Source organism: Ipomoea nil, unplaced genomic scaffold (assembly GCF_001879475.1).
Source record: "Ipomoea nil cultivar Tokyo-kokei standard unplaced genomic scaffold, Asagao_1.1 scaffold1317, whole genome shotgun sequence".
NCBI classification, from domain to species: Eukaryota; Viridiplantae; Streptophyta; class Magnoliopsida; order Solanales; family Convolvulaceae; genus Ipomoea; species Ipomoea nil.
In genome coordinates, this window is record NW_017617745.1 from 2517516 (window position 1) to 2589604 (window position 72089).

The 72089-nt window shown below is 42.9% G+C and overlaps 3 protein-coding genes and 1 long non-coding RNA gene across 5 annotated transcripts; 1 reads left to right on the top strand and 3 right to left on the bottom strand.

Annotated features, from left to right (window-relative positions):
- Positions 1–20820: 20820 nt before the first annotated feature.
- Positions 20821–38107, top strand: LOC109185328. The gene is made up of 3 exons (XR_002054966.1): positions 20821–20898; positions 25943–25947; positions 38096–38107. It is a non-coding gene; the product is annotated as an uncharacterized LOC109185328 (long non-coding RNA).
- Positions 38108–39438: 1331 nt separating this feature from the next.
- LOC109185242 lies at positions 39439–40282 on the bottom strand. The gene is made up of 4 exons (XM_019335223.1): positions 40024–40282; positions 39800–39935; positions 39601–39698; positions 39439–39500 (listed from the first exon to the last, which is right to left on the bottom strand). The coding sequence occupies exons 1-4, from the start codon at positions 40193–40195 to the stop codon at positions 39439–39441; spliced, it is 468 nt and encodes a 155-aa protein (XP_019190768.1). The 5' UTR covers positions 40196–40282.
- A 13944-nt stretch (positions 40283–54226) lies between these two features.
- On the bottom strand, positions 54227–66544 carry LOC109185350 (regulator of nonsense transcripts 1 homolog). 2 transcript variants are annotated; one of them, XM_019335333.1, is made up of 29 exons: positions 65841–66544; positions 64665–64916; positions 64380–64550; positions 64144–64194; positions 63753–63845; positions 63511–63606; positions 63197–63247; positions 62983–63101; positions 62300–62408; positions 61761–61883; positions 61592–61663; positions 61414–61485; positions 61252–61318; positions 60933–61075; positions 60715–60786; positions 60510–60638; positions 59654–59809; positions 58547–58660; positions 58367–58465; positions 58216–58293; positions 57721–57855; positions 57480–57554; positions 57225–57339; positions 56363–56727; positions 56200–56262; positions 56026–56100; positions 55561–55692; positions 55178–55297; positions 54227–54944 (listed from the first exon to the last, which is right to left on the bottom strand). In XM_019335333.1, exons 1-29 carry the CDS (start codon positions 66363–66365, stop codon positions 54804–54806), a joined length of 3813 nt encoding a protein of 1270 aa, XP_019190878.1. In that variant the 5' UTR covers positions 66366–66544; the 3' UTR covers positions 54227–54803. The 2 variants fall into 2 exon arrangements, with proteins under 2 accessions (XP_019190878.1, XP_019190880.1); XM_019335335.1 differs by having other exon boundaries at positions 57225–57336; positions 57477–57554.
- A 3088-nt stretch (positions 66545–69632) lies between these two features.
- LOC109185322 (putative cytochrome c oxidase subunit 6b-like) lies at positions 69633–71342 on the bottom strand. The gene is made up of 4 exons (XM_019335296.1): positions 71111–71342; positions 70689–70771; positions 70015–70096; positions 69633–69866 (listed from the first exon to the last, which is right to left on the bottom strand). Exons 1-4 carry the CDS (start codon positions 71255–71257, stop codon positions 69825–69827), a joined length of 354 nt encoding a protein of 117 aa, XP_019190841.1. The 5' UTR covers positions 71258–71342; the 3' UTR covers positions 69633–69824.
- Positions 71343–72089: the final 747 nt, after the last annotated feature.

Below are 72089 nucleotides of genomic sequence, written 5' to 3' on the forward strand. Positions count from 1 at the left end.
TTATATAGTTTCCCATCAATGATTTGGAAAGAGGGGGCCTTTCGTCGAACCCTTGCGGCGACTCCCGGGTCTAGCGGTAACTCGCCTTTTTCTATGAATCGCCGGATGTCCTCTATCCAGAACATCTCGGGGTTTTTCTCTCGGTCCCATTCTTCGCCGGTCACTTGCTGGATCCTTAACGGTGTTTCTTCAACGCTTGGTCGACTTAGCTCCTCCATCTAACAGATTTTTGCCAAGTGGTCCGGTACTCCCTCCAAGGCAATCTTGGATAATATGTCCGCCTCTATGTTATCCGTCCGGGATATATACTCTATTTCGTAGGCTTCGAACTCTTTTAACATCTCGACTGCGCGCTCTCTATATAGAGTCATCGGGCATTCTTGGCCTCGCACGTGCCTGGGATCTGCCCGACTACTAACCTAGAGTCAGTCTTGACTCGTAACCTCTCGACCCCTAGGGCCCTGGCGAGTCGGAGGCCGTTTAACACAGCTTCGTACTCGGCATCGTTGTTGGAGGCTTGGAATAGGTAGCTCAGGGCATAATACAGTCGGAATCCTTCGGGAGTGATAAGCACAACACCACCTCCACGGTGCTGTCGACTTGATGCTCCGTCCGCATGCATTTCCCACCACTCGCCTAAGCAGTTCTCCATGGCGTGTTCCTTTTCTTCCTCGCTCGCCGTGCATTCGACCAAGAAGTCGGCTAAGGCTTGCCCTTTTATGGAAGGCCGGGGCTGGTACTCAATCCCATACTGGGTTAGTTCTACAGCCCATTTTACCAGGCGGCCGGACGACGATGGGTTTCGCAAAACGCTTCCGAGTGGTTGGTCCGTCAGTACTCGGACGGTGTGGGCTTGGAAGTAGGGTGCCAACTTGCGCACGGTGATCACCAACGCGTATACGATCTTTTCCAAGGCGGTATACCTTGACTCGGCAGCCTTCAGAGACCGACTCACGTAATAAACCGGGTGCTGGATTCGCTCTTCCTCTCGGACCAACACCGAACTCACCGCCTTGCAGGAGGCGGCTAAGTACAGAAATAAGGGCTCGCCCGCCTGGGGGGTAGACAATACCGGGGGCGTCGAGAGGTATTGTTTCAATTCTTCAAACGACTGTTGGCACTCCGGGGTCCAAGCGAATCCTTCCTTCTTCTTCATGGCTTCGAGGAAAGGCACGGTCTTATCTGCCGCCTTGCTTAGGAAGCGGCTAAGGGCGGCCAATCGGCCGGTCAGCCGTTGCAGGTCTTTTATAGTGCTGGGAGGCTGCATGTCGACGATGGCCTGTACTTTCTCAGGGTTAGGCTCGATACCTCGCTTGGTGACCATGTAGCCCAGGAACTTTCCACCTTGCACGGCGAACGCGCATTTCTTAGGGTTCAGCCGGAGGTTGTACCTTATCATCACTTTGAAGCAGTCGGCCAAATCTTCTGCGTGTTTGCTCTCCTCTCGGCTCTTGACGAGCATGTCATCGACGTACGCGGCCATCGATTTTCCCAGCAGGTGCTGAAACAATCGGGCCACCATTCGGGTATATGTGGCTCCGGTGTTCTTGAGCCCGAAGGGCATGACTCGGTAACAATAAACTCCGTTCGGTGTCAAAAACGCGGTCTTTTCTTCGTCCGCCGAGTGCATGAATATCTGATGGTACCCCCTAAAGGCGTCCATAAAGCTAAACAGTGCCGACCCCGCCGTCTCGTCGACCAGTTGATCGATCTGAGGTAAGGGAAACGGGTCTTTTGGGCAGGCCTTATTAAAGTCAGTGTAGTCCACGCACATCCGCCACGCCGGGGGCTTGGGTACAAGGACCACATTCGCCAACCACTCCGGGTACTTAACTTCGCGGACGTGTCCGGCTGCTAGTAGCGTGCTCACTTCCTTCTTCACAAATTCTCTTCGGTCGTTGGCCAGGTATCGCTTCTTCTGCACAACCGGTCGATGCCCGGGATCCACGGCGAGTCTGTGCGATATGATCGATCGGTCGACGCCCGACATGTCCTCCGGGCACCAGGCGAAGACCATCCGGTGTTCCCTGAGCACCTTTATAATTTATTCCTTTACTTCCTCGGGGAGGCCGACTCCAATTCGGACCCGTCGGTCCGGCTGTGTGGAGTCGATCTCGACTTCTTCCAACTCGACGGCAGGCTTTGGATGTGGTATTATCATCTTTTTTTGGGGGCCTCTCGGTGATCTCATGGACCTGTATCTCGCGTTTGCCCATCCCCCTGCATGCCTGTAGATAGCAGTCGCGGGCGACCTTACGGTCACAGCGCACCGTGCCTATTCCGTTTGGCGTGCGGAATTTTAAACAAAGATGCTCGATCGAAATCAGAGCTCCTAGATCCTCGAGACCCGGTCGGCCGAGTATAGCGTTATGCGAATAGGCCAGGTTCACCACAATGAACTTCATGCTGAGTTTCTGTACATCTGGGTAACTGCCGATCTCAACTGGAAGTGTGATCGATCCTTCCGCCTCCACCGAGTCCCTTGTGAAACCGGCGAGGGGAGTTTTGACAGGACTCAGCTGTTCTCGAGTCATTCCCATTTTGATGAAAGTTTTTAGGTATAGCACATTGACGCTGCTTCCGGTGTCTATCAGGATTCGTCGAACGACAACGCCATTGATGTCCATGGCTATAACCAACGCATCTCGATGCGGTATTTCCCCGGCTGGTAAATCTCGGTCGGTAAACACGATGGGCTCTCGGCACACCTTTTTAGGGTTCTCCTCGCGTCCGTACACCGTTCCGACGTACAACTGGCGGGCCCAGGCTTTTCTGGTGTTCGTTGAGTCACCACCTTCCGGCCCGCCGACTATCATGTTGATAACCGGCTTCTGACGCCACTGAGCCTCCTCCTCTTCGGGAGCCGGCTGCTTGCCTCGACTGTTTTCGGCAACGGCGGCGGGATCCTCATCCCCTCGATTGACCGATCTCCGCCTCCACTGATTAGGAGGCGGGGTTCCTTGCTGAATGATACCCTCCATGATCTTCTTCAGGTAGAAGCATTCCTCCGTGCTGTGAGTATAAGATTTATGATAACGACAATACTTAGAGGTCTTACCCATCTCTTCGTTCGTCGCGCGATCGTCGGTCGGCGGAGGCGGAGGTGGGGCAACCGCTTGTATCTCGTGGACCGGATGTTCGGGAATCGGTCGATAGGCGTGGACGACGGGTCTGTCGTACGGCCGTCTGACCTCGGGTCGCCGAGTTACGTCCGGGCGCCTTTCCTTGGTTTCAGCTCGCGTTCTCTTCCCGCTGGTGGATCCACCGACTTCGCGCTGCCGCTTATACTTCATAGCCTGCTCTGTGTTGGCCCTCTTGTTGGCCATATGAATGGCTTCTGCGTAGGTGGCCGGGCGATTGTCCCTCAGGTCTCGGTAAAGCTGGCCGGACCGCAAGGACTCGATGAAGAAGGTGAGCGCCGTCTTGTCCTCGACCTCCTCTATGGACTGGATTTCTTTCTGCCAGCGGGCCAGATAGGTTTTCAAGGACTCGCCTTCATCCTGACGAATGTCGCCCAAGTGTGTTAGGTCCTTTTGTGGTTTGATATTGGCGGCATAATGGCTCATGAAGCGGTCTGCCAGCTCTTCAAAGTTGTGAATCGACCCCGAGGGCTGCGCCACTAGCCACCTTTGTGCTGACCCTTTCAACGTGGGTAAGAAAGCGCGGCACATGACCGGATCTCGTACCCCCAAAACCTGCATCTTAGCCTGGTAGCTCAGCAAATGCTCCCGGGGATCGCCGGTTCCATCGAACGTGGCCTGCTCCGGGAACTTGGAATCACCCGGTATCTTAAAAGCCATAACCTCGTCCGAGAAGGGTAAGGCGGTCAGTAACGTACGTCCTGGGGATTTGGCTATCCCCTCCATCCGTTCTTTCAGATTTCGCACTTCTTGCACCAAGTTCGCCACTTCGACCCTCTCCCGTGTGCGATTTCCTATGGATTCCGTGCTCTCGCCGACTTCAGACTCAGCCGGTTGGTCGGGGTTGCGGGGAGGTTGCTCCACGCGACGAGTCTCAGTCCTGGCTCTTTTGGTACGGTTCTTCTCTCGTGCAGCTTGTCGATCGCGAGCGGCTAACGGGGCACGACTGGGTTCCTTCCGACCCAATCGTTCTCTTGTCGACCGACGCCCAACGCTGGGACCCAGCCGGGAATGAACGGACTGTACCGGTTGGCTCTGTTGCCGGTTGTCAGGCCTATGAAGCGGCTGTAACTCGCGTTGCGGCTGGCGAGTGACGGACTGTTCTCTCACTCCTAGGCTTGCTTCGGCGCAGGCGCGCCCGATTGCGCGTAGCTGCTCCGGGGTGAGCAGCACTTGGGGCAATTGTTGGTTTATCTGTGGTGTCGGCGGCGGTGTTGTCTCATTTTCCCGGCTCCGGGCATTTCTCCGATTCAGCTGGCTTCTCAGGTCTGCCTCCCGTCCATTGTCATGACGGCTCGATTGTTCCTCACTTCCTGCCATGTCTGGAGCTTTTCTAATTCGACTAAGATTCTAATTGTCGTTCCTCGGACTCGCCTCACTCAAGAGGACACGTGACTCTTAGTTTCGATCCCCACGGACGACGCCAGTGATGGTTTTAGGGTTTTCAGGCCCAAGGAGGTCCAACACAACCTTTGGCTGGAGGGCGCACCTTTCAGTAAAAATGTATGCCTCTCTCGGAGATAATGCTAATACTCGGAATCTTTTTGGTATTTCTCCCCTCCCTGGGTGTTCAGTTGTCCCCTTTTACAAGAATGGAGGAGCCTTTATATAACGACTCCTCCTCTACCGACTTGAAGGCCCTTAATGGCCGACTTCAAGACTAATTAAAACATGGAGCCGTTGGATGCCATTACTCGGTCGACCAACGGCTCTTCCAGGTTTGTAACAGCCTGACCGGGTCCTGCTTTCAATGCCCTAACGACTCCCTTTTAAACAAGCCTCTTCAATGCTCTCAACGTCTCCTTGAACCGAGTCTTCTCCTGGGCTTGGGCCTTGGTCGACTCCTCGTCTTAGCCTGAGCTCCCACTGGGCTCCTCTTTAGCAGTTCTGATCCGGGCCCCGTGCTTGGGCTTGGGCCGACTCCAGGACTCGGCCCAATTGCTCTTCGGGCTCCTCAGACGCTGGCCCACCTCTCCTGTCTTGAACCATTTCCTTTGGGCCCCTATCTCTTGGGCCGGGGTCCTTACCCCATCAGTATCTAATACTATATTGTTTTGTGAGCAAATTACTAAAATGATCCCTCGACTATGTCGATTTCAACAATTTAGTCCTACTCATTTTGATTTCTCTAATCAAATCCTCCGACTATCAAAATTTTAACCATTTTAGTCCTCCGGTGACTTGGATGGCATATTTTGAGGGATATTATTGGAAGTTCACTGTATTGGTAGTTGGTCCTCCGTTCACTGGCTATTTGTTCGTTGTTCACTACCAGAAACCTAATTGATGAAACAACTCCAACAACGAAGCCACAACACGTACTACCCCTCTCCGTCTGCGATTCTCTCCTTGTCTCCGACCAACAACACTGCTTCTTCGTCTCCAACATGGGTGATAGGTCGTTTTCTTCCTACCAACCAGATCAGAGGGTTCATCATTATGGTGAGTTCATATCAGTTCCTAATTGTAATTGTGGGCAATTGTTGAATCTGAAAACTTCGTGGACAAATGATAATCTTGGGAGAAGATATTGGGAATGCTCTCGTTCAAATGTAAGTTTTTTTTTATTATACAAGTTGGGAATTTTGATCACCATGTTTTTGTTGAAGTTCGAATGTGAAAATTAGGGAATTTTTTTTGTACAGGGCAATGTGTTTGGATGTGGGTTTATTAAATGGTTCGATCCTCCCATGTGCTCAAGGTCAAAGAAAATAATTCAAGGATTATTGCGAAGAATAAATCGACATGAAGAAGAAAATGAGACATTGAGAAGGAAGATAAGGGTAGCTAGCAATACTGGAATGAATGGCAAATCAAGTGTGAATTGGAAGTTTACTCTTAAACTGTTGTTCGTTTGGACTGTAATCTTAGTGTTGGCAATGTGGTATTTTTTTGTCATCTGTATCTAGTGTTGAAGTTAGGGAAAAGAGGCTTAAAATGTTGGCTTGATATTATGTTGTAAAATGTTAACTTGAATTGAATCAATGAAATGGTTGCTATGTTTATGAACCTTAAATGGTCTAGTATGTTTTGTATGGTTTGGTGTGCTCGGTTTGGTGTGGTTTATAATGTTAACTTGGTATGCTGTTTATTGGTGTGGTTTATTGAATGGTACTGAGTAGAGAGCTGTCTATTTGAAGATGCTATTGAGTCAAAATGGTTCACTGCAGAGAACTGTCTATTTAATAGCAAAGTGGTTCACTGCCAAAATAGAACTTTGGTTTAATTGACAACTAACAAGAAGAGTCAAAACATAGATTTACTAGCAAAGTGTTGTTCACTGCCAAAACACTTAACAACCAACAAAAAAGCCACAGTTTGGAGTAGTTATGATCACCAAAGAAAGAAGAAGCTACATAATGTTATACTCCTAATCAATTTCTATTGGCTCCTTAGAGTTCCCATGGAACTTGGTCTTGAACATAGATCTAGTATTGTATTTAGCATAGCCTTCTTATGTTGCTTCCTCTGGTTCTGTGTCATCACATGGTGGTTCTTGTGTGTTATCAAAAACCTCCCATGGGATTTGAATTGCATCCCATTGGTCCAACAATGGATCATCTACATTCACTTCAACTCCATTCCGATCAGTTCCATCCACTTCATCCAACAATGTATCATCTACTTGTATAAAAAATAAAAATTAAAAAATAAAATAAAAAATTAAGCTGTCTGACAACATTTTATATTAACCACTCCAAAAGAATTATTACCTAAATTGGTGAAATCATTCACTTCAGCTCCATTCAGATCAGTTCCATCCACTTCATCCAACACTGGATCAGCTCCATTCACATCAATTTCATTCTCACATCCAATAGTAATCTCTATGTCAACTACATGGTAAAAAAAACAATTAATTGATTTGATTCTGATTGACTTCAATCTGTTCAGAAATACAAACAATTAATTACCTAAATCATTCTGATTGACTTCATTCTGTTCATTGACTTCATTAGCTGCAGTATGATTCTGATTAACTTCATTAGCTGCAGTATGATTCTGATTGACTTGATTCTCAATTGTAGCACTACTTTCACCAAGTTATTGTTCTGGGTTTCTTGCTTTCTGTGAAACATAGAGTAGGAATTAGTTTTGAAGTTAAGGAAAAGAGACTTAAAACAGAATGTATACCTGCTTGTTTTTTGTCAAAGGACAAGTCCTGCTATTATGGTCTGGTTGCTTGCAATGTGTGCAGTGAAACCTCACAAAACTCCTTGATACATGAACACCATTTTTAGTTAGCTTTAGAGGTTCTTTCTCAGCTTTTTTCTTCTTTTTATCTGTTCTCTTTTCATTTGGAAACTCTCCAGCAGATCTCCTTCTCAACTTCTTAGGCCACTTGTGTTTTGTATAATGGTGGCAATAGTGGCTCCCTTTCAATGACAGGCCATTCATCAGGTCCAGCAATTGGATTAATACAACCTTCATAAGTTTTCTTATAAGTCTGGACTGAATAACATGGATGAACATAAGCATAAACAGGTCCTTTGCCATATTTTTTTCCAAATTGTAGAGACTGCATGTCTACAAGGGATCCCTGTTAGTTCCCACTTTCTACAAGAGCAACTATGTCTTCCCAAATCTACTTGATGTTGATCCACTGGGCCTATGACTTCAAACAAAGTCTCACTGCTTTGATAACACCAAAAAGACCCAGCTTGTTGCTCAATAATACTTATTTTTTCAACAATATTAGGACATATGGTCCAGGCCATTTTGAAGCCTTAGTCTTACACTCATAAATCCGAACCATAAGTTGTTTTCTTAAAATCTCTAAGCAAGTGATCAAAGGATTCTCTCTTGCTTCAAGGATCATGGAGTTGAAACTTTCACAGATATTATTAACCAGCATATCTGATTGAGCCCTTGTGTTGAAGTGTGACCTTGACCATTCTGCTGGATGCTTATCTGCCAACCACTCAAATGCATTCACATCCAGATCCTTTAACTCTCTAAAAGCAGTTGTAAAGGTATTCACTGTTGTTGCTCTAGCAGCCTTCCACAATGCATCTTTTATTGGTTGTCCAATAAAACCTACCACTCTCATATTGCCATGTAAATGCCTGACACAGAATCTATGACTTGCCCTAGGAAAAACCTCATAAAAAGCTAGTATCAAACCCTTTTGCTTGTCGGACATAAATGTTAGATTATTTTCATTGATTTCAATTATCTCCAGGTCCCTCTGCAATAACTTTAGAAACCAACACCAACTGTCTTTATTCTCTCCTTCAACAAAAGCATATGCAAGTGGAAAAATCCCTTCATTCCCATCTATTGAAATTGCAGTCAGTAGCATACCTGCCCTACCCTTCAGATGACAACCATCAACACCAATTAATAGCCTACAATACTTGAAACCTTCCCTACAAGATTCCCAACACACGTATACTCTCTTAAGCCTTTCCTTGCCTCCATCATCACCTAATAAAAAATCTTGACATGGGATTTATTTTCCGGATTTCAGCATCGTAAGACCATATTTTTTTGAAGTTATCTTCAGCTTCTCCTTTAATATCTCTCTTAGCAAAGGTCATTGTGTAACACCCCGTGTTACGGCCCCTAAAACCATTTAATTAATCAATCAATAAGCCCAAGAGAAGGAATAAATCATAATGATTAATTAGGGAAAAAGGCCCACCATAGTCCATGGGCCCTCATATATAAACCCAACCCCTAAACCCAATCCTTAGTTCCGAAAGGAATAGAATTAGCAAGCCTATAATATTAGTTCCTAATTAGGACTCCTAAATATATAAATAAGGGACTTAGGAGACACCTAGAACTTCCCACACGCCTAAACGCCCCACCTCCCCAGGAGAGCTCCAAGAATTCCCCTAGAAGAAAGCAAGAAAGCAAGAAAGCTTAAAGAAAGACCCTTCATAGCCAAGGAACTAATTAAGGCTAAGAGGTAACCCATGTCTCAACAAAACCTATTTTCATAGCTATGATTTCCCCCTTAGGGTTTCCCCATATTATTGTGTATTAATGACTTGTGATAATTATTGTTGATGATTGATGTGATGATCCCATGGGGGACCTTGATAATCTTGATATTGAGGGATTCTTGATAATTATGATATTCTTGATGATTATATGGAGTTCCTGATGATTATGTGTTGTTCTTGATAATTGGGTGATGATCTTGATGATTATGTGTTATTCTTACCGAATCTTGCAATTAGAAGACGAACCGTATTCTTGTTGATATAAAAGTGATTAGAACCCTAGGTTGTATCGTATGATCTTATTCTTGAATTATTGGGTGGGAAAATCACATGTTTGGGTGTTGATTATACTTAGAAAAGCATGATAGGTTATGTGCCGTTCGTTCCTCGTATTTGATTCGTTAATTGTCTACGGGTTGTCGTTAATTGTGTTGTAAAGCGTCTAAGCATGGTTTCGGGTTCCATAACGGTTCCCGGGGCGTAAAGTGTGTGAAAAGAGTCAGTGGGGGTAGGGGACCCGCCACCTACCCATAGCCGTAAACCACCGCCTGGCAGCGGGTGGCCGGCGGGCGGGCAGCTGCCCGCCGGCGACCCACTGCCCGGAACAGTAGAAACCGGCGGGCAGCCGGCGGGTGGCCCACCACCCACCCGCTACCCGCTGGAAAGTCGTCCCACCCGGGACCCCGGCTTCCCCGTTTGACGTTCCCCGTTCCCCGTGGTGTCCCAACGGACCCCGTTTATCGTGTCTATGTCTAGTTTGATGTTTCGGGTACCGTTCGTAGGTTTATGAGTCTATTATATTGCATGCTGGTTGAATTGGTACCCCGTTGACCTAGGTGGAAGAAGTATGAACCCCTTAGGACTGTTCTTAGTATGTGATGGATCACGCATAGGTTTTGTTATGCGCTTTCTCCCCCTTCCTAATGTGTAATGTGGGTTGCATGTGCTTGCTACGTGTTATGTGTGTGTTACCCAAATTCGGTTACGATCGGATTGGTGATCCTGAGCTGCGGTTCAGAAGCTGGCTGCGGTCAGATTGATACTCTTGGGCTGCGGTCCACCGTTTGGTTGCGATCAAACGTTTCTATACGAGCTGCGGTTCGTCCTTTTTCCTGGCTGCGGTCGATGACATTCTCTTGGGCTGCGGTCCACTGTTTGGTTGCGATCAAACACTATGATGAGCTGCGGTTCATCGGTCAGTTGCGATCGACCCCTCCGTGTTACGATACGGGGCAGGGTGCTGCGGGGCCGTGTCAGAGCTATATGCGCTGACCCTCATGTATGGGCATGCGATTGGTCCTGTGGCGCCAACAAAGTGTGTTATGTGTTGTGATATGGATGAGTTGTGATTATGAGTGTCTTGGGGGATGTGACTATGGGACTTATATTGGGGATTGTTCATGTTGGGTTATGATTATTGTTTATGCCTTGCCTTATCTGCCTTATCTATTGTGAACTGCATATGCTCGTTATAACTGTTGCTTGTGTCTGGCCTTATCTGTCGAGTCATTCCCGGTTTTAAGGCTAGAGTTCGTAGGATATATCTTCATGCTCATAATGGTTTTCGTATATCTATATATATCTCTATATGTATTGTATTTCAACGCGTTGGAGTGGGTTACCAGCATCTCTCGCTGAACAGATATATTTGGCTTTCAGGCACAGAAGAATAAGTCACTAGAGCGCGCTAGAACTTGGAACGTAGAAGTAGATAGTTCCCTTTTTGGCCTGCGTGCCATGCTTATGCATTTACATTATTGAGGATATTAGTAGTTAGCCTGTGCACCTGAGTTCTCTAGTTCAGGTGTGGCATAGCACCCCATACTCTTGTATTATGTTTTGGGATTTAATGAAATTTCACCTTTATTCTATAAGTTTTAAGTGTCTTGAAAATCTGGGGTGTTACAGTTGGTATTAGAGCCTAAGTTTGACCCTAGGAAAAGACTCTTAAGACCGGACTTTAGGACGTTAGGCTTGAACTCTAAGTACCTAGGAACATAGGACTCAGGAATCTTAGGACGCGCGGTGAGATTGTGAAACCTACACATAACTTCCCTACACGTTGCCCTTCCCCATTCTAAATCCCTTCCCCACTTATCACTTCACCAGAAGTGCGTCGAACTCTAACTTAACATTCTTATAAACACTGACCAGAAAGACGATAGCATGGCACCGAACAGAAGGCAATCAAGGACTCCGGAACCCGCCACCGACGACCCCTTGACCCAAACCCTACAGCAACTAACACAAGTCGCGCAGGCATTAAGCGACGCGGCCCTTCGCAACGCCAGGCCCCCACCGCCTCCGGTGAATGCAAACTCTGACGTCGCTCGACAAGTCTCGAATCACCGACCACCCACGTTCTTCGGAGAGGAGGACCCCGCAGTCCTGGAGGAATGGATTCGGACTCTTGACAAGATTCTAGGGGTAGTAGAATGCCCCGAGGAGCGTCGTGTAGAAATAGCCTCGTTCTACTTCGGACACGAGGCCGACCTCTGGTGGATCCACGAAGGACCCACCCACCGACAAGAACCAGGGTTCAACTGGGAGAGCCTCAAGGCACGATTACGTGAACGGTTCTACCCAACCCACATAAAAGCATCCATGTATGAAGAGTTCCTTCATCTAAAGCAAGGGACGACCACCGTCGTGGAATACCATAAACGATTCCTCGAACTGGCGCGCTTCGCACCCGAACTTGTCCCCACCGAGGTGACCAAGGTAGAAAGATTCGTATCGGGCCTCAACTTCGAAGCCCGGAAGGCACTAGTAGTAAGTAGGCCCCGGACCCTCAACGAGGCTTACGTCAGTGCCGCGAACCTCTATCGGATCCAACTACTTCAACGCGGAGCTCAGGAACAAATGCGAAGAAGGAACACCGGAAGTGGGGCACCACCGGTGAAAAGAACAAGGAACGACATCGGCACGAGGTCAAACAACCCGACTAACCCAAGACCGCCCCCGGGAAGCAACGAAGCAAACCCAAGAAACTTTCCTTGCCCGAGATGCAACAAAAGTCACAGAGGCAAGGACTGCGCAGGCAACCCCTGGCGATGCTTCAACTGCGGGGAGGAAGGACACAAGGCCTTCCAATGCACTCGGCCCCAAAGACCGCGTCCCACCACCACAGGCCAACACGGGGGTACCGGTCACCAAGGGGCTACGGCGCTCCCGGAAAAGTATTCGTCATGAGCCAAACGCAAGCCGACCTCGGAAACGAAGAAGACCTAGAAGGGGAAAACCCAATCCCTGAAGACGAGGACCATACGGACCCCGCCAAAGAAAATCCCGAAAGCGAATTCTGTCTAGGATAAGCCATCACCCCCTTGTAACCGCCCCATGTATCGTATAAACCACTTATTCAGTTTAATTACTTCGGGAGCATTATGTCTACTTAGCTTAGCTACTTAGAAAGTATTATGAATAAAGATTCCTTTTCGTTCAAATCCCGATTCCACTACGAGAGTAAAACACAAGTTATGCCATCCACCCGACCCTTCCTCACTAAAAGACGAAACAAGGGAAAAGACAAAAAAAAAATCACCTCATCAAGGAATGCCTAATGTCACCACTACGGATTGAACCTTAAACCTCCCATTTATAAGTCCAAGTCCCAACCACCAAGCCATGAGTGTTTCTTGAAACCTCAAGGGGACACTCCCTTGTTAAACCCCTCTAAATCCCTAAAACCCACAAAATCCCCAAATCAAAAACCCTTCTTCTTCTTCTTCTCTCTCTCCCTCCCCACACCCTCTCCTCCTTCCTCTCGCATACCCCACTGCCCCACCACAGCCACCATCTCCCACCGACGTCGCCACCGCCCGGACGCACCCCGGCAGAGTCGCTCGCCTCGCCGCCGTCCAGACCAAGCCGCCGGAGACCACCCGCCATCCGCCCGGAGTCCGCCCAGCCGAGACCCGCTGCCGCCTCCACCCGAACGCCAATCCCACGCCACCTCCTCCTCATAGTGAACCCCGCCTCGCCGCCGCCTCCCTCGCAACCGGAAGACGCCGCCTCGTCGAGGACGCCCGCCGGAAAAACACGCCGGAGCGCTGCCCACCTCGCCGGAGACTCGCCGGAAATCTCGCCGGAAGCCTCGCCGGAAAACCCACCGGAAAAGTACCACCTATCGCGATGCCAAAGAAACCCCTCGGAATCCGCACCCCGGAGTGGAACAATGCCGATTACACCGTGATCGGAGGTAAAGCACTTGAACCCGACCAATTCTCTCCGGAATTGGTTGATATGCTTAAACACCAAGGACTTTTAGATACGTATCTCACCATCAAAGGGGATACGTACCCCGAATTGGTGAAGGAGTTCTATCAACACCTTGTAGCCACCAAACGGGGTGACAAGGTAGAAATCACCACCAAAGTCCGCGGCAAGGAAATTGTGCTTTCCGAAGGCCGTTTGGCCAAGCTCTTGAAATTGAGCACCACGGGTGTGTCCGACTACGACCGGAAGGGGTGGATTGACACCCAAACTACGGGATACAAGGACTATCTCGGGTACTTACTCGGGAAAGAGGATGGGTTCACCTCGGCCACCCGACCAAACCGGAAATGGCTATCGGCGGAGCAAAAGATATTGGTTATGATTGTAACCGATAGCCTCTTGCCCACCAATAACAAGAGCAAGGATGTGGGAAGCTTGGAGTGCACCTTTGCGTATCTCCTAAAACATAAAATCAAGTTCAACCTGCCGGCACTCATGCTAAAGCACATAGAGTTCTGCAAAACAAACAACCGGCTTAGCCTACCTTACGGGATGATCCTAAGTTGGATCATGGAGAAAAAGGGGGTAGACCTAAGCCACACCGAGGTCAAAACCGCCAATGGCATGGTTTTCAATGCCCAAAACCTCCGCCGCAACGACATCTACTTCATCGAAGGAGGACACTATCTCACCCTCGAAGAAATTTGCCAAAAACCCGATGAGGAACGTAGGGAATTGGTTGATCGGTTGGACATCTCCAACAAAAAGCTCAAGCGGGCCATGCAAGATTGTGGAGGCACGGAAGAAAATGAAGGACAAGAGGAGGAAGACGGGCCTAACCCGTCAGTGCACCCACGGCCAGGAGGGAACCCGAGGGGGCAAGACGAGGGTTCGGTCAACGAACGCATACTCGCACAGCTCGACCGACAGAATCAAATCATGGAAGAAGGGTTCTCATCCCTGATCCGCACCACACACGCGCTCGATCAAAGGGTAGCAGCGATCGAGGCCGCCCTGGGCACTCGCGGTGCACCCAGTTCCAGCGTAGGAAACCGAGGTACAACCGAAAACTTCCCTATCACAACACCATCGAAAGTTCAGCCAACCCCAAGCCAAGACAAACGTAAGGCCGCAACCCTAATCAGGAGGCCGAGCTACGAGGTGTCTAGGGGTGAAAGGATGGACTATAACACCGGGCTTCGGGGACGAAGCCCCTTGTAAAGGGGGGGAGAGTGTAACACCCCATGTTACGGCCCCTAAAACCATTTAATTAATCAATCAATAAGCCCAAGAGAAGGAATAAATCATAATGATTAATTAGGGAAAAAGGCCCACCATAGTCCATGGGCCCTCATATATAAACCCAATCCTTAGTTCCGAAAGGAATAGAATTAGCAAGCCTATAATATTAGTTCCTAATTAGGACTCCTAAATATATAAATAAGGGACTTAGGAGACACCTAGAACTTCCCACACGCCTAAACGCCCCACCTCCCCAGGAGAGCTCCAAGAATTCCCCTAGAAGAAAGCAAGAAAGCAAGAAAGCTTAAAGAAAGACCCTTCATAGCCAAGGAACTAATTAAGGCTAAGAGGTAACCCATGTCTCAACAAAACCTATTTTCATAGCTTTGATTTCCCCCTTAGGGTTTCCCCATATTATTGTGTATTAATGACTTGTGATAATTATTGTTGATGATTGATGTGATGATCCCATGGGGGACCTTGATAATCTTGATATTGAGGGATTCTTGATAATTATGATATTCTTGATGATTATATGGAGTTCCTGATGATTATGTGTTGTTCTTGATAATTGGGTGATGATCTTGATGATTATGTGTTATTCTTACCGAATCTTGCAATTAGAAGACGAACCGTATTCTTGTTGATATAAAAGTGATTAGAACCCTAGGTTGTATCGTATGATCCTATTCTTGAATTATTGGGTGGGGAAATCGCATGTTTGGGTGTTGATTATACTTAGAAAAGCATGATAGGTTATGTGCCGTTCGTTCCTCGTATTTGATTCGTTAATTGTCTACGGGTTGTCGTTAATTGTGTTGTAAAGTGTCTAAGCATGGTTTCGGGTTCCATAACGGTTCCCGGGGCGTAAAGTGTGTGAAAAGAGTCAGTGGGGGTAGGGGACCCGCCACCTACCCATAGCCGTAAACCACCGCCTGGCAGCGGGTGGCCGGCGGGCGGGCAGCTGCCCGCCGGCGACCCGCTGCCCGGAACAGTAGAAACCGGCGGGCAGCCGGCGGGTGGCCCACCACCCACCGGCTACCCGCTGGAAAGTCGTCCCACCCGGGACCCCGGCTTCCCCGTTTGACGTTCCCCGTTCCCCGTGGTGTCCCAACGGACCCCGTTTATCGTGTCTATGTCTAGTTTGATGTTTCGGGTACCGTTCGTAGGTTTATGAGTCTATTATATTGCATGCTGGTTAAATTGGTACCCCGTTGACCTAGGTGGAAGAAGTATGAACCCCTTAGGACTATTCTTAGTATGTGATGGATCACGCATAGGTTTTGTTATGCGCTTTCTCCCCCTTCCTAATGTGTAATGTGGGTTGCATGTGCTTGCTACGTGTTATGTGTGTGCTACCCCAATTCGGTTGCGATCGGATTGGTGATCCTGAGCTGCGGTTCAGAAGCTGGCTGCGGTCAGATTGATACTCTTGGGCTGCGGTCCACCGTTTGGTTGCGATCAAACGTTTCTATACGAGCTGCGGTTCGTCCTTTTTCCTGGCTGCGGTCAGATGACATTCTCTTGGGCTGCGGTCCACTGTTTGGTTGCGATCAAACACTATGATGAGCTGCGGTTCATCGGTCGGTTGCAATCGACCCCTCCTTGGGTTGCGGTCCACTGTTTGGTTGCGATCAAACACTATGATGAGCTGTGGTTCATCGGTCGGTTGCGATCGACCCCTCCGTGTTACGATACGGGGCAGGGTGCTGCGGGGCCGTGTCAGAGCTATATGCGCTGACCCTCATGTATGGGCATGCGATTGGTCCTGTGGCGCCAACAAAGTGTGTTATGTGTTGTGATATGGATGAGTCGTGATTATGAGTGTCTTGGGGGATGTGACTATGGGACTTATATTGGGGATTGTTCATGTTGGGTTATGATTATTGTTTATGCCTTGCCTTATCTGCCTTATCTATTGTGAACTGCATATGCTCGTTATAACTGTTGCTTGTGTCTGGCCTTATCTGTCGAGTCATTCCCGGTTTTAAGGCTAGAGTTCGTAGGATATATCTTCATGCTCATAATGGTTTTCGTATATCTATATATATCTCTATATGTATTGTATTTCAACGCGTTGGAGTGGGTTACCAGCATCTCTCGCTGAACAGATATATTTGGCTTTCAGGCACAGAAGAATAAGTCACTGGAGCGCGCTAGAACTTGGAACGTAGAAGTAGATAGTTCCCTTTTTGGCCTACGTGCCATGCTTATGCGTTTACATTATTGAGGATATTAGTAGTTAGCCTGTGCACCTGAGTTCTCTAATTCAGGTGTGGCATAGCACCCCATACTCTTGTATTATGTTTTGGGATTTAATGAGATTTCACCTTTATTCTATAAGTTTTAAATGTCTTGAAAATCTGGGGTGTTACACATTGCCTTATAGGATTGTCTAGAACTCAAACTGTAATGCTCAGAAGTCCAAATCTTTTTCCTGAATTCATGCATTGTCATTTTGGAGTTATCTTTAAGTTCTTTCTTCCCCCTATTTGATACTTTTGAAGAAGTTAGTAGTCTATTCTTCTCACTCCATGTGCAACCTTCATAGTTATCATTGAAACTTAGTACCCTCCAGCACACATCATCTGGCACTCTTCTCAATGTGATCTTCCAATTGCAACACTCATGGGTACAAATTGCTACAACTCTGACCTTGTCATTCTTGATGTACTTCAACTCTTTCCCATTTCTTATTCCATACTCTAAAACTGCTTCTTTAAAATCTTTTTTTAGTTGTGAATGTCCTCCCAATCCATAATACTGGAGCATTATCTTGACCTCTAGGCCTACCAGCCTGCCACACATCCTCTTGGACTTCTTCATCACTTTCCAGAATTTCCCTATCATCAGATAAGTCAACATTTTCACCTAAAATAGTTTCTACTCTCCTTTGTTCAATTTCTTCATTATTTCTTCCAACCCCACCATATTCCACATTTTCATCAATGCATTTATCAAACTCTAAATCATCTTCTACATTACTGCCATCATCAGCATACTTCTCACTAGCATCATCATCATACTCCTCATCCACATCATCATCATTCTCCTCACTACCATCATCAACATACTCCTCATCCCCATCATCATCATATTCCTCATCCCCATGTGTGACACCCCGTAATCCAAATTCAATTATGGGATTAATTAAGTAATTAATCCTAAACTAATTGGTAATTTAATTCCTTAAATTCCTGAAAATTCAATAGTCGGGGACTAGTAATTGACTAGTCAACCCCAAAGTCAAGGTTGTACCTTAAGCTTTGAGAGGAGTTCCCTTGTTCCCTTACACCTCTTCATTTTAGTAAGGGTATTCATGACATTTCACTTTGTGTTAGTAATGCAAGCTAACCTAGTAGACACTCCTCATTCTTGTTCCTTACACTTCCCAAATTAGAGCTCTACCTTCTCTCTAAAAGTTAGATAGCTTTTCTTCCAAGCCAAGTTGGAGCTTTGTCAAATCTTCAAGTGTTGTCTCCAAGATTCTACCTTTCATACCTTTGAGCATCTAGGAGGGTAAGATCTATGTTTATCTTGTGTTTTTAGTGTTTTCTAAGGTGCCTTTTCTTAAAGATAGAATCTTTATGATCTTTTGGTGTGTTCTTGAAGTGGGTTTGGAAGGTGAGCCTTATTAGGAGCTTGGTGAAGTGTTAAGTGAAGGTTTTTGTCTACAAGAGGTAACCCATGCTCTACAAAATCTATTTTACTTATCTATATGATGATTTCTTGGATTCTACATGTGTTTTGCTATGAAATGTGAGTGTTTATGCATTGTCTTGTGAAAATGCATATCTAGAGCTTGTTATTAGGGTTCTTGTATGCCATTGCTTGGCTATTCCTTTGATTCAAGTCATTTTGTTGTATTTGGTGAGATTCGGCATGTTTTGGACTTGAATTTGAGCTTGGTGTTGAAAATCCCCGAAGGGATTATTTTGGGCACAGGTACGTACCCGCGGGCGAAACGGCGGGCAGTGGCCTACCCGCCGCCCACCCACGGGGAACATAAGGCCGGTGGGTGTGTACCGGCGGGCGGAACCACGGGTGGGGGTCTACCCGCGGGGAACATGCTGGTGTTGTTTGGTGATTTGTTCCCCGTGATTCTTTTGACTCGGTATTTGGTCTTTTAACTTCCCGTTGTTCTTTTGTGGAACTATTTGAGTGTCTTCTTGATGTTTCGTATGTCTAGAACTATATGGTAGGAATTCATGTAGGTGTTGGTGTCTTGAATCGTGCTAAGTGTTCAACATTGTGTTTCGTTGAACCGTGATGAGTCTTGTGTGTTCTTCGGAACTACGTTTGGTTTACCCGTTTGATAAGCATGCTAGTTCGGTGTTTAAATGCTAGCGTGTGTGTTGTTTGTACTATCCTATCGTTGATGATGACTTGTGTTATTCATCGTTGTTGTTGTTGGACTGTGATCCATTCCTTGATTGAGTATGGTTTCATATCTTCGTTGTGATCCGTTGATTGATTCCTGTTGTGGTGTGATGTGTGTGTGGTTGTACCTGGATTACACGATTAGTGGTATGGGACACTAGTCACCAAGGTACGGCAGTGGTCATTGTGGTGGCCATGATGTGATTATGGAGTTTGTGACCTGTGTGTCGGGTTCACGTATTTGGAGAGGCGTGTGTCGCCGTGTATGTGATCGGTACCTTGTGTACTTTGAATTGGTGGTCTTGTTGGTGGTTTGTTGGTGGGGGACGACGGTCCCTGGAGGGAAAAGGTTGGACTAAGAAGTACAGGGGTCCTGGAGGTAATGGTTGGAACTAGACATAAGGTTGGGGGTAGCCATAAGGTTGGAACCGGGCATAAGGAAGGCATAACAATTCGTGATGTGTGATGTCACGAAGGCTTGTGTAGCCGTTGTTGTGAGTATCTTTTCTTGTGACGTGTGTAGTCACAAAGGCATGTGTTGCCATTGGTTGTGTCCTTATTATCTTGTGTTATGAATGTTGGGTGTTAATCTACTGTGTGATGGTAGATTATGCCTTGAGCTGTTCTTGTGAGTCGTTGTTTCATTTCGTGTCTTGGGATGTGTTCCCGTATTGTTGATTGTGAGTGCTTAGAGTCTTGTGTTGACTTCTGCTCTCGGTTTTGGAACTTATATATACATATTCCGTTTCGCAAATGGTTTTACAAACGTATATCTATCTACTTATGATATTTCACATGTATTGGTGGGTTACCAGCATTATTCGTTGAGCGGGCATCGTCCCATCTTTTATGTGTTTCTTTCAGGTGATGTTTAGATGTGAGCGCGGTCTAGAGCCTGCTAGTGTAGCTCCCATCTTGTGTTGTTATGGCCTGTGTGCCAAGGATAGATTTTAGTATTTTGGACATGTATGGTTTTAATTTATGAATTATGCAGATGTTAGCCTGTGCGTTCACCTCTGTGTGAGCGTGGCATAGCACCCCTTCCGTTTCCAATTTATATAATCCGTTTCAGTCTTCCGCTGTGTTGATGTTTTGCTTAGATATCTACATGTTTAAGGCTTTAATTAGCATAAAAATTAGGGGGTGTTACACAATGCCTTAGGTTTAATGGGAAATTATAACAACCTGTATATAATATAATAACACAGAAAACAATAACAATAAAAACGTTGTTTAAACAAAGCAAGTAAAACCACTTTAAACATGCTGTCTGACAACAAATTAACAAATAAAAGTAAAAGCACATAGTTCCCACATGACTACAAAAAAGAATCTGACTACAACAAAGTACACTGGTCCCCATTTACTCACACACTGGTCCCCATTTACTCAACACACTGCTCCCCTTTTATGCACAGACAACACAATGGTCCCCATTAATTTCATATTGCACAGTGCAGGCAAACATAGCAGTCTCAAATACTAATACATCGTTAACAACTACGGAAATTCATATGTATATGGTCCCCACTGAGAATATAGTACAATAAACCAAGTCTCTTTCCGCAGTATAATAAAGCAAGATCTGCAAAGTATAAATACATGTTCCGCTTCCACCATCAGTTGCCATTACTCTGTTGCTCCATACTTCAGACAGGAGTTTGTATGCTTCGCCTTCTGCTTCACGCACATTCGACTTCTAGGGTTTATGTTGACAAAGCTTTGGGATTTTGACTACTGAAATTGCAGTGGTGAATGAAAGCGACAAATATTGCGATTCAGCGGGAATAATTGCGAAGTTACTAAACTACCCTTACCATCGCCGGAAGTTGGCCATCCAAGTCACCTGAGGACTAAAATGGTTAAAATTTTGATAGTCGGAGGATTTGATTAGAGAAATCAAAATGAGTAGGACTAAATTGGTGAAATCGACATAGTCGAGGGATCATTTTGGTAATTTGCTCATTGTTTTATTTAATGTAGTCATTCTATTTTAATTTTGTTCAATTTAGTTCATGTACTTTAAAAAGTGAAACAATTAAGGACAATAGATGATATGCATTCAAAAAAAAAAAACAATAGTTATCTCTGTCACGTCATTGATGGGGTATGGACCCCAATGGGCTGGGGGCCCAAATAAGGAAAGTAAATAAGGGAAATGGGCTCTTGGGAGTTGGGCCAAGAAAGTAAGACCCGCTCTACAAAGGCCTCGTTGAGAGTTCAGTAAGGGTCGGAGTTGAGTCAATAGAGTCGGTATCAGCAGGAGTCAGTCGGCCTAGATGACCGTTGCTACCTAAATGCGTGTCATTAATGCCGGTCAACCCAGCCATTGGATGAGCCCAGAAACGGAGACCCAACGTCTCTCAACTTTATTTCCTAATTATTACACATTAATTTACTTATTTTGAACCTTGTAAGTTAGTCGCCTATAAATAGGCCCTTCCCATAAAGGGTTGGGGCAACTGTTAAAAAGTTCAGAGAAACACTCGTACAATTCGGAGCAACCTCAATAGCAAATTCTCTCCTTTAGTCTCCTTTGTGCACCATTTGGTACCGGTGAATCCACCAATCTAACGGATTGTGTTGGACCTCTGTGGGCCCCAAAAGTCCTAAAATCAACACTTGCGCCGTTTGTGGGGATCGTGATAGAAGTTACGTCATGTTCTTTACACGAGTAAAGTCGAAAAACATCAACCTAATAGGGTTCACGGAGAGCAGTAGACCAAGAAGATGGTCGAAAGAGGACGAAGCCACGCTTCTAGAGGTAGTAATGCTCACAACGCGAGGAGGGATTTGTGAGAACAGTTGAGCCAACCCAATTCGAGAGAACAAGAGAATAACTCGGCACCCCGACCACCGCCGCCACCTTTAGTTCCGCTTACACCCGCTCTAGTTGACGCTATCGCTCAAGCGGTGGATGATCGGGCACAAAGGCAGAGGGCCCCGCCTGCCCCTCTAACACCCCATGCGCCTTGGAATGACCAGGTCCAACCTTCTGGCCAAGAGGAAAGAGATCAGGAGAGTCGAGGACGAGGGAGTTCAGTAGACCCAATCCGTGTATTCGAGATTGGGCCCTGACACCACTCGACATTCCGTATGAGAGTGACTGGGCGAGAAGGCGCCTAGTTGAGTCCCGCCTGCTAGGAGAAATGGGGGAGTCAAGGAGAAACTACGGTCGTACACCCGACTAATACCCAAAGTCGACGAATAAGAAATAAGGCGGCGGCAATGAGCCGCCAGGCCAAGTCTCAAGAAGAAGAAAACACAGAACCCACAGGAAATCGGACGGAAAATCTTGACGAAATGACTTATCTAGCCTAAGAGATACGAAATTTGAAGGATCAGATAGAAGGAAGATCTAAATCCCACGGTCGAGCCTTGCTCACCGCCTTACCTTTCTCGACCGAGATTATGTCATTCAAAATACCGGGGGATTTCAAATTCCTAGAGCAAGTCACCATTGACGGGACGGGTGATCCATGCGAGCATCTCCTCAGCTATCAGGCAAAGATGCAAGTCCTTGGAGTTAAAGACCCAGTTATGTGTCGCGCTTTCTTGCCCACCTTAAAGGGTCCTGCTAAGCGATGACTCATTTCTCTCCCATTAGGGTCCATCTGCAGTTTTGACGACCTGGCTGACCTCTTCATGAGCCATTATGCGGCAAATATCAAGCCCAAGAGGGATTTGACGCACCTTTCGGATATTCATCAGGATGAAGGTGAGTCGCTCAAGACTTATCTCGCGCGATGAAAAAAGGAGGTCCAAGCCATAGAGGGGGTCGAGGATCAGACTGCGCTCACATTTTTCATCGAGTCGCTTCGGTCTGGAAAGATGTACACCGACCTTCGTGACAATCGGTCGGCCACTTATGTGGAGACCATACATATGGCGAACGAGCGGTCCAACACAAAACAAGGGGTCAAATACAAGAGGCAACGAGAAACCAGCGGGACCTCCGGGTCTAAACGAGCAAAGGGCGAAGCAAAGGAGAAACATCAGGGTAACCGACCGAGTTGTTTAGAAGGGAGGCGTTCTCATTCTTATCGACCACTCCCCCCCCCCCCCCCCCACTGATACACACGGTACAGGAAGGCGCACCACCTTCATCAACTCATCCGAGTGACCGCCACCACCCCGTCGATACCACAAGTCATACACTCATACCACGGAAGAATGCTCTTACTTGAAGAAGATAATGGAGGAAATAATTTGAGAAGGCATACCGCCACCCGCCAATCAGTGGCGTAGGAAAGCTCCACCGCAGCACAAGCCAAACGGAGGCCCCGCTAGGTCAACTGGCCAAGATCGTGGAAAGAGACTGGCCTCTTCAGAAGACGAGGCCCAATGGAAGCAAAAGCCGGTTATTAACATGATAGTCGGTGGTCCGGAAAGAGGCAACTCGTCAAACACTCGGAATACATGGGCTCGGTAGTAGTATGTCGGAACGGTTTATGGTCGTAAGAGCGATGCGAAGAGGGTATGTTGTGAACCCATTACCTTCATTGACAAAGATTTGCCATCCGGTCAAACGCCACATCGCGATGCGTTTGTTATAGCGATGGACGTAAATGGGGTGGTCATCCGACGAATCTTGGTGGACACAGGGAGTAGTGTCAACATCCTATATTTAGAGACCTTCAACAAGTTGGGGCTGACCCGAGAAAATCTGATTCCCGTAAAGACACCATTAGCTGGTTTCACGGGGGATTCTATAGAAGCCGAAGGTGCCATCACCTTGCTGGTAGAGGCCAGGGATTATCCCAATGTCCGTAAATTAGATATGAAGTTCATAGTCGTGGACTTGACGTGTTCACACAACATGATCCTCGGCCGGCCAGGTTTGGAAGACTTGGGGGCATTGATCTCAGTGCAACATTTGTGCTTAAAATTCCGTACGCCGACCAGAGTAGGGGCAGTACGGTGTGATCAGAGGGCTGCTCAAGAATGTTACCTTCAATCGTGTCAACGGATGGGAAAGCGAGAAATGAGGGTGCACGAAATCACAGAGCAATCAGTAAAGCAGGTGATACCCCCGCGACCTGAGCCAGCGGTCGAATTGGAGTATATAGAAATCAACCCCGCGCATCCTGAAAGGCAGGTGCGAATTGGAGCCGGTTTGGACGAAAGAGTTCAGTTAGAGATCATTAGAGTACTTCGGGAGGACCGATTGGTCTTTGCTTGGGGCCTCGAGGATATGCCAGGAGTCGCTCGCTTGATTATCTCGCATAAACTAGCGGTGGATCCGAGTTATCGACTCGTGATCCAAAAGAAGAGGTACCTAGCCAATGACCGGCGCGAGTTCGTCAAGAAGGAGGTGGACACACTGGTAGCCGTAGGCCACATTCGGGAAGTAAAATACCTGGACTGGATAGCCAACGTGGTTTTAGTACTAAAACCACCCTCTTGGAGGATGTGCGTTGATTATACCGACCTCAACAAAGCCTGCCCAAATATCCCTTTCCCCTGCCTAGGATCGACCAGTTGGTGGACAAGACAGCGGGGCCAACCCTGTTAAGCTTCATGGACGCTTTCAGGGGATACCACCAGATTTACATGCACCGAGCGGACGAGGAGAAGACGACATTCATCACGCCGGATGGGGTATATTGTTATCAGGTAATGCCTTTAGGGGTTAAGAATGCGGGGGCCACGTATACGCGAATGGTCGCTTGGCTATTTCATAACTTGCTGGGGAAGTCAACGGCCGCCTACGTAAACGACATGTTGGTCAAGAGCAAGGAAGAGATGAGCCATGCTCACGACCTGTCCGAATGTTTTCAGGTGATGCTGAAGTATAATTTACGACTAAATCCCAAGAACTGTGCCTTTGCAGTCAAATGAGGGAAATTCTTGGGGTATATGGTGACCAAGAGAGGCATCGAACCAAATCCTGAGAAGGTAAAAGCGATCATGGATATGGAGGCTCCGGGGTCAATCAATGATCTCCAAAGACTAACGGGTCGACTGGCTTCCCTTAGCCGTTTTCTCAGCAAGTCGGCTGATAGAACCATACCCTTCTTCGAGGCAATGAAGAAAAGAGAAGGTTTTACTTGGACCGATGAGTGCCAGGAGTCTTTTGAGGAATTAAAAAGGTACTTTTCAACACCTCCTTCGCTTTCCACACCTCAAGAAGGGGAACCACTGTACCTCTACATAGTCGCATCTCAAAGGGCGGTATACCCCGTTGGAAAAGGTATTATATGCCCTGGTGATCACCATACGGAAGTTGGCATCTTATTTTCAAGCGCACACCATCCGAGTCCTGACCGATCAGCCGCTGGGCGGAGTGTTGCGAAATCGTACATCCCCAGGGAGACTGGTAAAGTGGGTCGTGGAATTGACAAAGTACGGGATCGAGTATCACCCCCGCCCATCCATTAAGTGATAAGCGTTAGCCGACTTCATAGTCGAGTGCACTGCCCGAGAGACCGAAACGGCACCGGCCTCCCTGGATAGCGAAGGCGAATGGTGGGAATTACATGTGGACGGAGCGGCGAGTAGTCAACATTGTGAAGGAGGAGTCATGCTGACCACCTCGGAGGGTTTTCGATTATACTATGCCTTGGAATACCAGTTTAAGGCATCCAATAATGAGGCAGAATAAGAGGCCGTGTTAGGAGGAGTAAGACTCGCCAAAGCTTTGGGAGCTACTCTGTAACACCCCGTGTTACGGCCTTCAATCCCGGATTAATTATTTAATTAATCCCGTTAATAATAATTAAATATGATTTAATACGGTTAGGTTTCATTTAATTAATTAATAAGGTCCACCATGAACCGTGGACCCTTGCCTAAATTAGAGTCTTAAGCCTATTAGGAATAAAGAAAGTAAACCCTTTACTATTCAGATTCTAATTAGGAATCCTAGACCTAGTTATCTATTAGGAATAAAGGAAGTAGGCCTTTTACTATTCAGACTACGATTAGGATTCCCTTTAATTAATTAATATCGTCCACTATGGACCATGGACCCTTATCCCTAAAATAAGCCCTTAGTCCTATAAGGAATAGAATTAGTAAACCCATACCATTCAGACCCTAATTAGGAGTCTTAAATATATAAATAGGGATATAGGAGGCACCTAGATCTTTCACCACCATAATCTCTCACCACACAAGAAGTTCCAAGAATCCCCTTAGGAGAAATCAAGAAAGAAGAAAGCTTAAAGAAAGACCCTTCATGGCCAAGGAATTAATTAAGGCTAAGAGGTAACCCATGTCTCAACAAAACCTATTTTCATAGCTATGATTCCCCTCTTAGGATTTCCCCATATTATTGTGTATTGATGATTTGTGATATTATTATTGATGATTGGTGGGATGATTCCATGGGTGATCTCGATGATGAGAGGTTCTTGATAATTATGATGTTCTTGATAATTATATGACGTTCTTGATGATTATATGATGTTCTTGATAATTGTAAGATGTTCTTGATGTTTATGTGATATTCTTACTGAATCTTGATATTAGAAGATGAATTGTGTCCTTATTGATTTAAAAGTGATTAGAACCCTAGGTTGTATCGTATGATATCCTTCTTGGTATATGGGGTGGGAATTCGCATGATTGGGTGTTGATTATGTTTAAAAGCATGATAGGTTATGTGCCGTATGTTTCTTGATTTTGATCTGTTAATTGTCTACGTACGTTATCAATTGCGTTGGAAAGTGTCTAAGCATGGTTTCGGGTTCCACAAAGGTTCCCGGGGCGTTTTTGTGATGAAAGAGTCAGTGGGGGGTAGGTGGGGGTAGGGGACCCGCCACCTACCCGCGGCCTTCTTGGGCAACGCCGGCAGCGGGCAGCTGCCCGCCGGGCATCCGCTGCCCGGATTTGCTACCGCCGGCGGGTGATCCCTCACCCACCGGCTACCCGCTGGTTTGAACCCCACCTTGGGATTTTGGCTTCCCCGTTTGATGTTTCCCCGACCCCCGTGGCGTCCCAACGGACTCCGTCTATCGTGCCTATGTCTAGTTTGATATTTCGGGTACCGTTCGTAGGTTGTATGAGTCTTATATATTGCATGCTAGTTGAATTGGTATCCCGTTGACCTAGGTGAAAGAAGTATGAACCCCTTACGATTATTCTTAGTATGTGAAGGATCACGCATAGGTTTTGTTATACGTTTTCTCCCCCTTCCCAATGTGTTAATGTGGGTTGCATGTGCTTGCTATGTGTTATGTGTGCATGATACCCCAATTCGGTTGTGATCGGATTGGTTATTCCTGAGCTGCAGTTCAGAAGCTGGCTGCGGTCAGATTTACACTCTTGGGCTGCGGTCCACCGTTTGGTTGCGATCAAACGTTTCTACATGAGCTGCGGTTCATATTTCCTGGCTGCGGTCAGATGACATACTCTTGGGCTGCGGTCCACTGTTTGGTTGCGATCAAACTATGATGAGCTGCGGTTCATCGGTCGATTGCGATCGACCCCTCCGTGTTGCAATACGGGGCAGGGTGCTGTGGGGCCGTGTCAGAGCTATATGCGCTGACCCTCATGTATGGGCATGCGATTGGTCCTGTGGCGCCAACAAAGTGTGCTATGTGATGAGATATGGATGAGTTGTTGTTATTGTCTTGGGGATGTGACTGTGGGAATTATACTAGGACTCGTATGTGTTGGATTATGATTATTAATTGTGCTTATCTTACCTATCTTGCCTGTTGTAAACTGTATATGCTTGGTATAACTGCTGTCTGTGCTTAGCCCTATCTGTTGAGTCGATCCCTGTTTTAAAAGCCAGAGTCTCGTAGGATATATCTGCATGCTTCAAAATGGTTTTCGTATATCTATATATATGTCTATATGTATTGTATTTCAACGCGTTGGAGTGGGTTACCAGCATCTCTCGCTGAACAGATATATTTGGCTTTTAGGCACAGACGGGTAGATCACTGGAGCGCGCTAGAAGCTTGGGGCGTAGCTTAAGATAGTTTTCCCTTTCGGCCTGCGTGCCATGATTTAGTATTGATACTGATTGAGGTTTTAGAATTTAGCCTGTGCACCCGGGTTCTCTAGCTCGGGTGTGGCATAGCACCCCGTACTCTTGTATCGTATTTTGGGATTTAATGAGATTCTATCTTTATTATATAAGTTTTAAAAGTCTTTAAAATCTGGGATGTTACAGTTGGTATCAGAGCCTAAGTTTGACCCTAGGATAAGACTCTTAGGACCGGACTTTAGGACATTAGGCTTGAACTCTAGGTACTTAGGAACATAGGATTCAGGAATCTTAGGACGCGCGGTGAGATTGTGAAACCTACACATAACCTCCCCTCACCTTATCCCTCTCTAACTTAAAATAACTTCCCCTACGCTTACCACACCAAGGTAAGGGTGCAGCACACTGACTCATCGGTACAATAAATATTGACCCTGAAAACCAGCAGCATGGCGCCAACAAGAAGACAGTCAAGGATCTCACACTCCTCGAAGAATGAACCCGAACCTTCAACAAAGTCCTCGGGTTAATGGAATACCCAGAGGAACGCCGCGTAGGGAAAGCCTCATTCCACTTCAAGACACGAGGCTGATCTTTGATAAATCCACGAAGAACCCACTTATGGGCAACAACCAGGGGTTCAACTAGGAGTGCCTAGGGGCACGGCTACGAGGACGATTCCACCCCGCACCTGTAAGGGCAACCATGTACGAGGAAAATCCTCCACCTAAAACAAGGGATGACCACCATCAGGGAATACCACAAACGATCCCTCCAGCTAGCTCGTTTTGCGCCTGAATTAGATCCTACAGAGACAACCAAGATAAAGAAGTCTGTGACAGACCACAACAACGAAACCCAGAAGGCCCTAATTGTAAGCAAACCCCGCACACCCAACGAAGCCTACACCAGTAATGCCAACCTCTACCAAACGGGGAATTTAGGGACAAACCCGAAAGAAGGAGTAACGGAAGTGGGAGACCGCTCCCTCTAGCATGAGCGAACCCTTCCGGAACTGGTTAAGAATGGGCGAAACTATCCTAGCCCGGAGACCGGGAACGCCAATTAAATGCAAGAAAGAAAAGTAGTACATGAACAACGTCTTTTCTCAATGGTTAGCACGAATTGTCGAAAAGGACTCGGTATGACAATAAGAGGCAACAGACGCATGGAAAGTATCATACAACTAGAGCCTCCCGGCGATAAGGGTCTTACCTGGGAACAAGGACCTTGATGGTTTTAAGACACCGTAAGAAGTACATGTAACACACAAAATCGCCAAAACACCATGCGACGTCAAAGGCAGTCAATCAATGCATTCCAAGGAAGAGAAATGCATCACCAAGCACTTGGTCGCCAAAGGACTGAACAAAGAACGAGCGACAAGCCGAACTCCAAGAAAAACCAAGAAGGCTTATCATTAATCAAGTAAGGAAAAGACAAAGTTGGCTTATAACCAACCACCCGGTAAAGGTGATGAGGTTGCTAGTTGGAAACCGGACCCGACCTAGTGAGCAAAAAGAACATGCGAGAGTCTTGACTCATCTATAACTCGTACCTAAGGATCAATAAAACTATACGATGGGCCACCCTATGTATTCAAGTCCCTTCTATTGTGCACATGGACATGGGGCTTGTCGGGACTTGAATCTGTGCATTCTTGGGATTTTCCCCGAAGGAATTCACTCTTCCTAGTCACCTTCCGCGGGTTCCCAACGGGACCTTGACGGGTCCCCAACAGGAGCTTGGCAGGCGGACGACCGCCCACCTCGCGCCCACTGGTACAATGTACTGATTTCTTAACTCCTCACTTTATTGATTCATGGCGCACTTGTGTGCCTCGATTGATGAACGCGAGTCTTGAGTAAAGAACCATGGGTCGCCCAAACATGGTGTCATCGGTAAAAGACCTTGACACACAAGACATCATCGGAAAAGCACAACCAATTGCATTACACGTGGAGTTGAAGTTGGACTCTATGATACAACCGACTAGGGATGATTGGCATAAAGGATTGTGCAAACTAAGGAGGTAAGTTGGGAACTCGTGCTAAGGACTCACAAAGACCTTAAAAGTCAAAATGCTAAGGATGGACCGGGACTCCTTCAAACCATGGATATCGTTCAAGCAAATCAGAGGACTCCTTACAAGTTGTTTGGAATCAAGAACTACGTAGTCCGTGGTGCTAGGCAAAAAGGTAAAAAGCACATTTGTGCCAAGATCTCAAGGGTCATTAAGGACCCACAAGGAAATGAGATGACTCGTAAAGTCACCGAGTCATTCCACAACAAGGTTAGGTAACCAACTGCACTTCAAAAAGAAAAAGAGCATGCAAGGACACCTTCACCATTAAAAGTAACACAAAAAGGCACAACTAGTCGAACCTCGGGGAAGACATGAAGTCTTACTAAGAATTTCATTCACTAAAGAGGAGATGAAATTCAATAAGAAGGGAAAATCAACCCAAAGTTTACCGACTCCCAAGAAACTTTGGGAAGAATTTGGGAAGTGCGCCCTAAGAGATTGGCTTGGTTGACCAAACTTGGTCAAGACCTTAGACGCATTAAAGAAGTAAGTGTTAAATCATCACGGGAGATTCCCTCAAGATAGGGGAGAAGGATGAAACCTTAGCCTGGGAAGCAAGGTCTAACAAGGATCTTAAAGTCAAGCAAGTGCCAACACCAAGGAAGAAGGATCATCAGTTCGTCAATACGTCGTGATCAAAGCATCAAACCAGAATAGTCACTTGAAGATCGAGAACCCTTAACCCATCCTAGCCGAATTCCCTTCCCTCCCTCAGAAAATCGGCCCCCCTCCTTATTTCAAAACCCTTTCTACCCTTCAACCACACTCTTGATCCCCTATTTTAACGATTCCATACAAGGTGGCAACCTCACACCCTAAGTTGCAACCTTGAAAACTTTGATCCTAATTCCTAAATTCACTTTGTCCTCAGGTTTGAAACCCACTCTCTTAGCCCTTTAAACCTAATCGTTCCCAAAAACCCAGCACACATAAACATACAATTATACAGTTTCCCCGTAGAATGCTTTCGCTATAGGACCACCGTACTACTTTGGACTCGTTACCCCCGCAATGATTTCCAAGCTTCGGGGACGAAGCTTCTCGTAAGGGGGGGAGAGTGTAACACCCCGTGTTACGGCCTTCAATCCCGGATTAATTATTTAATTAATCCCGTTAATAATAATTAAATATGATTTAATACGGTTAGGTTTCCTTTAATTAATTAATAAGGTCCACCATGAACCGTGAACCCTTGCCTAAATTAGAGTCTTAAGCCTATTAGGAATAAAGAAAGTAAACCCTTTACAATTCAGATTCTAATTAGGAATCATAGACCTAGTTATCTATTAGGAATAAAGGAAGTAGGTCTTTTACTATTCAGACTACGATTAGGATTCCCTTTAATTAATTAATATGGTCCACTATGGACCATGGACCCTTATCCCTAAAATAAGCCCTTAGTCCTATAAGGAATAGAATTAGTAAACCCATACCATTCAGACCCTAATTAGGAGTCTTAAATATATAAATAGGGATATAGGAGGCACCTAGATCTTTCACCACCATAATCTCTCACAACACAAGAAGTTCCAAGAATCCCCTTAGGAGAAATCAAGAAAGAAGAAAGCTTAAAGAAAGACCCTTCATGGCCAAGGAATTAATTAAGGCTAAGAGGTAACCCATGTCTCAACAAAACCTATTTTCATAGCTATGATTCCCCTCTTAGGATTTCCCCATATTATTGTGTATTGATGATTTGTGATATTATTATTGATGATTGGTGGGATGATTCCATGGGTGATCTCGATGATGAGAGGTTCTTGATAATTATGATGTTCTTGATAATTATATGACGTTCTTGATGATTATATGATGTTCTTGATAATTGTAAGATGTTCTTGATGTTTATGTGATATTCTTACTGAATCTTGATATTAGAAGATGAATTGTGTCCTTATTGATTTAAAAGTGATTAGAACCCTAGGTTGTATCGTATGATATCCTTCTTGGTATATGGGGTGGGAATTCGCATGATTGGGTGTTGATTATGTTTAAAAGCATGATAGGTTATGTGCCGTATGTTTCTTGATTTTGATCCGTTAATTGTCTACGTACGTTATCAATTGTGTTGGAAAGTGTCTAAGCGTGGTTTCGGGTTCCACAAAGGTTCCCGGGGCGTTTTTGTGATGAAAGAGTCAGTGGGGGGTAGGTGGGGGTAGGGGACCCGCCACCTACCCGCGGCCTTCTTGGGCAACGCCGGCAGCGAGCAGCTGCCCGCCGGGCACCCACTGCCCGGATTTGCTACCGCCGGCGGTTGATCCCTCACCCACCGGCTACCCGCTGGTTTGAACCCCACCTTGGGATTTTGGCTTCCCCGTTTGATGTTTCCCCGACCCCCGTGGCGTCCCAACGGACTCCGTCTATCATGCCTTTGTCTAGTTTGATATTTCGGGTACCGTTCGTAGGTTGTATGAGTCTTATATATTGCATGCTAGTTGAATTGGTATCGCGTTGACCTAGGTGAAAGAAGTATGAACCCCTTAGGATTATTCTTAGTATGTGAAGGATCACGCATAGGTTTTGTTATACATTTTCTCCCCCTTCCCAATGTGTTAATGTGGGTTGCATGTGCTTGCTATGTGTTATGTGTGCATGATACCCCAATTCGGTTGCGATCGGATTGGTTATTCCTGAGCTGCGGTTCAGAAGCTGGCTGCGGTCAGATTTACACTCTTGGGCTGCAGTCCACCGTTTGGTTGCGATCAAACGTTTCTACATGAGCTGCGGTTCATATTTCTTGGCTGCGATCCACTGTTTGGTTGCGATCAAACTATGATGAGCTGCGGTTCATCGGTCGGTTGCGATCGACCCCTCCGTGTTGCAATACGGTGCAGGGTGCTGCGGGGCCGTGTCAGAGCTATATGCGCTGACCCTCATGTATGGGCATGCGATTGGTCCTGTGGCGCCAACAAAGTGTGCTATGTGATGAGATATGGATGAGTTGTTGTTATTGTCTTGGGGATGTGACTGTGGGAATTATACTAGGACTCGTATGTGTTGGATTATGATTATTAATTGTGCTTATCTTTCCTATCTTGCCTGTTGTAAACTATATATGCTTGGTATAACTGCTGTCTGTGCTTAGCCCTATCTGTTGAGTCGATCCCTGTTTTAAAAGCCAGAGTCTCGTAGGATATATCTTCATGCTTCAAAATGGTTTTCGTATATCTATATATATGTCTATATGTATTGTATTTCAACGCGTTGGAGTGGGTTACCAGCATCTCTCACTGAACAGATATATTTGGCTTTCAGGCACAGACGGGTAGATCACTGGAGCGCGCTAGAAGCTTGGGGCGTAGCATTAAGATAGGTTTCCCTTTCGGCCTGCGTGCCATGATTTAGTTTTGATACTGATTGAGGTTTTAGAATTTAGCCTGTGCACCCGGGTTCTCTAGCTCGGGTGTGGCATAGCTCCCCGTACTCTTGTATCGTATTTTGGGATTTCATGAGATTCTATCTTTATTATATAAGTTTTAAAAGTCTTAAAAATCTGGGGTGTTACAACTCGGTTACGCGTTAAGACATATTCTCGCATTGTGGTGGGGCAGGTGACTGGAACTTGCGAAGCCAGGAGTGATCGGCTACTACTATACAAGGAAAAAACTGGGGGACTCCTGCAGGGGTTCTTGGCCCACGAGATTGAGCACATCCCGAGGGCGGAGAACACAGAAGCCGACATCCTATCCAAGATGGCTTTCGGCGGGATACCCGACCATTTGATGCAAATATGTCAAAAATAGGAAATATATCAGCCTAGTATTGACGACTCGGTCGAAGAAATCGAACAAGTAACAACTAAAGATTGGGACCCTAAGCTAATCCAGAGATGTTCTGGATCGAAGACATCCTAAGATACAAAGAGAAGGATGAGTTACCTAACGACTCGGCTGTTGCTGCTCGGGTTCGAAGAAAGGCACCATCCTTCGACATCATTAACGGCTGACTCTATAAAAAGTCGTTCGGAGGTTCTCTTTTGAGATGTCTATTGCGGCCAGAGGCTGAGAGAATAATGGAGGAGGTGCATCGAGGGATAAGCGCTGCGCACCAAGGGGCTCATACCCTCGCTCGGAAGTTGGTCGTCCAAGGATACTACTTGTCCATCATGATGAGGGATTGTGTGGCAAAATGTACCGTATGTCAGGCCTTTGCCCGAAAGGACACAAGGCCCGCTACGTTTTACACTCCTATCACAACCGCCATCCCCTTCTCCAAGTGGGGAATCGATATCTTTGGACCACTACCTCAGGCACCAGGGCGATTTCGATTTTGAGTAGTCGCCATTGACTATTTCACCAAGTGGGTCAAAGCCGAGCCGTTGGTTACGATTACTGAGTACCAGTGTTGACGATTTCTTTGGAAGAGAGTAATTTGTCGCTTTGGACTCCCTGAGCATTTAATCAGCGACAACGGCCGGCAGTTTGATTGTCAGCCATTTGCTGAGTTCTGCCAGCAACACAGGATTCGGCACACTAAGGTGTCGGTCGCCTACCCGCAGGCAAATGGACAGGTAGAAAACACGAATCGCACCATCGTGGACGGCATTCGGAAAAAGCTTATAGACGTTGGAGGAAATTGGGTTAACGAACTGGACCGAGTGATGTGGGCCTACCGGACCACTCAGAGACGAGTCACGGGAGAGAGCCCCTTTTCCCTAGCCTATGGCTTTGAGGCGAAGGTCCCGTTAGAAATTATCGAGCCCACCTACCGAGTCATCCACTACTCGAATGAAGAAAATGAGGAAAGTCTGTGGATCGGGAAAAATTTTTTGGAAGAGAAAAGAGAGGTGGCTCATGCGCGAATGGTTGAGTACCAACTGTCTATTAAGCGGTACCAAGACAAACGGACTCGGGTCAAGCGGTTTCAAGTGGGAGATCTGGTTCTAAGAGATAGGCAAGCCAGCCGACCGACTGAAGGAGGAAAATTCGCCATCAATTGGGAAGGTCCATACCGAGTAGCGGCAGCCATCCAGGCAGGTACCTACAAGTTAGAGACACTGGAGGGACGACTCATTGACCGAAAATGGAACGCGGTCCACCTAAAGAAGTATTACTAGTGAAAGGTTAGATTCAAATGTATTTGCGCTTCTTTTCCGAGTCTCAATAAAGGGTGTCACATGTTCACTCAACGTGCCTTCAAGAGTCTTCTTAGCCCAGCGTTAATACAAGTATAAACAGGTCAAAGGGTCGAATATAAAAATAAAAAATAAATAAAAAAGAAAGAGGCATAATGGGCGGTATATAAGATGAATCCAGAATAATTAACCGTGGAGTCGGCCAACACGCGATAACCGCGGAGTCAGCCAATACGCGATCGTCGTGGAGTCGGCCAACACGCGATAATCGCGGAGTCGGCCAACACGCGATAATTGCGGAGTCGGCCAACACGCAATAACAGCGGGGTGGGTCAACACGCAGTAATCAAGGGGTCATTCAACACGCCAAAAGGGGGTTCGGTGCGAATACTTGAAGTAGTAGCTCAAGGCGAGCTCTGCTCATACTCATAAAAAAATAAAAGAAAAGAGGAGAAAAGGAATGACCCAAAACCCTTAGAACATTCTTGAAAAAAAGAGTCACAGTCGAGAGTCACCTCGATTAAGGGACTCAAGCGAGTGAAAGTCTCTTGGAAAAGAGTCACAGCCGAGAGTCGCCTCGACTGAGGGACTCGGGCGAGTGAAAGTCGCTTGGAAAAGAAAAACACAGTCAAGAGCCGCCTCGACTGAGAGACTCGGGCGGGTGAGAGTTTCCTGAAAGGAATGAAAATCCTAGTTGAAAGTCGTCTCGACTTAGGAACTCGGACGAGTAAGAATTTCTCAAGCATGGCTTGTAGCCGGGAGTCGCTTCGATTAAGGGGCTCGCGCATAAAACAGAAAATACAAGAAAAGGCCTTAACCCTGAGACGTTTTGAGGATAGACAAAAATAGAAGACGTCGACCAAAAGTAGCATTTTCATAGAAGGGAAGGTTTTAAAAGATCTATTGTGGGACTTCGCCTCACTCGCCCTCCGATGGTCCAATAGGGAAAGTGGGGGAAGGTCTCTCTGACCGAGTCTGTGCATCGCCGGCTTGCTCTAGCCCCCCCACCCCCCCGTGGTTTCGTCAGATGGAGAAGTCAAGACGACACCCTCTGAAGAAGCTTGAACTTGTATGCCTTGAAGGGTGTCGGCAGCTGCAGTCACCGGCGCTTGAGGAGAAAGCAGGCATGGCTTCAGGCCCCAACCTTTGGGGGTAAAGCTGGGGTCCCTTGTAACACCCCCGATTTTACCAAAATTTAAAAGCTCAAATAAGAGATAAACAGTCTAAACATTAATTGGGAAAGTGTTATGCCACACCCATAAATCTACAAGTACACGTGTTAAGTCTAACAGAAACATTCGTAACAACGTCAAAGTCTAGGGCACACAGGCCAACAGTCTAATAAAAAAGGAAGGCATAAGAACTACGCTATCTAGATCCATTAGCGCGCTCTCCAAGCTAATCATAACCTGAAAAACATAGGGATAACACCCGTCAGCGAGAGATGCTGGTAACCCACCAATACGCGTTAAGTAACATAATATATATATAGGCAAAACCATTTGAGACAAAGGAATACAGTATATATCGTTTCAAAGTCAAGAGAGGGAACATCAAAGAACACAACATCACGCTCTCAACAAAAGACCGATCATCAACAACAATACACAAGACAACAAGGACAACAAGCAACATTCTCAACAACAGACACAACCTACCATCTTAATGGTAGAGTTCTCGAGAGACATGCTCATAAGCAATAAACACAACAGTTCACATAATGACAAGTTTCACGTTCCAACATTGTACCTTAGTACCACCCTTATGGCTACCCCCGGCCTTATCTCAGTTCCAACCTGTACCTCCGAGTGCCACCCTGTACTTCTGAGTCCAACCTTATCCCTCCTGGGACCGTCGTCCCCCGCCAAACAATACCGCCAAACTCTCAGTACACGAGGGTACCATTAAATATCATAGTCACATACTGCCAAACTCGTGAGCAAAGCTCAAGTCACATCACCACCAATTTCATTCATAGTCACACATAGTCATCATCAATGTGTCATCATCAAGAGGATTGAGACTCATCAATAGCCCAATCAAGTATCAACAACAGGTACAACAAATGTACAAGATCACATTATAGACATCAATCAAGAGATTTCAATGATAGACATGAAACAATACTCAACAACAACAATGGACTTCAATCCAATATCAACAAGATTGGCAACACAAGTTGCCAATCCACAAGGAATGGACAAACAACACATACTAGCATCAAAGACAACATAACTAGCATGCTCATCAAACGGGTAAACCAAAATGGTTCCAACGAATCACAAAGTTGGACCATAAGCACGATTCAAGACACCAAATCCTAACATGGATACTTAGGACATCGTTCTAGACATACGAAACATCAAGAAGACACTCAAAAGCTCAACAATCCAACAAAAGGATGTCAAAACATCACATACCAAGAGATGGAACCACGGGAACACAACACCCAACATTCCACCATCAGTGTACCCCGCGGGTGGGTCCCTACCCGCGGTACCCCTCGTTGGGTACACACTTGCCACCCGCAGGTGGGGCGGTGGGTGGACATCCGCTCGCCATTTCGTCCGCGGGGAACACCCGAGCACAAATTATTTTCCTTCGGGGAAATTCATCTCCAAGGTCAAGTTCAAGTCCAAAACACCCCAAATCTCACACACAACAAGGAAATGACTTGAACACATGAATAGATCAAAGAATAGCATTCAAGAAACCTAGATACAAGCTCTAAACATGCATTATCACAAGATCATGCATCAAATCTCACATTTACACCAAGAATCATCAATAGAAGTTAAGAATCATCAACAGCAAGTAGAAAATATGTTTTGTATAGCATGGGTTACCTTTGAAGACCAAAACCTTCTTTCTTCTAACCCTCCTAGGCCCTACTTGGAAGCTCTTCTTCCTCACAACCTTCTTACACAAGCCAAACCACAAGAAAACACCAAACTTAGATAAAGACACCCTAAAGCTAACCAAAAACACTAAATAACTTTAGATCTTACCCTTTCCTAAGCTTGGAAGATAGAAAGGTGGGATCTTGGGATGAATCTTTACAAGATTAGGTTATGTCTTTCTTGGCTTGGGGAAGAAGCCAAGTTTCTTAGAGAGAAGGGAGAGAAAAGTTGTATTGCTAAAGTGATGAAATGAATTTTAGGTTTGGGTAGGGTAAGGCTTCAAGACCAAGTAAGGGGAAAAGACCATCATACTGTTACTTTCCCTAGAAAGGCTTAGGAAGACCCCAAAGAATTGGGTACAACCATCAAAGCTAAAGGTACTCCTTTTTTACTTAAATCAATTGACCAAAGAGTTGGTCAATTTAGGTCCTCCGACTATCAATTTAGGAAATTGGTTATAAAGTCAACAAGGATAATTTAGGATTGATTACTCAATTAATCCTATTTAAAGGATAGGATTTTCGGGGTGCCACATGCCTGGCTAACAGCATGTCATAAATGTCGTGCTGAGAGTCGCACAAGCCCAGGGTGTAGTCTCGCTCACCCAACTCCACCAAATAGTCGTCACTGGCCAGAGTCGACAACCATTCCTTCACCAACTCTTCTAAGTGAGTGGCGCGCGCTTCTGCCAGAGAATCTGTCTTGAAATCCGTCGAGCCCTTATAGTCGGCCACGGCACTGACGACATTCTCTTTCTCGACTCGAAGGAGCTCGGTTAGCCTGGTGATTTCGACCGACTGCTTCTCATTCTCTTTGAGAAGAGCCTCCTTCTCCTTCGCAAATGCGTCCATATCTTGAGCTCGGCCATCGCGCTCCTTCAGGAGATGAGAGTGAAGGGCTTGGGCCATGATCTTCTGTGACAACCCAAAATTTAATTTTTTTGAGAAAGTAAACTTAATTCATTATATTAGAATGAAGAATGTTTACAAGAAAAGATGGAGGGGAGTCCAGCCACTCCCCGCAACCTGACTCAGAAAAGGCCTCCCTAGAAACACAGTGAGCGGCACGATTCGCAGATCGCTTAACAAAGTAGAATTCAACATCCTCAATTTCAGATGCCAAATCCTTTACATCATCCACCAAATAGCCAAAAGCTGAACCAAAAGACACAGAATGAATAGCATTACATACCAGTTGTGAGTCCATCTCCACATCCACACATCCTAGTCCCGTAGCCTTCAGCCAGCTAAGAGCTTCTCTTACGCACAAGGCCTCGGCTTCCTTCACCAAATAAGTTCCTGCTACAAGCACAATCTTAGCCACCAAGAACCCCCCCATTATCATCTCGCAGCACCCAACCCAACCCCATCCGTCCTTCCTCCTGCCGAACCGAAACATCCGTATTTAATTTAACCCTGCCCAACCGCGGCTTCTTCCAGTGGTCAACGTCCACCGGCCCATTCACACGATGTTCCTGATTCGCCCCACGCCACCCTTCCAGAAAGTCTAGGGCACGCTGCACCACCGTGGCTGAATTATGCACACTGCCCTTCCAGACACTATCATTCCTGCTTGTCCACAATCCCCAACATACCATTACAAACCTTGGCAAAGAGTCGGCACACAACTTACTAACACACCAAAAAAACCAATCAGAGATATTATCACCTGCATAAGCATTCAGCTGTGGCACACCCAATAGGTTCCAAACCCGCCTGGCCTCCGCACAGTTAACAAAAAGATGGACCGCAGATTCGGCCACCAGCCTACACATATGACAATCAAGTGAACAAGCTACCCTTTTCACAGCCAACGCATCACGTGTGGGAAGAAACTCATAAGCTAGCTGCCAACAGAAACATTTTACCTTAGGGGGAACATGTAAACTCCATATACGTGACCATGGCCGATCATCCGGGGCAACCATGGTAATCCGTTTGTAGCATGACTTAACAGAATACATCCCCTTCGGATCCCAATGCCAAGTCCAGCGATCAACAGGCCTGCGCCAACTAACCGGAATATTCATAATCAATCTTGCATCAAGGGAATTAAAAATATCATTAACGCAATCATAATCCCATCCCGTACCTTGGTCATTCAACAAAGACGTTACCCGAGCTCTAAAGACAGACTGGTGCAACTCTGTTTCCACATATGGGTTGTTGTCATCTGGCAACCAGGGATCCAAACCAATTATCGTGTCCGCCCCATTCCCAACGACCCTCCTACACCCCTCCTTCAACACCCCTTGTACCGCCATAATACCCTTCCAAATGTAAGAGGGATTACTACCCTCCGTTGCATCAAAGAAACCACACCTCGGGTAATAACGCGCTTTGTAAACCCGAGCCACCAAAGACTGTGGTTTGGTTACCAAGCGCCAAGCTTACTTCCCAAGCAACGCTTTATTCATCTCATGCAATCTCCGGTACCCTAAACCTCCACAAACCTTCGGCTTACACAACCCTTCCCAAGAGCGCCACCGGATGCCCCAACCCCCTCCTACACTGCCAGTCCACCAATACTGATTCATCAACATCTCAATCTCTCGACACAGCCCCACAGGTAACAAGAAAATCATCATTGCAAAGGTGGGTATTGCTTGAATCACATTCTTCAACAGGACTTCCCTACCTGCTCTCGATAGGAACTTTGCACTCCACGATCTGATCTTAGCAAGCATTCGGTCTTTGATGAAACCCAGAATCTCCTTCTTCCTCCTGCCAACTAGGGATGGTAGCCCTAAATACCTCCCACTCATAACCCCTTCCTCCACCCCCAGAACCTCCACCACCTCATTCCGCACATTCTGCTGAACATTTGCACTAAAGCACGCAGTGGACTTATCATAATTAACCCATTGGCCCGAAGCCTTAGAGTAAGTATCCAGAACATACCTCATCTGCACGCTCTCATCCAAATTCGCCCGATGAAACAAGAAGCAGTCATCAGCAAATAAAAGGTGAGAGATCGCCGGGGCTCCTCTAGCAACTGTGACACCATGCAACACACCCCCAGCCATTCTCTTCTCCAACAATGCACTGAGTCCCTCGGTTACAAACAGAAACAAATAGGGTGAAAGCGGGTCCCCCTGACGAAGTCCCCTTCCCGGTAATATAGGCCCCACCTGCCGGTGCTCATGCAGTACACTATAACGCACAGATGTAACCGTCTTCATCATTAAATCGACCCACTGCTTAGCAAATCCCATTTTCAACATTACAGCCTCTAGATACAACCACTCAACCCTATCATAAGCTTTGGACATGTCCAATTTCAGTGCCACGACACCATTCTGTCCCTGCGTTTTCCTCTTCAGGTAGTGGTGCACCTCATATGCCAACATTATGTTATTCGACATTAGTCTCCCCGGAATAAAAGCACTCTGCGCACTGGAAATCAATTTATGCAACATATGTTTCAACCTGTTAGCACATACCTTTGCCGCGATTTTATAAACCACGTTGCACAGAGCTATAGGGCGAAGATCCTTCATAGATACCGGACTCGGCTTCTTAGGAGCCAACACAATAAAGGTTTCAGTTGCCCTCTGGGGTAATTTTGCAGTCTTAAGAAACTGCTTACAAAATAACCACACTTCTCCCCCGACAATGTCCCAGTAGTGCTGAAAAAACCCCGGACCAAACCCATCAGGACCAGGCGATTTATCAGGATGCATTTGAAAAGCCGTGTAACACCCCAATTTTCAAGGTATTTAAAAACTTATAAAATAAAGGTGAAATCTCATTAAATCCCAAACAGAGTACGAGAGTACGGGGTGCTATGCCACACCTGAGCTAGAGAACTCAGGTGCACAGGCTAACTAACTAATGTCTCAATAATGTAAATGCATAAACATGGCACGCAGGCCGAAAGGGAAACTAATTACTTCTACGCTCCAAGTTCTAGCGCGCTCCAGTGACTTATTCTTCTGTACCTGAAAGCCAAATATATCTGTTCAGCGAGAGATGCTGGTAACCCACTCCAACGCGTTGAAATACAATACATATATACATATATTCATAGATATACAAAAAGTCATTTCGAAGCATGAAGATATATCCTACGAGACTCTAGTTTTCAAATCAGGGAACCGACTCGACAGATAGGGGTACACACAATTAGTAGTCATAATCAAGCATAAACAATTCTCACATAGGGAACAGTTATAGATAAGCACAACCAATGATCACAAATAAGCATTACTAGTAAGAGTCCTATGGTCACGTTTCCGTAACAGTCACATCATCAATTCTTCTCATCACATCACATAGCACACTTTGTTGGCGCCACAGGACCAATCGCATGCCCATACATGAGGGTCAGCGCATATAGCTCTGACACGGCCCCGCAGCACCCTGCCCCGTCTCACATTACGGAGGAGCCGATCGCAACCGACTAATGAACCGCAGTTCTATATAATATTTATATACCTGACCGGTCTTTACCAGCCTGGTTAACAGCCGGTATGGTTCTCAGCCCATCCGACTGCCCGTATAGTGGAACTTAGTCCTATATAATATTTATATACCTGACCGGTCTTTACCAGCCTGGTTAACAGCCGGTATGGTTCTCAGCCCATCTGACTGCCCGTATAGCCCGATTGATCTCAACCAATCGGGGTAACATGCACATATAACACATAGCAAGCACATGCAACCCATAGTAACACATTGGGAAGGGGGAAAACGTATAACGAAACCTATGCGTGGTCATCCACAACTAAGAATACTCCTAAGGGGTTCATACTTCTTATACCTAGGTCAACGGGATACCAATTCAACTAGCATGCAATATATAAGACTCATACAACCTACGAACGGTACCCGAAATATCAAACTAGACATAGGCGCGATGGACGGAGTCCGTTGGGACACCACGGGGGTCGGGGGAACATCAAACGGGGAAGCCGGAATCCCGAGGTAGGGTGTAAACCAGCGGGTAGCCGGTGGGTGAGGGTTCACCCGCCGGCGGCAACTGTTCCGGGCAGCGGGTGCCCGGCGGGCAGCTGCCCGCCCGCCGGCTGCCCGCTGCCGGTGATGCCCAAATAGGCCGCGGGTAGGTGGCGGGTCCCCTACCCCCCACTGACTCTTTTCATCACAAAACGCCCTGGGAACCTTCGTGGAACCCGGAACCATGCTTAGACACTTTCAAACGCAATTGATAACACACGTAGACAATTAACGGATCAACATCAAGAAACAAACGGCACATAACCTATCATGCTTTTCTAAACATAATAAACACCCAATCATGCGAAATCCGACCCAATATACCAAGAATAATACCATACGAATTCCACGATATAACCTAGGGTTCTAATTATTTTTAATCAACAAGAACACAATTCATCTTCCCGAATCAAGATTCGGTAGGAATATCACATAACTATCAAGAGCCTCATATAATCATTAAGAACATCAAGATCACCATGTAATTATCAAGAACGTCATTTTAATCATCAAGAACGCCATAATTATCAAGAACCCATCATCGTCAAGATCATCAAGAACATCAATGGAATCATAACACCAATTATCAATATAACGAATCATCAACATACAATAATATGGGGGATCCTAAGGGGGAATCATAACTATGAAAATAGGTTTTGTTGAGACATGGGTTACCTCTTAGCCTTAATTAATTCCTTGGCTTATGAAGGGTCTTTCTTTGAGCTTTCTTGCTTTCTTGATTTCTTCTAAGGGGATTCTTGGAGCTCTTTGGGGTGGTGGGGCGTTTATTGTGGTGGGGGATTTCTAGGTGCCTCTTAAGTCCCCTATTTATATATTTAGGAGTCCTAGTTAGGAACTAATATTATGGGCTTGCTAATTCTATCTCTTTTGGGACTAAGGATTGGGTTTAGGGATAAGGGCCCGTGGACTATGGTGGGGCCTTTCCTAATTAATTATTGTGATTTAATTCCTTCTTTTGGGTAATTGATTAAATGATTTAATTGATCTTAGGGGTCGTAACACGGGGTGTTACAAGCCGCTTCACGGACCTCGTCCATACTCAGCGGCCTTAACAACCCCGCATTATCCACATTAGAAACCCTTTTTGTAATAACATCAATCACCTCCTGTACATCCCCATAGTCCGGCGAGAACAACTCCTCAAAATAAGCCACCATCAACTCTCCTAACTGTTCCTCCCCTTCCACCCAACTACCCTCCCCATCTTGCAACCTCACCACCTTATTCCTCCGCCGGCGGACTTTTACCGAATTATGAAAGAACCTACTATTCACATCGCCCCCCTTATACCAGTGCTCTTTAGCCCGCTTCTTCCAGTACAAACTCTGCTGTTCTAACAAAAACAACTGCTCCTTCTGCGCAGCTGCATAACTTCTCATCCCATACCCATCTCGCCGCATACACAACCTTTCCATCTGACTCTTACACCGGTCTATCCTCTGCTGGAACTCCTTATTATACTGACGTCCCCAACGGCCTATATCCGTAGCACACATACCGATTCTAGAGATAGTATCCAAACCCGCAGACCGAGTCCAGCTCTGCACCACAATCTCTCGGCACACATCCTCCCGTAGCCACATATTATCAAAACAAAACCGTGGCCATCTCCGAATCCCGGGTAACACAACTGGAGTGACTAACAACGGCGAGTGATCACTGTAAGGGACAACTAAAGATTGCGCTCGTACACCCTCAAATAGAATAAGCCAATCATCAGATGCAAGGACACGATCCAACTTTTCCTCAATCATATGATCAGTTCCCCTGGACTTCACCCACGTGAACTGATATCCACTAAAAGGCACATCATGCAGACCACAATCATCCACCGCCGCTCTAAACCCATTAATCTGCCACTCCGGGTGAGGCACACGCCCATGTTTCTCTGACTGGTCCATAAGATCATTAAAGTCACCCACAACCAACCAAGGCAACTGACTCCGCCCCGATAGCGTGCGTAACATCTGCCAGGCCTCCCTACGTCGGGTACGTTCCGGATATCCATAATACCCCGTTAAACGCCACTTCGGACTCCCAACATCCAACTCGACCTCAGCATCCACATGATTAGTAGAATAACCCGTTACCCTCAACTCCACCGTATTCATCCACAATACCGCAAGACCTCCACTATGCCCATCCGAATCCACGGCAAACACACTATCATACCGCAACTGTACACGCACCTCCTCCATCCGGTGCCTATCAACAAATGTCTCAACAAGAAACAGAACACACGGCCTCTTAGAACGGACCAAGTCCGCTAGAACTCGAATCGCCGTAGGGTTGCCAAGCCCCCGACAATTCCATGATAAAAGACTCATAATTCTGGGCGGGTTTGCGCCGCAAGACCCGCCTCCAAGCTGTTTTTTGAAACCGTAGCATCACAGTCCATCACCGTCTCCGCCGCCACCTCCTCCACACGCCTCCGTTTCTGCTCCCCAACCACCACACAACCACCGTCCCCCCTCCCCACAACACTGCCCCCTCCCCCGCCCTCCACACTGCCACCAACATTCCCTCCCACAACACTGCCCCTAATCTCGCCAACCACACTGCCACCATCCCCCCTCAACCCGACATTGCCCCCAACCTCACTCCCCTCACTGCCACCCTCCCTTCCTCCCACTAAACTGCCCCCAACACCAACCCGTGATTCCAGTACAGAACCCCCACCACCGCCCCCAACACTGCCTCGTACCCCCTTCTCCACCCCGACCTCCCCATCTAGTCCACCACTCTCCTCACTTAAACCGGCCACACCCCCCATTGCCGGTGACCTCCATAGCTTCCTCTCAGCAGCAACCTGTGGAGGGATCCAACACTGATTCTGCGTCGGTGTAGCTCTCTCGTCCCCGCCCTAAGCCAAGCCCCATAAGGCTTGTCCACAATCGGTTGCTCCCGCCCCAAAGCTAGACGACAAAATCTATCCCCATGCCCAATCACCCCACACAGAAAACAAAACGTGGGCAGCCTCTCGTACCGGAAATCCACCACAACCCATCCTGCACCCCCCTTCTTCAATCTCATCTGCTTCTTAAGCGGTTTAGACACATCAATGGAGACCCGAACACGGAAAAACGTTCGTAACGAACCATCAAAATTATGAGAGTCCGTTTGAACAACCGAGCCCACAAACGAGCCAATTGCCCTTACCACCACATCACTCCGAAACCCCACCGGCAGTGCATGAATCTGAACCCAAAACTCAGCATGCGTTAGGGCTATCGTCTCCGCATCAACCCCGGTCGGCACCTCCTTCATCACCAACAAGCTTTGCTCATATGCACATGGACCCTCGCTCAATATCCTACTACGGTCCCCCTCATGATAGAAGCGGAACAAGAACTTTCGTGGCTCCAACTCCCGCATATTAACCCCCATAGTCGGCTGCCACACCCCAGCCATTGTATCTTGAAAGAAAGCAAAGCGTACTGACCTGGTTGTGATTAACCTCCCTACCGCATAGTAACAGTCTTCTTCCACAACCGTAGCGTCGGGCTCATCCGCAATCTGCATGAAGCTTCCATCATCATCTACGTCTGCTAGAGTCAGGCCCGCACACTGATTAGCGACATCATCAGCTTCCATCGTGACTTACCGGCAAACAAACTTCGTCTCGGCCAAAACACAAAAAAAAAAAAACCCTCGGAAAACCCTAAAACTCGCGAATACGGCGAGAGAGAAAAAAAAGTTGAACTGACAATTTTTTCCCAAAATTTAATTTTATAAATCCGATTTTAAGAAATTCTAAAATAGCCATTTTTCACTCTATAAAAATTTTTGAGGTAAAATTGGTGTTTGAATAAATTAGTTTGAGTTACATTTTAAATGAATTCAACACCGGAACTTATTTTAAATCTAAAATCATAGATTTTCGGGTACATTGCGTACCAAGTTTTTTATCCAAAAGTCAATTTGAGTGAAACCGGAAAAGAACCTGTGAAACCTGAACCAAGTGTTCTAATTAGAACTATCTTTTAGAAAATCTATTTTTGACCCCAAGTTATTCAAAAATCTTCTTTTTAGACTATGGTTCATGATGCAAGGTGAACCCTACCATTTTATTTTACATTTTTACCCCCAAACCCTAAGTATAAGATATAGCATTTTTCCCTTGTTGCACTATTCATTCAAAAGAAATCAGCAGCTCTCATCTCTCACTTTTCTCTCGTGTCTTTTTCCAGCATCTTCATCTTTTTCATTTTTGGAGCTTCTTCTTCTTCCCAAACTTAGGTTTCAAGACTAGGTAAGATATCTTCTTCCATTTCCTTTGTTAGCTTATTTCTAAGATGAGATTACCTAAGCTAGATGTGTTTGTTTGTGTTGGTTGTTGCTTGAGAAATGGAGATGGTAAAGAAGAAGACCTAGCTTGATGATGGAGGTGGAAGGATTCTTGAGGTTGAAAAGCTTGAGGTATAACCCATGGATTCCCAAATCTAGTATTTTGCCCTAAGTTACATGATTATTGTTCAAGTGTGTATATATGTATTTTGGGTGTTTAGAATGATGAAATGTAAGTTATTTGTTGCCTCAGTGTCGTTAAGGGATGAAAACAGAGAGTAGCAGAAACCTCGTCTGCCATATAGTAACGGATCTACAAGAGACGAGATTCGTTACTAAGGGCCGCAACCTCTTTTCAATTTTATTTATGATATGTTATGCTCTGGAAAATTGTTTAAGGTGGGATTTGAACCCCTACCCCTACTAAGGGCCGCAACCTCTTTTCAATTTTATTTATGCTATGTTATGCTCTGGAAAATTGTTTAAGGTGGGATTTGAACCCCTACCCCTTGTTTAATAATCAAAACCTCTTCCACTTGAGCAACTGCAACCTTTGAAAAGTTATCTTGGAGTATATATTATATTATTTGGGCTTGAAGGTTATATTTATATTTAAAAGTATTTTTTTTATAGAAAATCATAAATATGATTAGAAAGATTTGAATTACCAAAAGCTATGATTTGCCAAGAAAGCTCTATTTCAAGAATTATATATATGAGTATATATGTTTTGGGAAATGTTATACTTGATTTTGAGAATATATACATATATAACTATGTATGAGATATATATTTGATCACAAAGATATTTGAAACTTATTCTATTATTTTCCTAAAACTACTCAGTTAGTAACATCGTATATTACCTAAGAGCTTTTGATCTATAAAGTGTATAACCCCATGGTCAGTGAGTTTCTCCGGTGCAGTGGCCGGGCCCTTGTGGCTCAACTACATGTCGTTTCGGACCAGGTGTCACGGGCCCTTGTGGCTCGGTACCTCGGGGCCGTCTTGACGCACGTTTGGGATTTGATTTCGTTGGATTTGGATTATAAATGAGCATGTTATAGTAGAATTTGTGATGGAATGCTTCACAGAAATGTTGTCTGAGTTCTCTATTTTTGGGATTTGCTTGCCTTTGCCTTCCTGTTGATATTTGAATATTTGAATAGAGAAGCATGAACACTTTATGAATAAGAGTTGTTAGAAAAGCATGAACCTAAATGTTTGGTTTTCGCTAGCAAAGCATGCCTAAAGTATTTACAATAAATTGTTGAAGCTTCACTGCCAAGTTCACAATGTTGAGTATGTTTACTGTGAGTATATTTTTGAGTTCAAATATATTGGTCCCGATAAGGTGGTAAAAAGTCTAGAGGGGGGGGGGGTGAATAGACTTTTTAAACTTTTTCACAATAAATAACTCTTTGGTAATTTCAACTCTAAGTAACAAGTAAATAGAGAAGTAATTAAAGTGAAATGCACAGCGGAATAGATAGGTGCAAAGAGTTATGCCCAAACAGTAATTTGAATCACATGCACGTGTGGAATTAATGCTCAGATGAGGTGTAAGGATGATATGAATATCTTGAATATTTAAAGGAGATGGTGCACTCAATATTTAACAATAATATTCAAGACTATAAGTAAGATTTCGTGTCATGTCGACCGTATGATAAAAGTTACATGCAAAACGTCAAACTTGCTTAGAATAATTCAAATATTAAGCATGGAAAGTTTGAGTTACATGCATACGTGAAAATATGCTAAACCCGAAAGATTAAGATAGACTGTGAATAGTAAACGGGTTAGTCGGATAAGATAGATAGATAGAGCGAATTATGTAAGTGCAGTATGTAAATGAGAGAGGCTTTTTATAGTGGTTCGGAAGTGGCGTAATCTTCCTAGTCCACTTTACTCCATTCACTTCTAGGAGTAATTCACTATTTTCCACACACAGTTACAATAGTGAATAAGCGCTACACAAGCACTTCTTCCGGATGTCTTGCACACAGCTACACCCAACTCCGAGTATGTCGCACACAGCTACACTCAACTACGAGTATTTCGCACACAGCTATACTCAACGCCAACCAAGTGTTTTGCACACAGCTACACTTAGCAATCACGAGTATTTTGCACACAGCTACACTCACTAGAGTATTTTGCACACAGCTATACTCTTCTAACAATTACAAATACAAAGGTAATTGTATCTCTCTCCAACTATTTTTGAGACTATTCAGACTAAGTCTCTTAAAGAATATTTGAGCACTTGCACTTGTTTATCTCGTGTGTATTCACGTCTTCTTTTTGTACTCACCTCTATGCTTTCTTCAAGTCTTCATGGCCTTTTTATAGATAACCAAATATATCCGTTGGAGTGGGATAATTTGATATTTGAAATTCGAATCTTCATAGCCTGATATTGTTGACAATGGTAGGGTCTTCAATATGATTTGATTGTCAACTTGCCTGATAAGATAATATTTTATCTCAACTTGATTTTCAAGTTGTTTCTTAAAATATTATTTTTGTTGTCAATTTGAATTTCCAACGAATCTTTTGAAATAAATTCTTCTGATAGAATTTATTTCTAGGATAAGTTTTTATATTCATGTCTTCATAAATCTTTTTCCCGTTCTGATCATATCTTTAGGCAATTTTGGATTCTTGTGACATGTGGGCTGATTCAAAATAAATTCCTTCGAATTTATTCATTTTCAGATCATCTTGCTTCTTTGCCACATTGTGCTCCTTTGACTTAGACACTTCTTGCTTGTTTGACTTGAACATTGTGCTTTTCTGATTTGATCACATTGTGCTCCTTTGGACACATCGTGCTTGTTCACATTGTGCTTCTTTCAGACATCGTGCTCCTTTTGAACATTATGCTTCTTTCAAACATCATGCTCCTTAGGCATCGTGCTCCTTTCAGACATTGCGCTCTTTTAGAACATTGTGCTCCTTGGGCTGCTTGTACACATCGTGCTCCTTAAGAACATTGTGCTTGTTCGAATTCTTGACTTGTAAAAAATAAATCCTTAGGGGGGAATCGTTCTCGGGTATGATCATTTTATGTAAGGACTTCTACCATTTTGCCGTTAGGCTCATCCGGTTATTTGTTATAACGCCATTTTTTATGCTTCTTTCTCGGATGAATACTTGTAGGACCAAACTTAATTTTCCAAATTAATTTTGTTCTTCATATGGTAGATTTCCTTTGACTCGATATTCTGATTTATGATGCTTGTACTAGAGACCTAAAATCTAAGGGGGATCTATAGTACATTTGGCTCATCAAAACTTACAAAAAATATTCCTATCAAAATAGCATGCTAACTACTTGCTAAGTGTATTTGAGAAGATTTGTTAAGTTATGAGTTTCGAGCATGATTTATTGAATTGTTGAGTTTCACTGCGAATAGAAAGTAGAAGCATATGGTTACAGTAAATGTCATTTTGAGCATACCATGTTTTAAAAGTGCATAAATGGCCAACGTGAGCCTAAGTATTATTTTTCAAAAATCTCATTTCCATGTAGAGCATCTTCATCTTGTCTTTTGAGAATGAGTTGAGAAGTATGTGCATGTCTTTTTGCATAAGTTAAATGTTGCATATATGAGATGCATGATATATATATATATATATATATATATATATATATATATATATATATATATATATATATATATATATATATATATATATATATATATATATATATGGTGAGGAAAACAGTTTTTGTAAGACCGTTTGGACTATGTCCTTTCGGAGTAAAAGAAGATGATTCAGACAATTGCGATCCGATAATCTGTAACGAGGCGTATTCCCATGTTACGAGGTTGGAGACCGTCCGCCAGGCTTGGAATCCTGGAATCCTGGTTAGAGGGTGCACACACTAAAAGTACGATACCTGATTCCACAGAGAAAGCAAGCAAGAAAGAAAGATAAAGAATGAAGAGAGTGGTTCTTTGGGTGAGTTGAGTATGTGGCCGGCTAGATTGCCGAGCCGGTTAGGTCCATTCACGATTCGTGAAGACCTACCTCCCCACGAGTTAGAGGTTCCGTAGTTACGGATGTGGCGGATGCACGAGATTGCACCGTACGCTAGGGCTTCGCTGCGGCGGAGTACCTGCCTCGCACAAAAAGAGAAACGAGAAGTATGAGAAAGTTTGAGCAAGAAAGAAATCGAGTCAAGAGACTCAAGAGAAAGATAGCGAGTCATTGTGAATCTAAGAAACCTCCGTAGAAAAGTATTCTATTTACAAACGAGTGTATAAGTATACCTATCCTATTGCATATATTTGCATAATGAGAGTGTTTGCACGAGATTGCATTTGAGTATAGTATTGCACGAGATTGTATATCGTGTATGATTGCTTTAGTTGCATATTGAAGTTGATATCCCTTAATTGCATGTTGAGAACTTGATAGCATGAGATTGTCATGGAGTTGTTCTATAGAGTTGAGTTTTGCTATGTTGATTATGTGTTAGTATGATTATGTTAATAAGTTGTTTATTGATGAAGCATGCATGTTGATATTATAGGTTGCGAGCATATAGAAAGCTTGTAGTTTATTTTAAAGTTTGTCTAAGTGATTGAACTGCTTAAATTTTGGGAATGTGAACAAATGTTTTTCCAAAGTATATACTGTAATATTTTACAGGGTTGAGTGTGGTTATACTTAGCTTCGTGCTAACAGGTGTTTTTCTACTTGTCTACTTGTTATTTTGCAAAACCCCTTTCAGGTGGGCCCAGCGTTTGAGAGATGATCGAGTTAGACTAGCTTAGTAGATCTAGTAGTCTAAACTCTTATTATTATTATGATGTTTATTTGACGGATTGTAGACTTATGATGTTTATGTTGGTGATAGACACCGGGGTGTTTTTCCCCCTTATGACTTTTAAATTAAGCAATTTAAATGTTAATTTGACACTTTGACTTAATGATTTAGTTCCATCCTTAGCCTGTGCAATCACCATGGAGAGGTGGTTGTGGCAGTGACATTCCCACTAGTTTATTATTTAAGTTGTTTATCCGCTGCTTAGTTTATCTTGATTTTGGTTTTAGAACTGTAATTAAGTTTAAGAAAAGTAGGGTGTTACACCTTCAGGTTCCTGACTCGCTTTCTCAGCTCTTGCTGAAAGGTAACATTCTGGAACAAAAAATAAGGGAAAAAAGTCATAAGCAAGAATTCAAGGAAAATATAGTAGGATTGGGGAAAAGAAACATACCTGGTAAGAATGAAGAATGAAGCCTTCCAGAAGCATTTCCTCTATCAACTTGGTGACTGATTCGGTGTTTTTGGGGAAGACCACGTTGTCCGCCCAAGCGTTGACGGGGAAATGACCCCTTCCATATTTGAGAGTCGGGGTCTATTTCGAGACCCAGGCGAATCTTCTTTGAAGGGGAGGGGGGTCCTCCGACAGCTTAGCAGGTTGCTTCGAGCTAGGACTCGCTTTGGGAAGAGATGAGGTGCAAGTCGGAGAGGTATCGGGAGAGGCCGAGAGATCGATCAACGGCTCAATAGAAGATGACCGAGGTAGAGTAGACACTGCGGTGGCCTGAGAAATTAGGGTAGAAACTGAAGGGGTGGCGGAAGATCAATCTCTTCAGTGGACGTCTCCGGGTTGGAATCGTTGTTCCCTATATAAGAGGAAGGACAAGAGAGGTGTGACAACCCAAAAATAATTTTTCTAAATTCTATTTTATAAATTCCAAAATAGCTATTTTCACTCTTTCAAAATTTTATTTCGAAAACGGTGTTTGAATTAAATATTTTAAATCGAGTTTTTAAATAAATTCAACGCCGAGAATATTCCATTTCTAAAATCCTAAGTTTCGGGTACATTTATGTACCAAGTTTTTACCCAAAAAGTCAATTTGAGTGAAACCGGAAAGGAACTTGTGAAACCTGAACCAAGTGTTTTAACTAGAAACTATTTTTAGAAAATCTATTTTGACCCCAAGTTATTCAAAAATCACCTAAGACTTTGGTCCATGATGCAAGGTGAACTATAAGCTTTCTACACTTTGTCCACGATCATGCCAGACAGAAGGAGACACACCAGCTGAAAAAACGCGGAAGGTGACGAACTAGGAACTGGTAGTGTGTATAACCCACCAGAACTATTGCCCCGAAGAAGAATCTCCTTGGTGTTGATGTCCTTCGCGACAAAAAAGGATGGGTGAAACTCAAAGAATACTTTATTATCAGCTGCAAATTTTTGAACCGATAATAAAGAGGTAGATAAAGTGAGAACATGAAGTATATTAGACAAATGAAACGACCTAGAGGGGTAATGAAAAGATGCATGACCAATATGACTAATAGGCAAACATGTACCATCACAGACACGGAGTGTGTCATTACCATTATATTCGTTCGAGATAGAGAGTGCCGCTATATCTGAAGTCGCATGATTCGTTGCACCCGTGTCTAGGAACCAAGTATGAGAGTCCTGTGAAGAATCTGAAGGAGCTCCCTGATAAACCATATTAGCCTGTGGATCCTTTTCATACCATTTGTAACACGTATGTGCCGTGTGCCTGAAATTTCCACAAAGTTAACACTTCGATTGGCAATTGCCATTCCTACCACCACGACCACGAACACCGCCATTCTCGTGACGAACGCCACTTCCACCATGAGACTGCCCAAATTTCTAGACGATAAAGACTGTCGGTGACGGTCCTCCACTGCCGGAGACGAACTCCTCGGCACTGAAGAGGTCTGAGAGTTCATGATCCACACAATAATGATTGGAAAATAAGAACCCAATATCATAATCCTAAAATCTATAACACCCTTCAACTAAGAAACCCACGACTCAACACCCTTCAACTATGAGACTTTGAGAGGTCTGGTGAGAACGACAATGGGGTGGTAACTAAGGGAAATTTAGATAGAGGATGTTATTTTTATAAAAGATGGTAAAAAGCAATTCAGTTAAATACTTTCCATTAACTATACAAAACGAATGCTGGAGAAGAGGATTCAAGAAATGAAAGAACAAGGCAGAAAAGGATAATGTGAAAAACCAATTTCATCAAAGACTAGAGCACCATATTATATTATATTATTCTAATATAAAATAAGTGTGTTAGTGCTAAACTGGGTACTATACTAGTAACACCTGAAGTATAATTAATTACATGTGAGAAGGAACTGATGATGTTAAGCCGAGTGAGTATCCATCCTGCCATGCAGAGTCCACCAGCAGCTCCCATCTTTCTAATGAAGCCACCCAAATCTCTGCTTTTGAACACCCCATAGGCCATACCTCCAGCAATCCCTTGCCCATGTAATGCTCTCTCCAAAATGCACAATTTTTCTTTCATCACTCACTATTACACAACTTCCAGAAGATGATAAATAGGGTTTATATTCTTTTCTCAGCACCCGATGTGCTGCCCGTGATCATCCCACCACCAGATGCAGAAGCCAGTTTCCATCTCGCAACTCTCCCAACCAATCATTCCTTAGTTGTCATCAACCAAACTCATTAATTATTCGCAACGGCCAATAACACACATGACAAGCACAAACCAAGTAGCTGGATGCAAAAGTATAACCCCCCCTTACATATACCAACCAAATGGTTCTCAACTGCTATACTGAAGCTTTTGATTTTGTGAGCCTTGGCCCTGAGGGGCTTGCTGCTGTTGAGGTTGGGAATTTTCCAGGTTCATGGGTTGCGAGTTATAGTGCCCAAATGGCTGGGAGTAGAGAGGATTCAGTATACCCTGGATCAATCAAATTACAAGCAACTCAACTTTTATTTACACTAGTAAAAATTCAATTGACAGAATATATGAAAAGTTCACAACTAAGTCACAAAAATTTAAAAACAGGTGAACAGCACCGGTTACACTAGGCAGATTTTACCCGAGTACTTTCATAATACTGGGTCCATTATATTATAATTACTTTAAAGGTTTCTCTCGACCAGAATCATTAAATTGCAGAATGCAGATACCTGAGAATGAAGTGTACTGGCATTGGACATGCCAAAATGGTTCTGTGAAGCATCATCTCTTGCTAGTTCATTGTATCCAGCTTGTGTAAAAAGATCTTGGGACCCATGAGCCATGTATTCCTAAAATCAAATTACAAGAGTTAGCATGCAAGGATTAACTGTAAAACCAGGAAGAATAAAAACCATGATCGAATCACTTTATAGTGTTCCAATTCAGTTCGAAAATACATAGCCACAACGGAAAACAAATAAGTTAACCAGGTGAAAAATTTAATAGTTTGAAATGAATACCACAATATCCCATTCCACTCACATGCTATGATAAGGGATAAGAATTACAGCAGAGTAGGCAAACAAGGGCAGAGGAATTTAAACAAACCAACCTGGGACATAAATTCATTTCCAGACCCAAAGTGTGAGTACCCAGTTTGGGAGTTGGGGTTCATGAAGCTCCCAGGGAATCCTCCTTGTGCTCCCTGAGTAGCATAATCAACACCATATCCACTTTGTGAAGCCTGCACCATGTTAAGGCAAAAAGTCAAAAACAATATAAGAGGTGAAAACCCAAAAAACCTTCCCCCAAGAGAACGAAGAAAAGAACATAACACTGAAAGTTGGGTGGTGGAAGATGATTATCGACTAAAATTAGCTCAAGACCCATCTAAACCTATCTCTTATAACAATCAATGGATATTGCATACTACTATACTAGAAAAGTAGAAAGTATGTCAATGATTTCATTTCATGAGCCAAGCCTAACAATACTTACTCAAGGAAATTAATATATCTTGGAATGGGATGGAAAAAAAAAAACCAAGGAAGAGAATGTAAGAACATTTAAGAAGTACCTGTGTTGAAAAATCAGTAACATTATTATAAGGTACGTGTGATCCCTGGCTCTTGAAATCATCACCCAAAAAGTCCTGATGATAAGTAAAAGAATAAACACCAAAGAACCACAATAAATCAATATTTTAAAAAACATGAACTTTTAGAAAAAAAAAAAAAAAAAAAAAAATCACCTGTGACATGCCACCCATAGAGAATCCATCCCGAAAAGTCTGATTTCCTCCCTGAATTGCCATCTATTACAACAGATTGAATTACTGTCAAAAACACGAACCAAAAAAAGGAGGTACTTTCAACTACTAAATAATAAGGAAACAAACTAAAACATTCACTAACATTAGAAACATATCCAGGTTGTGATAACGGTCCTCCCAGAGATGGCTGGCTGTTGGGATTCTCCAATGCTGGGAAATTAAAATTAGAACCAAGACTTCCAATTGGTTGCTGAGAGGCTTGTTGGTGTGCAAGATGACTACCAATTGGAGCACTTGCATTCCCACGCCCTGCACCAAAACCCCGACTACCAGGTTGTGGAACTTGAGGAACTGCTCCAACAGGTCCATGTACAGCACCACGTGTAGGTATAGCATATGGCTGCGGTGGGCCTCCAGGGAAAGGAGGGAGTGGAGCCCTAGGTATTGGATAAGCAGGATGAACACCAGGTTTATGGGTCCCATTCAGTGGGACAGTTGCCATGTAGCCTATATATTGTTTTACAAACAATTGTTAATGAGGAACACTTGTTTGTAAAATAATAGCGCATCACAATAAGACAAAGAAGCAACAATATTTTGGCCTTGTTTTGTGAAGTACATTTTTATGGATTATGAATAATTCACAATCTACTTAAAATTACTTGTGGATTTTATTGACTTTTGTAAAACATAAGATATAATATTTGTCAAGTACATTGAAAGCCAACTATTTAATCTATAATCTTAATAATCCATAAGTAACTTGAGGTCCCCCATTTGGGTCAACTGTAGCTTGACTTTGGATTAGCCAGAGCCCAATGTGGCTACCAGATACAAAGAGACTTCTGACCAAATAACCAAAGCAAATATTCTCTTCTGATTAAATAACCATTGCCAGCCAAGCACATAGCCTGACATTATCAGCTGTGGAAAGTGGAAACTATGGTAATGGTCTGGCATTATGAAATACCACTTTAAAGCTATTATCACACTCCAGCAATTACCTCTAAAGCGGCTATTTCTCCTGTCAGAATTGGGATTAGATAACGAAGCAGATCCAAAAGTATCACCAGGAATTCCAGGACCACCACCAAGGAAAAGCCTATGGTCATTGTAGAACTGCCAAAAGTGAACCAAAAACTTCTTAAATGATCCAGAATTGATGCATTTTTGCAGAAACATAAAGTTCACTAACAAACATTGAAAAATACAAGGCAGAAACTCTTCGAGGAAGAAAAAAAAAACAACACACACACAACCTTTCTAGGCTTTTGAAATTGAACCATGCTTTGCTTTAAGTTATTGAGAGGCCCTTCCACCAAGCATTCATGCTCCTGACCAAAATACAATTTAGAAATAATCAGTTTAAAGATATAAAAAGCATAATCTGTGTTAACCATGTCGCAGACTTTTATCATTTATGAGTAGGTCTGCTTCACTATTGCTTGGGTTTCAGAACTAAAAGCCCAAACAAAATGCTTCAGAAATCAAATAAAATACCTTGTAGTGTGTCAGCAACCCATTCCACAGTGACTGTTTGCTCAAAACTTTAGGATTTCCCAAGATTACAATACCATAACGAGCACGAGTAAGAGCAACATTAAGTCTGCGGGGATCATTAAGAAATCCAATTCCCTAAATGGAGAAGGCAGCAAAAAACCAATAAGTAACATCATAAAAGCACCCACCCGGAAAAAAAAAAAAAAAAAAAAAAAAAAAAAAAAAAAAACACACACACACACACACACACAACAACAACAACAACAATAACAAAAGACAGGCATGTTCAAATGACAAAAATTCATTGTTCCAGAAAAAAGCTTGAACATGTTCAAAGAAATAGGGTGTCCACGACTCCACCTCATACATAATGATCTCCAAAATAAGAAATTTTACATCATTCACATAATCACGCATGTGTCTGTGTTTGTGTAGAGAGAGACACACACAAAGACAAATGAAACACACTTCGTATGAGAGGGTACAAATAAGAACCTGATGTTCATTACTCCTGACACAGGAAAGAATGATATAATCTTTTTCCCTTCCTTGGAATGAATCCACGCTTGCAACCTAGACAGCAGTAAATCTCACATGATCTTTCAAATAGAGTCTAGATAAAGTAGCCCATGAAATTGGTATTTACCTCAATTTCCTTATAAAGTTGTTGCCTCAAAGCACCATTTCTTGACATATAATTCACAATGTATGCTCGCTGACCCTCGTATGGTGTTATCACTCCAATCTGCAGTGAAATTGGAAGAAATTATTCTTTTCTATCACAAGGTTCTGAATCAAAAAATTTAATCCAAGAGCATTTGAATACCTGACCAGGAACCACCCCACTCTTCAAAAATGTAGTAACAATTTTTTCAACATTTGCAGCCTCAGTTCTATTTAAATAGGAAGTGCCACTAGCACTGATCTCCTCTTGTCCCATCTAGAGGATGTTGATAACATGTTATATGACTTGAACAATATAAAAATAAAAAAGAAATAACAGAGAAGTAATAAATTTTGCTGGAACACACAAGGGGGAAGAGATATCAAAGTACTAGACCTCTTTGCTAGCACATCATTCAACCCACTGAATGCTTAACTAAAATCCCTCCTCCCCCCACAATACAATCAAAGAATTTCAAAATCAAGAGGTCACCCAAATTTGAGGGTAGGACAGGAATCAAAATTAGAGATGGCAAAAAAATGAGTGTAAGACAGGAATAAGAGTTAGTGTTGAAATATTTAAAAGAAAATATTAATAAAATACGGAGTAAATATTGACTATTTAAACAAACGTCTTTTGATAGCAATCATAGAGAATTTTAGGCAATGTTGCAAAAATCGCGCCTAGGCGCCGATTAGGCGCTAGGCGCCATTGCGCCGCCGCGAAGAAGGCCGAAATCGGCCATCTCCGCGGCCGGCCGCCTAGACCGCCTAGCCGGCTGAACCGGCGCTTTTAATTTTTTTTATTATTTTTTTTTTTTTACGAAAAGTTCGGGAAGGCATAACTTTTGACTTGGTTGTCCGTTTTGGACAATTTTTTTTTTCAAATCGCGTATTTTTTCGAGATCTATCCACCGCAAACCGCCAAAGGCGGTTTGGTCCACTAATTTCTCAAAAAAATGCTTCTTTAGCTCTTAATTTTAGTTTTTTATGTATTTAGATGGTTTAAACAATCTTTTGAACAATTTTACAACCACTTTTGTAAATAGTTTCTAAGAAATAACTATGAAAACCTTATGTTTTAGTACTAAATTTTAAAAATTTTTAATTTTAAATTTTTTTTTAATTAAAAAAATTAAAAAATAAAAATAAAAAATCGGCGCCTAGGCGCCCCCTTGGCGCCTAGGGGGCGCCTAGCGTGTTTTGCAACATTGATTTTAGGAACAATATTAATTATCTAGAACACTAGTATATAACGAAACCAACAGACCTGAACATAGAAGAACATTGGACGGTTTGGCACAGGCCAAGGAAAATCAATGCCTGACGATTGCCTTTCATTGATGGTTACCCCATTCTGAAGAGTGCCCTCGTAAAAGTTGTTAGATGGGAATTCAGAAAGGGCAGGATGCATTCGATATTGTACCTGAAATGTAATACACATAAACAAGGGACTGAATGCACTTTACGTGATAATTAAAAAATAAAAACCACACACATGCACAAAGAACAATGCCAAATTTTACAAGACTAACTTACAAAGGAAATAGAATAATGATGAAGAGATGGAATGACGCAAAGTAAAAGAGATGAAGCAGTAACATTGCAAGCAAGAGGGGGGAAGAGAGAGAGAGAGAGCATGTAAGGTTTAATTAGGCGGGTACTGAATGCAATTTGAAAATAAGCATTGCACAACTAATGCACTGTACATATATGAATTTTACATATGTGAGTTTTACAAACATAAGAAAACTTCCAGTGGCAAATTCTAAAAATTTGTTTAAAGAACTTGGAGCACAGAGGTATCATCTATTAAATCCCATTTGAGTAAATTGTGATTAAATCACAAAAGTTTAACGAACATGACTAAGTACAAAAGTAACAATTTTGTACTCTTTTTACTTTAGAAGAATTGAAAAGGTACTTTAAAAATGAGGTAAAGAATTTTATGTGATTGTTTGCACAAATTTTTTAGTTTGGTAGCTACCACCTAACTTCATTACTTCATACAGAAATTTTCCTTTCCGTTCCCTTCCTTTAATGTCATTCAGAGTTTAAGACAGGCCAATAGGTAAACTGGAACTACAAGCATACATGATAACTCAAAAAACCATTAAGACAATCACCTGCAGCCGGATTGGCTTGACACCAAGTAAGACAAGGCGCTCAAATAGTGATTGTGCAAGCCCAGCTCGAGCAGCTTTCTTGCACATAATAACAGGACCAAGCTGGCAGTGGTCACCCACAAGAACAACCTAGCAAAGCAACTAATTGTAAATACCAACATATAAAAAATGAAAAAATGTTTCACTAATAATGTGCAATAGACACCTGCTTTGTTCCCAGAACCAAGGGAATAAGGCATTCAGGTTCAGTTGCTTGTGTGGATTCATCAATGAGCACCTATAAACATGATCAAGAAAAGTATATCACACACAGCATAAAAACAGAACCACTGCTTCAAACAACCTGCTGAGCGTTAAGGAAAGAAAAAAAGGATAAACAAAACAAGATAGCCCCTATATGTTTGAGTTGTTATGCAGTTCAACCTGACGGAACCTGAAATTTGCCAGTCTAGGATCTCCAGCACCAACACAGGTGCAACAAATGACATCAGCACTCTGAGTTATCTCCCTTTCTGTTGCCCGTTTCAAAGCTTTATATTTCTTTTCATCACTGCTAGATAGTTCTCCTGAAAGAAAATATAAAAGAGAAGTCCAAAAATCAGACGCTTTATTAACATGACACAAGCACATAATAAAGCATAAATAGCAAAGAAATTTATAAAATTATATCCAAATTTCCAATAGTAAATTAGCAACTGTGAAAAAAGCTCAGACAGCTAGCTACTAAATAAACAACAAACACCTTGTTCATCTTTGAGTTGCTGTAACTTGTGAAGCTCACTTTTCTCTGATGTATCAAGATGGCGAACCTGCAAGGAACCAATATAAATAAAAGCCTGAGTTACTGAGACAGAAGGAAAATGCATCTATGCATGCACATATAAAGGAAATTAACAAAAGAAACCTGATAATGAAGAGTTAAATGCTCAACAGGAGAACTGACAGCTTCCCTTGACTTGGCACAAAGCCTTACAACCTGTAAAATAGTGTACTTATCAAACCAATTGCATACTATACTCTAACAACAGCAGCAAGTCCCAAGTTACAATTAAGCACAGCACGATGATTATGTACAAGCTTACCTTAAGACCTGTAGCACTTATTTTCTCAGCTAGTTGGTCCACAGCCACATTACTGGGAGCACAGACCAAAACCTGATAGGGAAAGTTAGAAAAACAATACAGAAAATGGACACAAAAAGAAATAATATAAAGACAATTCCATGAGATAAGCAAATGAAATTAATTTTACCTGGCCCTGGCCCTGTTTGGCCATATGATACACAATGGCAGCAGATGTGACAGTCTTTCCAGTGCCAGGGGGACCTTGAATCAGACTAATGGGCTTTTGAAGCACACTTTTTACAGCAAAAACCTACCAGACACAACATTAACTAATGAATATACAACCCTTCTCTAAATTTCAGTCATGGTTCATAATTGGTAAGCAAACGCCAACAAAAAAAAAAAAAAAAAAAGGTCCCAAGGGAGGCAAGAAAGGAGAATTTAATTGGATAAGGGGGAATCAAATAAAGGCACCAACTGAAATTTGAATGTGTACTTCCTTCTGCCCAAAGCCTAGCTGTCACACAGCATGCTTGAAACTACATCTAAGAGATGAATGCAAAGTTAACAAGAGCTGATGAAGCTCCTCTGTTTCAATAGGAATTCCATACACTACTATCAAAATTTAGAGATACCCAACAAGAAATTCACTTCGAAGCAATAAGAGAAGGGAGGAGGAGTTAGGGCTAGACACAGTTCAGAGGTGTAGAATGTATTGGAACATACTTGAGATGCATTGAGCTCAGGAAGACCAGGAGCACCAAAGCGGCGGGGCAGTGTATTACGGACCAGCTGCATCTCAACTTCATGACCTAACAAGTGGTGATAAATGTACCTGCAGGGCATGCAAGCTTGAGTAAAGAGCAAAAAGAACAAGACATATTCAGGAACAGTGGTCACAAACATAAATACTCAAACAACAGAAGTTTCATAATTTATTTATGTAACAAATTTTAGCAACCAAATACATCATTAAATGATACCAGGAAGGACAAATTAGAATGAACTGCAAAATAAAAAAATGGACTGAAAAAAAATTACAATTTGCACTGAAACTGAATCAGATACAATTTATACGGAGTATTACATTGGTCAGCAAGAAAATTAACAAAAGCTTAACACAATACAAATATGTAGAAAGCTATATTCAAGTACGGACATCAATCAATTCACTGCATTAACAGTTAACTTCCAAAACCATGAGACATCAGACATTGCAAAAAACATCACTAATGAAACATAAATGTTTCCTTTAACTAATTGACATTTTCAACACATACATCATCAATGAAACACCATAGATCACTGCCATTTTCGACACACAAAAGATAAGAGATTGCAATAAACATTATCAATGCAACATAAACATTTCCTATAACTAAAACCATGGTTGGACATTTTTTACTTACCCACTCACACTTGTCTCATCCACGGCAAAACTTTTCATTGCACTTTGCATCCGGTCAAAGCTGGTACTCTTCCAGACAAAGTCAACACTAAACCCATGGTTAACATCAACAGGAACACCCTTCAAAAACAGGTTTAACACAAACCAAAAATGAATACAATGTGAAATTAGAAGGAAAAAAGAGAAGGGAATAAAGAGAATGCAATCAAGCATACCTGACTAGCACGAAGTTCAAGTGCAACCTCCTCTTGTGCAGTTAGTTTTATCTGGAAAAACATTACTTCCATCACTTCATTCAAAAAGCAAGATGTTTCACTAGCTTTAAAATAAGAAATAAAATAAGCAAAAGGGTTTCAAATTTTCACTTGCACTATAAAAAGTGAAAGAAATTCAATTTTACTCATCTCATCCTCCTTTCCTTTTCTAGCACAAGAGTAACCACAGAAATATTTCTTTCTTTCCTTTATTACTTCACTATTATTTTTTAGGGAGGTGTATTACAGACAAGGAGATTTAGAAAAAGCCCTACCACATGCCCTACTGACTGCCAAGCTGGATGAGCTGCATCTCCTGAATAACGTAACCGCAACTCATCACCAGGTACAAGGCGCAACTCGTTATCTTCCTGCAGAAAAAAATTTCCTCCTTTAAAAAAAGCAAGGCAAGCACGCCATAAAAACACAGAAAAGAGAGACATAGACAGAGAAACGGCAGTACTTACCTGAATGTAAACTGTACAAACCACACCCAAAAAAAAATGTGTTTAAGTACCTTAGGAAAAACAAAATATGCAATGCGCTTCTTGTTTAGACCGACATCCCAGCGAACAGTCAAATTGTCTTTACTCTGGGACTCTTTCATCATCTGTTCAATATAATGATATGCAAAAGAAGTAAAAGTTTTAGCACTCACATGGATGGAAACAAAACAAAAGAAGTAGCAATCAATGCAGGTAAGCTGACAAGAAAAGCAGAAGATGTTAAAAGGAGAGAAGCCAAACAAAATTCAGATAGAAATAAACCATTGCATTCAAGTAACTTCTGCATAAGTTGAAGTTAAAAGAAAAGGGAGAATGAAGGAAATCAATCACCCAAAAAAAAAAAAAAAAAACTCCTTCAACCACCATTACTACAGCCCCATTAAAAAGATAAAATTGCAGAACCTTATCATAGTCAGCTTCAAGCTTGATCAGTGGTGCAAAGATGTTTTGATACTGCAAGGAAATAAAATTATGAAAAATTTCAGCTAAATACTGAAAAAAAAAAAATAATAATAATAATAATTGTTCAAAACAGCCAATTAGTTATAAATCCCGTAGGAAACATTCTTAGGAAACTATCCATATATAAACAAGCAGATTATCCAACCATGAAGTATATGTATATACACTATACACACCTGATATGCATCTTCATACTTCAAGGCAACAGGCTGAGGTTCATCATCTACACCAGGCTTCTCAAGATCTTCCAGGGTAGCGTCAGGGTTAGTCTTCCACAATTCTTCAACCTTGTTTATTTGCTGAGCACTGATCTGGCGTGCCCTCAACTGTTCCTGCTCAGTTGGGACCTGCAATGGAAAACAACAATAGATCCCATTGCCTATTTAATGTCTAGATATAAATAACAAAAAATTATATTTAAAAACACACACACACACAATAATTACAGGAGTAACAAAAACCTTAACAAGCCACTGCAAGAAACATCTATCATCGATTAGGGGGCACCACTGGCTCAGGTCCCAATTCATATCCTTCAATGCATTAACATTTAAACAAGGTTCCCGGCAGAGCAGAACAACAACACTCTCAGTCTTGGCAGAGATGAATCCTAAAAGAAAGACATTTCGACATCCACAATTATAGCACTCAAGAATTGTTTCACCAAGAGGACTATCTTTATGAAGGCAAACCTCCTTGTGCTTTGCTCGAACCTGGAAAAGTTAAACAGTGAAAATTGGCTAAAACGTCATGACCAATAAATTTGCTAACAAATTTGCTAATGTTTTTTTGGGATAAACTACAAATATATTTCAGTGTTCACAAATCTTCAATGAATGTCCATCAAAGAATTCTGATAAACAAAACATCTAAAACAGAGGAAGCAAAACATAGCATGAACCTTCCCTTCTTTACTCACTGTCACTTCCCCATTTTATCTCATTTATAAAAATTTAAAAACAATTAAAAAAAGTTTTTTTAAAAAAAAAAAACTCAAGGGAGGAACTTAAATAGACACGTGAATTATAAGGGTAAACAAGTTCAAAAGTATTATGTTACATGCCACATAAGACAGTATTTATCCGGCTTGTGGGAAGGAAAGGTACAATTTCCTAGTTCAAAATTCTCAACTACAAACAAAAAACAAACACAGAACATAAACTTTTTGCCATATTTTCACTTAGTTCATTCAGTTTCCTCCACTCATAGATTCTCATCATCCCTTGTAGCTCCAGTGACCATATCAAAAGATCATGCTTTGAGCATGTAAGCAAGGAATAAGCCAGCTGCATCTGATGTATCTCCACTGACTAATTAGTTGAAGAAGCTTACATCTTCCAATGGTTCTCTATTAACTAATTCTAACTTCCCAAGTTACTGAAGCTTCAAATATATCACTTTTTTTCTACTAAGTACTAAATCATTCAAAAAAAAAAAAAAAAATAGTGTACCCAGGAAAATGCAAATGCTCTAATTATCCCATTCTTCAGTTTCATTCATTTGAACTGACAGATGATAACGTGCAATATCTTATCATCAAAGCAATTCCCCCATTGATTAGCTTAGCATATAAGCAGAAACAAAGCATTGGCCTTAAAAGTTAAAAAGGAAAACAGCTGATGTATCCCCAGACTTACCAGGTGATTCACAATATGCGAGCCTGAAGTATTCCCCCTAGAATTGCAGAACCACTTGCGACATGACGGCACATTGCACCTGACAACACAGGCGGGGTTTGTTATACCACAGTACCGACAAGCATGCTCCACGGCAAAATCCCCTTTCCCGTACTCAAACCCCTCATCATCCCCAGTCTCCTCAAAATTCAACCCGCTCATCCCAGCGGCTAAGGCATCGAAAGCTGCAGACTGATTACTATTAGCGCCACTATTACTGCTACCTTTTCCGCCGGGTCCATTTCCACCGTACCGGGATTTGGTGGAGGGCGAGGTGTCGGATGAGGGGGGCCTATCTGGTGTTTCGGAGACCAAGGAATCTGAGGGCGTGGGCCACGCCGAAGGTCGAATGGGCTGAGAAAGTTCTTGAAAATCCGGGTAATCGAATTCCTCGCCCGGCGTGTTGAACTCGACGAACGTGTAGGCGTCGTTGCCTGTGTCTGGCTGGGACGCAGTCTCGTACAGATCATTTGCCTGAGAGTCCATTAGAATACGAATAGCGCAAGGCTTAGGGTTTTGGGATTGGAGCTTTCGAAAGTGGTGGTCTAGGATTAGGGTTGCAGGGGCGGAAAAGACTCGGCGAGACGCCGACGAAGAGATGGCGAGTTGGTAAGACTTCGTTGATTTGTTTTAAGCGTTTTACGTGAATCAAAAATGGATTGAACGAGCTGATTCGCGAGTCACGACATACAATGGATTATTTAATAGAGATTAAGTAGGGTGTAGGGATGGTAATTAGGGGTGATCATGGTTCGGTTCGAACTGGACTGTTCGAACCGAATTGTGCACTGTTGAATCAGAATTGAAATTAAACTGTCTTTACAGTTTTAGTTTCGGTTCTTAACTGGAACCAATATGGTATTGGTTCCAGTTAAGGTTTGAGATGACAAAGAATCGGAACTTGCGGTTTCGGTTTCAAATCGAAAACAATTAAAAAGTTTTTTTATTAAATTTTTTTTTAATAAATCCGGTTAGAACCGGTGGTTTCAATTGGAACCGTCGGTTCTGAACCGGAACTGAAACCTTACTATAAGGTTTCGGTTTGGCCATTTGCAAAATCGGAACCGAAATCGCGGTCATGTCTAATGGTAATGGGGCGGGGTGGGTGCGGGGATATATCCCCCGCCCCGCACCCGCATTCTCAACTCAATAGTTATGCTATGCAACGGTGTGCACCATGCATGGTGCACACGGTTGCAAAACGACGTCGTTTTGACTAAAAACGCGCGTCCCATTTTAAAAAAAAAAAAAAATCAATTTCGATTCATATCTAATGGTAATGGAGCGGGGTGGGTGCGGGGATATATCCCCCGCCCCGCACCCACATTCTCAACTCAATAGTTATACTATGCAACTGTGTGCACCGTTGCAAAACAACGTCGTTTTGACTAAAAACGCGTGTCCCATTTAAAAAATAATTCAATTTCGATTTCCCTCAACAACATTATTGTAGATATATAGTTATGAATTATTGTGGATATATAGTTATGAATTATTGTAGATATATAGTTATGAATTTGTGGATATATAATTATGAATTTATGGATATTTAGTTCATTCATTGTGGATATTTAGTTCATTCATTGTGGATGTTTAGTTCATTCGTTGTGGATATTTAGTTCATTCATTCTGAATTTTGTGTTATTCATTCATTGTGGATATATAGTTATGAATTTGTGGATATATAGTTATGAACTTGTGGATATATAATTCAAATTATGCCAAAAAAAAAATGTTATTGCCACGAATCGAATCTGATTTTTTTTTTTTAAGTGGAACACGCGTTTTTAGTCAAAACGACGTCGTTTTTGCAACCGCGTGCACCATACATGGTACACACGGTTGCACAACATAATTTGCATTCTCAACTCACTCTCTGCATTCGCACCCACATCCGCGCGGGTAATGAAATTCCTACTCTATATTTGTCTTGTGAAAATTTTGCGGGTGCGAGTAATACTTAACCCGCAACTTTAATTATTATTATTACACTCAAATCTAATAAAAATTTTATACTACAATTTTAATTATCATATGAAATTTTTTATAAATTTGAACATAACTCTAAAATTTAATACTCCGTAAGAGGTAAGAGCCAATGAAGTTAATCCTTAATTGGAACTAAAATTGTGTTGGTCATATAAATTGTATTACGTGTTTATTCATTAAGTTATTTGTGTTGTTCCTATTCAATTTCCATTAATAAAAAACTAAGAAGTTTAATTTATTATGCATTTTTAATTGTAAAATATACATAAACTTATATAATAAATGAATATTAATAACAATATATATAAGTACGGGTGCGGGGCGGGGATACTTCCCCACGCTCCCACCCCTATACCCGCGTGGGTATACAAAACTCCCCCATACCCGCACTCATTACCTAAATTGTGTGGGTATTTTAAAACCCGTACGGGCTGGGATGCGGGGAACCCATTGGTGCGGGTAGAATTGCCATCCCTATTAGGGTGGTATCTGTGCCTCGTACAGTCAGAGTCTCTTCAGTACATCTCAGTCTAACCAAAAAATATAGTGGTATCTAATATTATAGTGTTTTGTTTAATGTAGTCATTATTTTAATTTTGTTCAAGGTTCAGGTTATATAAGATAAACAAGGTTATATTTACTTGGTAATATAAAATTCGCATGTTTGGTTTAGGTTACGTAACTTTTTCAGGGAATGTCAGATAACCTCCGCATTAAGTTTTTAGCTATTGGAAGGGAATGTGAGATGCCCTCCAATTTTTGATGTAATCTCACATTTCCTTGTCTTATTACTAATGCTGGGTTTTGTATTTTTTTAATCAATTTATCTTATTACCGTTGTCTTATTTACATATCTTAGTTTTAAACCAAACACAGGAATTTAACATTCCTAGTAATCTAACATTCCCTAGGGAGCGTTTGGTTCACGGAATCTTGGATTACCCCAGGTAATAGGATTACCTCTTGTAAGGTAATGTGAAATTTTGGGAATGTAAAATTACCATTGTGTGTTTGATTTGGATGGTGTAATATAATATTACCTTGTTTGGTTCAGGGTTATATTTTAGGTTATATAGATCAATTTACAATAATGCCCTTCAATAATATATATATATATATATATATATATATATATATATATATATATATATATATATTATGTGTGTGTATTTATTTATATCTATGAATGTACATCAAAATTTAAATATTAAAAAAAACTAAATATATAAATATACATATATGTATATTTGATTATATAAACATATATTAATTTCATCCTCATCCTCCTCCTCCTCCTCCTCCTCATTATTATTATTATTATTATTATTATTATATAAAGATTAGTTTATAAGGACAAAGTTGAAATAATTTAAGATAATCTAAGATTATTTTAAAAAATGGGGTAATTACATTACCTTGAAACATTACCGCCACATCAACTTTCAGGTAATATAACATTACCTGATAATCTCATAACTTGAACCAAACAAAGTAATATAACATTACCAGATTCAAATGACCTAGATAATCTAAAATGATCTGAACCAAACACCCCCTAGAGTAATCTAACATTCTGTGAACCAAACGCCCCCTTAGAGTCTATTCAGTACATCTCGGTCTAACCAAAAAGTATGGTGGTATCTCAAGATGTTAATTTTTTTTAAAGACAAAATATTAAATTTTAATATGTAAACAAACTAATTTAAATTTTATGAAGGTATCCTTTTTAGTCTTTTTACATTTATCAGCTTACCAAAAAGTTAATTTTACTAAACACTTTCAATTATAACAACTAGTTTAACAGCTCTTCAGTTTTTAACTCCAAACTTATAGCTTTTCAGCTTTCAGTTTTTAGCTTATAGCTTTTTAGCTAAGTTTGCCAAATAGAGCCTAAGTTCTTCAGTAAATCCTAGAATTATTTGTTCAGTAGCTTGGTTATCTGAAACACCATGCAGATCACCTCCCATGCTGCTCTCTGTCTTCGTGCCACTTCTCAATCTGAGGAAAGAAAATTAAAAGATAATTTAAGTGAAATAAAATCCTCAAGCATTCAATCCTAACTCCTAAGATTTGAAAAGTTCAAGTTGTATACAAATCTTTACTTGGCTATTAATTTAAGAGGAAATGAGTAATAGTGACAATTTACCCATTGGGAAGGACAAGAAGATGTATACTCTTTTGCAATCTTCTCACACTCATTATCATCCTTGCCCTTCTCTTGAATGCACCTGGTTTAGTTATTTCTCATGTCAACAACTACTTCAACAATGGAGTACAACAAATAAGCATGATATGAGAGCTAAAAGCTACTCCTCTATGTCTCATTTTATATTTTTATGTGTCTGATTCAGTTAACGAGATTTGACTAAAATTATTTTTAATTTAATTTTTTATAATGTTAAGTTTATTTAATATTAATATATAATATTTATGTATTTAGAAACTACTTTAAAATTACTATTAAACACAAAAAAAAATTAAATTTAAAAATAAATTAAAAAAAAAGAAATAATTTATTTAACCGTGAGTAATAAACATGACAAATAAAATGATATAGAAAAAATATTTGAAATAATAACTTCTTAGGATAAATCTCTCTCGAAGTGAAAATCCTCATAATAATTTGTCGGCGCCCGGCGGCAAAAACTTATCTAAGGCTGTCTTACTGATCTACTTGTGTGAGACTGATCTAGATCCGTGAGACGGTCTTATACAAATGTGACCCTAATTTATTGTGGTGACAAATCTCACTTAAGAAGAATATGAAATGCGAGGTATATGGTGTGTGGGTAAATATTTTGATAACTACAGTCTACATACCTTTTGTACTCGAGAAATTGAATGTAACAATGGCGTATCCTCTCACCAATTGCATTTGCCGATGCTTTCTTCCCAGCATCCAGCTGCAAATTTTTATTTTTTTTCCCAATAAAAGGAATAATGGTGATCAATAAACTAATGTTAGTTTCAATAACAAAAAAAAAAAAAATTAAAAATAACAGTTGTGATCATGTTGAAAGAACCATGGTTAGTTAAAGTTTAATAGTTGAAGGACCATGTATGATTTACATGAACCACGAATAGTTAAATTTAAAAGTCGAAAGACCACATATAGTTAATTTAAAAATTTAAGACTAAATGTTGCGAAACCACTTTATTCGGAGGACCTCAGATACCAAGGACTAAACGTTGTAAAATCACTATACCCGGAAGACTTCAGACGGTATTTATCAATAACGTACCTTAGAGTCTGTAGAAGAAGGAGGAGGAGGAGCTGAGACGGTGCCGGGTTGGTGGACGGGGCGAGGGGCTTGCTCACCTCTAGCAACCTTGTTAACGTCCCTACCTCTCATCTTGTCGTGGGGGTCTAACGGTGCCGCCGCCGACATTTTCTACTCTCCTGGCAAGGCCGGCCTGTTTCAATAATATTATTACTTCTTTAATTTCTTCTTTCCAGTTTAATTTCTAGCAAGCTTGCCGCATGCCAAACAACACAATGGAAGACCTTTCTATATCTAAAGCTAAACTAAGGCCGCGTGGCGACTTTACAGAAGAAAATAGAGTCAGTGTTGGCAGACTTCCACTGAGGTGTTCTCTCCACAAGCTTACACGTTTAAGCTATTATCCGGCCGACTACGAGTACTATTTAGAAAATGATGAAATATTCACTGTAGTGTACAAAAATAATGATATATATATATATATATATATATATAGTGTAAGTTCTCGTGCGGTTAAATGCTTTCTGTGCGATTGTGCGTGAGGTTTGTACTCAATGTGCGTGACTATTGTGCTTAATGTGCCTGAGATTTGTACTTGATGTGGGTGAGTATGTAATGTTAATGTGCGTGGGTTTTGTATTTAAGGTGTATGAGTCTAGTGCCTAAGATGCGTGAGTTAGTTGTCTGCTTAATGTGCGTGAGTGTGTTCTTCATTCACTGCTGTGAAAATCATGCGCATCCACTGCTGCATTTTCTTTTCTTTTTTTTTTTCTTTTTTTTTTTTTTTTTTTTTTTTGTTTCGAAGTGGTGGAGGAATTGATTTTGTCTTGTTTTTAACAAAAATCAGAACAACCATATGTGCGTTTACATATATCCATTCATTCACACACAATCAGAAAAGCTTCACCCACATTCTCTTTCTGTTCTGCTTCCTTCTGAGCTCGTAATTCTGAACTCAAGTCACGCACATTAAGCACAAACTTCACGCACATTAAGCACA

Bases quoted from the DNA above. Each gene is read 5' to 3' on its own strand.
- LOC109185242 (XM_019335223.1), bottom strand. From the start codon at position 40,195: ATGGCGGTACAAGGGGTGTTGAAGGAGGGGTGTAGGAGGGTCGTTGGG. The intron at 39,936-40,023 runs GTACGGGATGGG...TAGTTGGCGCAG, and splicing joins GTCTTTGTTGAATGACCAAG to GCCTGTTGATCGCTGGACTT. The intron at 39,699-39,799 runs GTAAAATGTTTC...TCATATGTGTAG, and splicing joins GTTTACATGTTCCCCCTAAG to GCTGGTGGCCGAATCTGCGG.
- LOC109185350 (XM_019335333.1), bottom strand. From the start codon at position 66,365: ATGGACTCTCAGGCAAATGATCTGTACGAGACTGCGTCCCAGCCAGAC. The intron at 63,607-63,752 runs GTACTTAAACAC...TTTTTTCTGCAG, and splicing joins CATATTTTGTTTTTCCTAAG to GAAGATAACGAGTTGCGCCT. The intron at 57,555-57,720 runs GTATTTTATTTG...TATTTTGGTCAG, and splicing joins GGTTGCTGACACACTACAAG to GAGCATGAATGCTTGGTGGA.
- LOC109185322 (XM_019335296.1), bottom strand. From the start codon at position 71,257: ATGTCGGCGGCGGCACCGTTAGACCCCCACGACAAGATGAGAGGTAGG. The intron at 70,772-71,110 runs GTACGTTATTGA...AAAAATTTGCAG, and splicing joins CTTCTTCTACAGACTCTAAG to CTGGATGCTGGGAAGAAAGC. The intron at 70,097-70,688 runs GTATGTAGACTG...TAACTAAACCAG, and splicing joins CAATTTCTCGAGTACAAAAG to GTGCATTCAAGAGAAGGGCA.